This window comes from Rhineura floridana, chromosome 3 (assembly GCF_030035675.1).
Source record: "Rhineura floridana isolate rRhiFlo1 chromosome 3, rRhiFlo1.hap2, whole genome shotgun sequence".
Taxonomy (NCBI): domain Eukaryota; kingdom Metazoa; phylum Chordata; class Lepidosauria; order Squamata; family Rhineuridae; genus Rhineura; species Rhineura floridana.
This window is the reverse complement of record NC_084482.1, coordinates 174,611,478-174,683,566: the sequence shown is the minus strand read 5'-3', so window position 1 is coordinate 174,683,566 and position 72,089 is coordinate 174,611,478.

Here is a 72,089-nt window from a genome sequence, read left to right as displayed (position 1 = left end):
GAGTAGATATTTTCAGTAAATATGTTTTGATTTTGTATAATTTTCTGCACATATTTTTCTCAATATGTCCACCTTGTTTCCTTTGAGAATATTAGGAGAGGATGTAAAAAGGAATCCTTTCTCAGGAAAAAATGGGACTTTTAAAATGACATAAGTGAATGCACTTGTCATAGAAAGAGGGGGTGAGGCCTCCCACTCTTACCCACAAACCTGGGGGCAACCAGAAAAATGCAGATCAGAGAATTAGCCTTTCTGTTTCCACACTGTTTTGAAACAAGCAACTGAAATGCCACCAAATGAAACTCACCAAGTAGACAAAATGTCTGGTAACAACCAGTGCTCCCATTTTAACATTTCTGCAGTTTAATCAGAGGAGAGGCAATTGTGGGGTAAACTGCTTAATCTCCACTTTCTTTCAATGAAAAAAGCTGTTTGTCTTTATTTCCTCTTCCATGTTTCACTGAAACAGAAATAATACCCACTCGCCCACCCCCAGTCTCTTCAGGAAGAAGCTGTAGAAGCTGTGGCAAGATAAATATTCTTTCTACAGCCAGGCAGGTAACCACATGTGCTGTGATTCTGAAATGATTCAACTCATTTAGCTTCCCAACATCTTAAAGCAGGAACAAGCCACTTCGTTGTAAAGATTTCCTGCTTGGTAAATACATGTGGTCTCTTGAGCAAAATATCCTTTCTGCCACAGCCGTTGAAACTTGACTAAACATCTGATATTGTAGTGATTTCCTAACCTTTCAGGATGTCAGATCAGGCAGACAAAGGCCCCACTCAGTATAATATGTAACATGTATAGAAAAAGTGCTTATGTAGGTGACCAAATGTTAGATTTTCTTTATTTTCTAATGATTATTATATATAAAGTGGAATTCACACAGAAAGTAACAAGGGATGTGCATCTGATTTGGATGAATCCAATGATTTGGGGAGATTTATCAACTGAATCAGACTGATGTAGAGAGCTTTGGGAGATGTCTGAGCAAACCTGGACTCCCTCTGAATCAATCCGAACCAAATTTGGGTCCTCCTGAAGCTGTGTGAGCTATTCAGAGGCAAAGGAAGAGGCGGACAGTGCATTTACAATGATTGCAACATATCTTCCCAAGCTTTCCATGTAAGGAAAATGTCAGAATTGAGAAAGCGGGAGAGAAAGATGAGTGGTGTAGTTTTGTGACTGACAGCTCTTGCTTCCTGTCAGGGAAGCACTTCACCAGAGTTCTCCTTTTAAAAAACAAACAAACACCTTCCGAACATGCTGCTTTTGGGAGAAATGTAGAAGGAACTTATCAGAGACCGAGTCTATGTTTTCACTGCATTTTGTCTGTGGCAGCAGAGGCACACCCACACTTAGGGCTTCTAAGAGCGCTAGAAAGCCAGCACTAATTGGGAGGTGCCTGTAACCTCTTCCGTCTCTTCAGGGGCTGGCTGATAACACCAACTCCCCAAGCAGGTATGTGGTGTTCCACCAGCTGCCTACAGAATGTGTCGAGCTCCCTCTGCACTCTCCCACTGCCTGCCTGGTATGCCTCTTTGATGTCTGCTATTTTTGTGCAAACTGACCACAAAACAATAGGGAAGATTCTACGGCTGCATTCATACTGCACTTTATCCCGTGATTCTTTTTAAATCAAATGTTTACTTATTAAGTTTTCAATGAGGCATACAGGAAAAGAAAGAGTGGGGAAGGGGAAGGGTAACAAGCAGCAGGAATAAAAAGTGCAGGGTATTCAGTAGCACATAGATTTTTTTATTCTGTTATTACCTGGTAATTTGTGGATTTTATTTAATCTTTCCCATGCCTAGTTCTGGAATTCTAGTGGGATATAGTGTAAGTTTAGCACTCATTTATGTGATAAATGATTCCAGAAAGAATCCATTTGCAAGCTTCGGTACCCAGAAAATTGCAGGAATTTTGCACCAGCTACAGCCACTCATGTGACAGGCATCCTGGCATGCAATGCATTCCCACCCTTTAGGTGTGCGTCAGGTTTTTTGCCTTTTGTTTTGTATGAAAAAAATTGTACTGGTATTCCAGTGTAGGCACAGGTAGCACCTTCCCCTTCCTCTTTCCCCCCCACACCCCCTTTGTCCAGGCACCCCACAAAAATAATGTCATTTAAAGCCTGCACTAACCTACACATGAATTATGGGGGAACTACAGTGTGCATGTGGATAACGGGTGAGGGATGGAAACAAGACGTCGTTCATTACAGCAGTGTGAAAGAAGTTTCCATGAAATGCTGGTATATCGGCCGAAAAAGCCACGCTTGCTTAATACATCGGATACTGCAGTGTGAATTTTAGAAATCATGACAGAACTACCATTTTAATCTGCAAACCTGATGCAGTAAGCCCCTTGTGTGAAAGCAGCCTAAGTGAATCCTTTTTAACACTGTCCCCATCCCACCCCAAAGAAACTATAAAGGATTCCCTTGCGGGGAAAACACTGCACTATTATTGTGAAATTTGGTAGAATTCATACCCTCAGAAGGGCTACCAAGGCTGCAGATTTTATGTAATTATGGGGGGGAAAGTTACAGGAACGTAGGAAACTGAAAATACCAAATCAGACAGTTGATCATCTAGGCTGAGTATTGTCCATTCTGACTGGCAACAGCTTTCTAGGGTTTCTCCAGCCCTACATTCAGATGCCAGGGATTGAATTTGGGACCTTCTGTGTGCAAGGCAGATGTACTACCATTGAGCTATGGTCATTCTTTTTGAAAACGAACTTTAGAGTTGAGATGGACTGATTCCATAAAGGAAGCCACAGACTTGAACATATAGGATCTGAACAGGGTGGTTCATGACAGATGCTACTGGAGGTTGCTCATTCATAGGGTCGCCATAAGTTATAATCTACTTGAAGGCATATAACAAAAACAATATTTTTCTGAAGTTTGACAGGCTTCTGCACTCAGAAGGCGCTACCCTCCCTGAAAGTTTCATTAAATTCTGTTCAAAGGGGGGGGACATTATTGCCAGTTGTTGATTTCCCCATTATAGTCAAGGGGGAGGCACAAACATTTGGATTTACCCAAATTAAGGTTGAGATTTGGACATGAGGCAAGGCAGCCAGCCTCTGAAATGTTCTGAGACTAATCAGGCTGGTTTCTGAAACACCAAACTGGAGTCTGAGCCAAATGTTGCACTTGATTACCTGTAAAGGTAACCAGCCAATTGGAGTAAACATTTCAATTTGCACACCTTGTTTTGATGAACAGGTTGGTCTCTGCAGAGCACAGTAGCCTGAAATGGATGTGTTGCAGGCAAAAACAAAGACATCTCATTCTAAAAGACGTTTCTACAAGCCAGTGTAATGGCCTTTGAAGTAGGACACTCTTTATCATGTAGAAGTCACTTGGTATGACAAATATAGATTCACTCTCTCTTGGCAGTGTTGTCCTATTCCATGCCGATAACAAAACTCTCATGCTATCAGTATTTTTTTCATTAACCTTCTTGCTGGTGTCAGTGTAGTTGCTCTTTCAGTTTCTCTTGCGAGGTGATCTTTCTTCCATTTTATTTCCCCCCCTTTTCCTCTGTCAGGTACATGCACAGATCTGAAGACACTTTATCTCAGATGGATGTGTCAGAGCTTGGGAGGAGAAAGAAAGAAAGAGAAGGGCAGTCCTCCAAGACTTTATTGAGAGTGTCCTTTTGGTACTCTCTCTGCCTTGTGGATGTGCTTCTCCCTTAAAGTGGTGGTGTCATTTCATTTACCTCCCGCTACAAGCAGCAGTGTGACTGCAAAGATGTCAAGACACAGGCAATGAGATTTCATGGTGATGAGGCCACTGGCTGAGGTCTGTGAAATGCAGATTAGTCTGCATGTTGATTTTTCAGGATAGTGAATGATTGTACACTGGCAGCCAGTGCAGTGCAGATTCAACCTGGATTCAAAAATTGGATCAGCTTTGAAAAGTTCCCCTTGGGCATGTGGCCACATTGATTCATTGTTAACTGAGACTAACATCTCCTGCCCACCTCACACCTCCTGACCTCCATCTTAAAACTGTTTTTGAATGCAGACTTGTGAGTTCCAACATCATGCCCAGCCTTCCCTTCCTCTCTTTCACAAAGGGTTTGAGCCTACAGTGTGGCTTGACCAGTCTCAGTCATGCTTCCACCACTTCTGTTTGTTGGGGCATTGCAGTTATGTAGTTCAGGATGAACAGCTTCCCACTTCGAGGATTAATGTCCATGTGGTTCCATTTTCAAGTAGATATCCCACTGCTGGCTTTATGTATGTATGAACTAAGAAGGCTAAGCAGATCTGGGTCTGGTCAGTGCTTGGATGGGAGACCTCCTGGAAACCCCATGTGTGTTCCCTTGAATTCAATAAAGGCTGGATACAGACATGATTATGGTGGTGGTGGTGGTAGTTGTGATTCTCTTCTTAGTATCTGGTGGACATCTTGAAGTGGGAATAGGGATGGCATACAAAATTGCTAGGAGAAAGGACTAAGATGTTAGAACTGATCCACAGTTCATACCTATCTCCTCTTCCTAGTTCATTCAGAGCACCTCTATTAAGCTCATCCATCTCTTTTTGCATGCTTTGGCAAACCCCCTCTTCCTTTTGTATTTCCTCACCTGTAGATATTTCATGCCCACCTCCAAGCACCTCCTTAAAATACATTTCTTAACAAACTTGGCCTTGCACAATTCAAACCTCATCTAACCTGCTTCTCCAGTCATAAGAACATAAGAACAGCCTACTGGATCAGGCCAGTGGCCCATGTAGTCCAGCATCCTATTCTCACAGTGGTCAACCAGATGCCGATTGAAACCCGCAAGCAGGACCTAAGCACAAGAGCACCATCCCCCGCCCATGATTTCCAGCAACTGATATTCAGAAGCATACTACCTCTGACTGTGGAGGCAGAGCATAACCATTGTGGCTAGTAGCCTTTCATACCATTATTCTCCATGAATTTGTCTAATCCTCTTTTAAAGCCCTTCAAGTTGGTGGCCATCACTGCCTCCTCTGTGAGCAAGTTCCATAGCTTAACTATGCACTATGTGAAGAAGTACTTTCTTTTGTTTCTCCTGAATCTTCCAGCATTCAACTTCATTGGATGTCCATGAGTTCTAGTGTTATGAGAGAGGGATAAAAACTTCTCTGTATCCACTCTCTCCATGCCATGCATAATTTTATAAATTTCGATCATGTCACTTCTTACCTTTTCGCTAAACTAAAAAATCTCAAATGCTGCAACCTATCCTAGTAAGGGAGTCACTCTAACCTCTTGATCATCTTGGTTGCCCTTTTTTGAACCTTTTCCAAGCCTACAATATCCTTTTTAAGATGAGGCAACCAGAACTGTACACAGCCCTGCGCATGGAACTGGTAGCATTTCAGAGAAAGCTACCTTGGAAGTCCTGGTTTTCAGCATCCTACCTAACAACCTACATTTTGCTTCCAGGACCTCACAACTGCACTTTCCCATGCCATTGGTGCCAATGTGCACCATGACCACTGACTCCTTCTACCAAGCTATCTAGACAATGGGCGACATCTGCAATCTTCACACCAGGTAGGCAAATCACCCTGTGGTTTGCACACCCATCACACACCCCACTGTCTATATTCCTAATGATTGAATAGTCCACTACCATCATGACTGCCACAAATAATTCTTTTTTTTACTAATTACATTTTTATCCTGCCCTTCCTCCTAAGAGCTCAGGGGGCTTACATAGCATATCCCTATCCCTTTATTCTAACAATAATCCTGCAACGTAGGTTAAGATGACATCATGTGTGACTGGTTCACGGTCAACCAGAAAATGATGTGGCTGGGTGGTGATTTGAACTCAGCTCTCTTCCCTGGCCCATAATCAGCCACACTGGTTTTAAAACAGTAACACGTCTGCATGATGCTTAAAGCTGCTTCTCTTTTTTTTGTAGGCAGCTACAAGATATTGCTTTGTTTGGGGGGTACTCAGAAATGTGTCTGTTTATGTTAGGGCTATCCTGAACTTTGGCAGTCTCACTTATTTGTATAACTCAACTTTACATTCAAAAAGAGAGCAAACCAGATTGACTTTCATATTTCATTGAGATGGGAGGCAAGAGTTTAACTTGCTAGGCTTGATCCCTTACTGAGTCCCCCCCCTCCAGGTTGTTATTAGAAGTTGTTTTTTTTTAATGAAAGTCATGTTCAAGTCTTCCTTTACAGAGTTTTTTGCAGCGCATAGCCGGGAAATGAAGAGGCAAGACAAGATGTTGGTAAATCAAGGGCCACGTTTATTGGAATAAAGCCAATTAAATGCTTGATTGCATAATAAAATGATCTGCAGAGACAAGTGCGGAACCTAACTTATCCCCAATCGGGTGAGGGCACCCTGCCATGGGAAAAGAGGGTGGTCCAAGCCCAAGCCCCTCTTCTGGGCCCCATCCCCGCAGGGTGGTTAGGGAGGCCTTCCTGCTCCAACCCCCCTCAGGGCTGTACAACTCTGAGTGGGTGTTACAGGTTAATCCCAAAGGTGAGCCTTATCCTGCCAACCAGCTGCACAGCCTGGAAGGCAGGCCTCAAAACCCACCAATCACCTTAAAGGGTGCCTAAGGGTGGTCACCAAACCCTACCTTGTGAAATTCTGCACATATCGGCCACAGAAGAGGACAAGCCTCAGCTTAGTCCCTCTTCCCCCACCTACAACAAATTATTTCATGCAGGACACTCTGCAGATCAGGAATAGATCATTACCCAGGCCAAACATATGAATACCATCTGGCCGGTAGGGATCAGCCTTGCCATGCTTCACCCCCAGATGATGTATTACCTCGCCCTGCTTATCAGCAAGGGCGAGCTGGACTTCCCTATTTACCTTTCGACTAGTTTTGTTCAAGCTCCAGGGGTCAATCCCACCCCACCAAATCCTCCTGGTGAGGATATTGGACCAAACAGTCACGGTCCCAGGCCACCCACTACTTACAGCCTCAAAGTCCAGGTAAACCTGAATGATAAGGGCTTTTGCCCTTCCACACTCACAGGTCATTGCCTCCCTAATGGACAACCCAAACCTGTGGAGGGCGCTGCACCAACAATGCGGCACCATGGGTAGGAGGCATTCCCGCAGCATGCCACGTCTACCCAACCACTGGACCAAAGCACCATGGCTGAGCCCCAACTGGGTTCCGTGCCTGATGTGCGACGCCCTCCTCCTGGCCCAGAACTCCATCTGTGGCCACACATGAGTACCTTGACTCTCTCCAGCACCCTCCAACCTGTTAAAACAGAAACAACAATTAACAGTACGCTCTTTAGCGCAACAGTCCACGTGGGCCCTTGACTGGCCTGACACAGGCCTGGGATTGCCAGTGCTCCACTGCCAGCATGGCTGTGCTCCCAAACATAGCTGCTGTAGAAGCCACACAAATCTTGAAGAGTGCATAGCAAACTGGTTGGGATCCAACCCCAAACGTGACAGTAATTAAAATCTGTAGTCAGCCTCTCAAAGGCAGAGAGCGGTCACTGCACTTTATCGTAATGTGAATAGTAGTTTCCATAACATCCCATACTTGGTAATCTGCTACTCTATTATCAGAGCAGCTTTTACTGACTCAGTCTAACATTAAAGCAGTTGGGATTAGATATGGTATATTCCAAGTGTAGTGTAAATATCCTGCCTTTCTTTCCTCAAGAAACCCAAGGCAGCCTACCTGTGGTTCCCAGGCAGTCCCCATCCCAGCACTGACCAGACCCAGACCTGCTTATCATCAGCAACATGATGGCCCCATGTGCCCTCAGGACTATGCCTTTCTTAAAATGATGAAATGATTACCAAGAAAGCATGGCCACCACAGGCTTGGACATAATACACCATGTGTGAAGTCCACCCGTCATACTTCTCAGGGCTATTTGCTACTCCTGATACCAGTCTGGAAGATGGACCATTCCTGTCAAATCCCTAGTGATGCCAGTTTCTGCCCATGCCACAGGCCATGCCTCAGCACACCATCTATCCCAGAAAACAACCCCAAAGCCTAAAGCCCCAGAGGCATCTGAGTGAACTTGCAACTCCCAAATTAAACCCCCATTAAACTGCCCCCCAAAACGTGACCAAACTAGCAAATTCCCCCTCATGTCCCTAGTAACTCTAACACAATGATGAGGCCTGCTTAGGCCCTTCATCAGGTCACAAATCCTGCGCAGAAATGCTCTGCCAGGCGCTATGCCACTGCACACAAAGTTCAAATGCCCTACCAACTCCTGCAGCTCTGTGAGAGTAGCCTTCCTAGCTCCCAGCATGCTATCAACTTGCACTTCAAATGCCCTAATTTAGCTGCCGGTAAGCGACAAGCCTGTGCCACCAAGTCAAGCTCAATACTCAAAAGGTGAGCACAGGTGACGAGCCCTCAGTTTTTTCCCTTGGCCAAAGGCACACCTAACTTCTCTGCCAATTGCCCAAACGTCCTCATCAGCTGGCTACACTGCTGTGAACGAGCAGGACCATCAACAGAACATCATCTAAACCATGCACTACTGCGTCATAGCCAGCTCGCCTCCTGAGAGCCCACTCAAGGAATGTACTAAAGTGCTCAAAAGCTGAACACGAAATAGAACACCCCATGAGCAAAGCTTTGACTTAATGTCTCACTTACCCATGAGAGCGCCCTGCCCAAAATGCCAGACCATCAAAACTGTGCTGTCATTTGATGAGTGAGCCTAAACTGTCCAGGATCTTTCTTAGAACAATGCCCAAAGGGAAAACCCTTAGCTTGGGCGTGGGAGGGTAATCAATTGGGCCCAAAACCCGTCCCTCAGCCACTTCCTTGTTAATCTTCTCCTGCACCACTAGCTCCATTCCTACCACAGACTTAAGATTCCCTGGTATGTAAGGCCTGTGCCCCCAAACCAGAATCCCAAAACCAGAACGAAAACCTTCCCCCAAATAAACTGCATCTGCCGTTCTGGGATAATACTAGAGCAAACGCATAAACTGAGGAACTTTAATCAGTGTGGCACCCCTTTCCTGAAGGCTGTCCTCCAGCCCCATTTCCCCCCCATCTGAAAACCCCTAAATCCCCAAGCCCCAGGCAACAGGTGAAGGGATGAGAGCCAGGGCAAATGGAATACTCATGCCTGAATTTACATGGTTCCTGTTACAAAAGCCTTTAGCGCTGAACACCCAACAGAGCAGGTGGGGTTGAACCCACTGCTCCGTGGACCCATGGGTAGGACCCACACTGGCAGACCTACCAAGCAAATGCCCACTAATTGCCCTGTCACCCTGCACGGGTCGAGCTGCAGTTACAAACTGCAGTCACAACTCTGGGTCCTTCCTAATCCACTGCTGCACTCATCCTAAAAGATTTGTCACCACTACTTCCATATAGATCAAAAACACTGTCAACCAATTGCCCCAGGTGCTGTTTTCCTGTTTAAATTTCTCATTGTCCCTTTCCTCATGCCTATCCTTCTTCTGTTCAGGCTCTCGGTATAATAAGGAAAACACATCAACATATTCCCTTTTCCATATACACTCTTGTTGCTAAGAACAAATGAGCCCCTAGGGGAGCTGATGTCCCCAAATGGCAAGCCGCCAGCCTGAACATAAGCCAAAGGATCACCAGGCATCTGAGCCAGCCCCTTGGTATAACCGCTCACAGAAATCCAACCTGCCTGGAAGCCTCACTCGCAGGCTGCTGTTGGACTGGAGGAGACATTCCCCTTCCTTACCAGAAAGCACAGCACCTGCATAAGGAGAATAAGGCCACCCCTGAGCCATTCCCCACACATTACCTGCAGGTGTGGACTCACCATAACCTGGATGGGCCGCAGTCTTCACCGCAGGATTCCCAGTAGCCAAGGAAGTCCAAACCAACCTGAAGAGCCCTCCAACGCAGCCAATTGGCCTAAAACAGAATCCCAATCAGTGCCATGCGGACTGTTCTCATTCTAGAGACCCTGAGCTGCCTTAACCCTTGCTCCACTAGCCTCCTAAGGCTGCCTATTCCACCTTTCTAGAGACTCAATGCGGGCTAACTCTGAGGCCATATCAGGCCCCTCATCCTCTGAGAATAAGGATTCCTGAGGTGGAGGAGGCAGCCTCTGAGCTGGCTGCCTCACAGCCTTAACCTTACCTATCGAGCCCCCAGCACCCTTCTTGGGAGGCACAATTACATCCACTAGGTGACCCTTCTTGAAAGGATCAAAACAACTAGATCAAAATGGTGTCCCAAAATGGTCGCCACACACGAGGCAACAAAAAGTGCTCAAAATGGCTGCCCACACGAAGGAACCAAATGTGTTCCAAACTGGACAGTCCAAAATGGCCGCCCCACATGAGGCAGCAAAATATTTTCAAAATGGCTGCTATAAATGGCCACCAACCACAAGGCAGCAAATAAATGTGTTCAAAATGGCCGCTCACACAAAGGAGCACACTGTGCTCCAAAATGGCCCCTCCAAAAAGGCTGCAGCACCCCAGGCGACCCAGTGCACCCAAAAAGCAAAGGCACAGGCTTGAAATTTTATTCATCTTTTAAAAACCCTGCCTGAAAAGAAGCTTGGTTCCTGGAGGATTCCTTAACTGAGGTATTGCTATATAATGTTATAGGATATTATATGGGCTGCCACTGAATTCTACCTAAAACATAGTTCTATTTGAAAGTTGGGGTTGTAATGGTGCCTACAGGCAGAAGTATTAGAATCTGCATTGCTCTCTAGGATTCATTGAGGAAATGTACTTTCAAATATATATATATATATATATATATATATATATATATATATATATATATATATGTTTTTAATGTTTTTAATTGTTGTAAACCACCCAGAGAGCTTAAGCTATGGGGCGATATACAAATAATAATAATAATGATGATGATGATGATGATGATGATATAGATATATAGGTCTAGAGCAACCAACATTTATTTGTATAGCCTTAAGACAGTGTGGTGAAGTGGTGGGAGCCAGGACTATGACCAGAGAGACCAGGGCCCGAATCCCGACTCAGCCACGAAGCACACTGAGTAACCCTGAGCCAGTCTCTATCTCACAGCCCAACTACCGCACAGGGTTATGAGGATAAAATGGGGAGGGGAGGAAAGGTGGAATCTAAATGTAATAAATATGTGTGGGAGTGTCATATGGAGAAAACCTCCCACCTAAAATTGGTGGGAAACCATCAATGGCCACCAGCAATGGTAGAATGACTTCCCCTCCCCCCAGAAAGACGCCAGGCCACGACCGCCCTCAGCAGCCCTGGGAAGAGGCCCAACCGCAGCTCTCAAACCATGCAGGCCCAGGAAGGCCCGCTCCATGTGTGCACCACCACCACTCTTGCTGCGGGAGTGCCAGCTCGGCCCGCACCAGGCCCTCGCAGTCATCAAATGCTGCCGCCTTGTACTTGCCACTGCCAAGCGCTGCCGCCCACCACAGTCCACCAACCACAGCACAGCTGCTGGACCACACACCAGCCGATTGCCACTGTGCTCCAGCTGACTGCAGCCCGCGCTGCTGTGCTGCCCAGCCTATCGCGCCAAGCCCCACACTCCAGCTGATCGTGCAGGCCCTCGAAGCCCCGCACTCCAGCTGATTGCTCAGGCCTTTGAAGTCCCGTGCAACAGCTGATCGTCAGCCTCCTTCTGCCTCCCCCATGCTCCAAAGGAACAGGCCTCCAACTAAAAGTGGGGACTGTGATGTTCCTGCTTATATTGTAAATATGGTAAGTGGAGTGAAGATGGTAAGTGGAGTGAAAGAGGAGGGGGAGTACATGAGCAGTAGAATGCTGAAGGATTGGCTGAGCGTTTGAATGGCTGGGAGTATAAATGGAAGAATGACAGTTGAATCTGGGTGGAGGCTTGGTGGTGAACTGAGGTGGTGGCTGTGAGCTGGTGTTTGGAGGTTGGTGTTGCTGTTGAGAGTGAGTCGGAGTTCTGAGGCAATTAGTAAGAAGTCAAGTACATAACAGAAAATAGATGAAACCATACGCTTGTGAAACATTCCTTAAGTAATCTTGTTATTTCTCATTCTTAATCAATATTTCTTGGTTAAACAAAAGCCTGATTCCTTCAGCTGTGATACACATACCAGGGGGGATAGCAAGTAACCAAGGCTGAACAGTTTGTATCAAATGATGGCAGCAGCGGATCAGAGGAAAGTGTATCCAGTCCCACAGAGAAACCCAGGGCTGTATGCTTCAGAGTCAAGGGGCTGCAGGGGGGTTTACAAATTACACATACCTATTGACACAAGGTATCGGAATAGCCAGGCAGAGACAAGGCACAGTCTATTGGCTAAAAGGGTTACAGAGTGTCAGGTGGTGCTGCCTAGCAGTGGGATCTTTTGAGATCGGTGCTAGTGCTGTAAAGGGTAAGAATAAACCTGATGTTCCTGTCTGCTGGTAGCCACAAAGTGAGAGCTTCACAGGTGGTGCTGGGGAAAGACGTCACAGGGACCTGCTCCATTGTCATGTAAGGCCAAAAAGAGGCTGAGGGGAGATGGAGCAGGGCTTAAATAGCCATCCTGCTCCACCTCCTATGCGACAGGCGTGCATGGCCACGTCGCACCAAAGGTAAGGGACTTCTGAAGCTATGCCAGGTCTTCCCCGGCATAGCTGCAAAGGCCCACCGTCGCCAGAGCTCTTGGGTCTGACAATGGTGGGAATTCTCCTTTTTCTCCAGGCATCCCTTTTGCTGTCAAGTTCAGTTAATGTTTGTTCAAAGAAGGATGGAGATAACCCGATAAGTGGCAGTGCCTGGCTTAAAGATGCATTATACAGGCCAAAGAGTTTTTAAAAAGTGGCAGCTATGAGATTGTGGTATGCACCAAGGTCAGGACAACTTGTTTTGCCTTGTGTGCATATTCAAAGGTGATTTCCTGTTTTAGAAGTCACTTGGACATCTAACACCTTCCTGATTCAGGTGAGGCTTCAACAACCTTGTCTGCTCCAGTTCAGCCCCGATCTTCTGAGGTTTGACAGAGTGGCTCAAGTAGCTGCAGATTTTACATGGCCTCACATGGCAACTGAAGTGTCATCATTATAAGTCCAAAGCCTAGTTCAGAAGGAGGAAATATATTGAAAAGAGAGAGAGCTAACAATCAGAAGACTACTTACTACCATGGTTCATTGTTACTTGCAAATAAAGAAGCTACTGCATGTTGGCAGCATTATGTAATGCTATATACTTTGATTTATTTACAAATTATTTCCAATTTTATTGGGGATTATTATTTTGTAGACCTATCTCTTTTCTCCTTCCCACATTAGCCTCAGTCCTTCTTTCTCACAACTTTGCTCTCCATCCACCACCTTGATCATGGAAGTCTTCAGTAAAACTAGTTGGAGAAACTAAAAGGCGGCAAAGAGCCTTATGAGAAGGCAAGGATCTAGTCCATGCTATACATGACATTAATATGCTGTGGGTGAAAGCTGGGGGATATTTTGATGGAGCACCCACTGGTCTTTGTTGCCCCTTAGAGTAGAGATGGAGAATCTTTTTCAGACCAAGGGCTGCATCCTCATGGGCAACCTTCTATAGTCAGAGGCAGTATGCTTCCCAATACCAGTTGCTGGAAACCACAGGAGGGGAGAGTGCACTTTTGCTCAGGTGCTGCTTTCAGGCTTTCCATGGGAAACTGGTTGGCCACTGTAAGATCAAGATACTGGACTAGATCAGGGCCGGATAATCCATTAGGCTTAGTAGGCTGAAGCCTAGGGGCCTGGAGCTCTTGGGGGCCTGTGGGGCACTGGCCCAAGGGCCCCTGGAGCTACAGAGGGCCCTCCGCTCTCCTTCCGCGATGCGCGGAAGCAGGACAGGAGCTGCAGATTGCGGGACAAGAGCTTCCAAACCACCCGCCATCCCCCCGCTTCACTTACCTTTTTCTCCGCTGTTTTTTGCGGTTTGCCATCAATCAAGATGGCGGCTGAGGTTTCCCTAAGGGGCTGAAGGCTCTGATGCCATCTTGGTTGATGGCACGCATGCGTGCCTAAGAGGAGAAGGGCCCCCCAAACACCAATCACCCTAGGGACCCTCCTCTGCTTAATCCGGCCCTGGACTAGATGGGCCATTGCCCTGATCCAGCAGCCCCTTCTTATGTTCCAAGGGCTACAGGAAGAACAATGGATATCATACTTACCTTTGTACAGTTTCCTCCATCTTTTTGTTCTACAGCAGATACATGTAGCCACCCACCCAAATTTAAACCAAAGCTGTCCCTAGCCACATCCACACCAGACATTTATTCCACTTTAAACAGCCATGGCTGTCCCCAAACAACCCTGGGAAGTGTAGTTTGTGTAGGGTGCTGAGAGCTGTTAGAGATGCCCTATTCCCCACACAGAACTACAATCACCAGAAGAGGGGCTGACTGTTAAACCCCTCTGGTCACCTAACAACTTTCAGCACCCTTCCCAGACTATACTTCCCAGGATTCTTTGGGGAAAGCCAGGACTGTTTAAAGTGGAAAAAAAAGTCTGGTGTGGGTGGAGGGTCCTGATTAGCCAAGCCAAACAGCTATCAGTCTAGCTTTTTCCTGAGCATGCCTGTGCTATCATAGATTCCAATGTTAAATTTCTTAAATTAATTAAAAACCAGCCATGCGTTTTTTCCCTTTTAAACTGCAAAAGATGAAGGTCAGAGTATGAGGCAAGTTCAGTAACAGGATTACAGGTACTCTGTGAAGATGGCTGGTTTTTAATTAATTTCAACAAATTATGAGACCACTGACAGAAAAAATCAGAACAAGTATCTGGATTTGTTTCCTCTTGTTTTATACTTTGAACCCTAGATTCTCTCTGAATGTTTTGTGTATCACCATGAAAACTTAGAGGGTTGTTAAGCAAGAGTTTCTGAGTTCAGGACTATAAATTTTGTAAGTTTTTGTTTTGAAATGAGCTTATGGAAACAGCAGAATGGAATGGGGTTTTTTTCAATTTAACATGGCGGAATGTGAAAAATCCATCCTGGCTATAGTATACAGCCACTCTCATGGCTGCATAATGAACCGAAGAACAACAATCTGTAAGCACACGCTTGAGAAACTGAATTAAAAGTATTCTTGTTTTATTCATATCGTCTGTTAAATAAATCTGTTGGTTTTAAAAGACACACCTGGTTCTTGGCCAGCTAGCACAAAGAGTATAAGTGTTGGGAAAACATAAACAAAGGTGGAAACAGTATCAAATGGTGGCACAGTGGAGTTTATCCCCAGGTTACAGGGGATCAACCCAGAGCTGTGATCTTTTAGAGACACAGAGATACACAGGGAACTTGAGGCTTGACTGTATACCTGGACATTTGTTAGCAAAGGCTGGGGTGGGTGGGGAAATAAGGCAAAGTCCTTAATAGCAGCATTATTATACAGTGTGTGACTGCTAAAACACATCTTCCTCTGCTAAAGGCAGAGTGATAGCAGGTGGGAGCATGACAATGGACATTCCATATGATCCAGCAGGGTTCTTCTCATGTGCTATATAGCCAGTGTGGTTCCCTTCCCAACCCCCTTCTCTTGCTTATTCTTCAGTTTTATCCTAACTTCATAGATCTCCCTCTATTTAGGCATGTTCAAATTAGTGACCAGATGCTGCAGGTTTACAAATGCACTATACATAACCAGCTGTGCCATATAAACTCCAGCCTTTTTTTAAATCATGGTTTGTTTGTGGTGTCTCATTTTTCCATCAGCTAGACATTCCTGTCCACACTGCTTGGTTATTTGTTGGGACTGCATATAAATTCTAGTTTATTTATGTATGTGTCCTTATCCACAACATATACCGGCTGCAGCCAAGTTATTCTAGGAGGACACGTTACAGCAAGATATTCCTCATAATTTACCCCTCTTATATTAACAAGTTATTTGCTGCGGGCAGCTGTCATTAACAGAATAAAAAGAGAGACTCCATAACTACACAGAGGGGAAGGGCCATATCTCAGAGATAGTTTGTTAGCTTTGCATGCAGAAAGTCCCAAATTCAATCACTGGCATCTCTACCAGGACTGAGGAAAGTCTTGCCCAAGATCCCAGCTGGTTTGCAGTGGACTAGATAGACCCGAGATGGTGAACCTGTGGCCCTCCAGATGTTGTTGGACTACAACCATGTTGCTGGGACTGATGGGAGTGGGAGTCCCACATCATGTGGAGGGCCATAGGTTCTCCGTCTCTGATATAGACCAATGGTATAAAGCAGATCTAAACAGACAGACAGACAGATAGAGGGTTGGATTCAGTCTAAGCTAGCTGCATATAGTTCCAACTGAAAGCAATAGGACTTAAGACATTATTAACTTGACCCATTGATTTCAGCAGGACCTAAGTTCAGCTAACATCGCCTAGATCCAACCTGCAGGTAGGTAGGGGTGCATATGTCTGTGGGGGTGTATGTGTACATGCTTGCGCACATGCATACACTAGCTTTTTCAAAGGTGTTCTGGGTATTCTCAAAAGTGACAGCAGCCAGTAACACATTTATAGCTTAAGTACTGAAATAAGTAGAATCTTAGGTTGGTTCCAGACAGCCTGTTTGTTGAGAATTCATCCTGATTTGTTTCCACAGAGTGTGCAAGGAGAATAGACAAAGTCCATTGGACATTCATTATGGTTTGATTGTGGGGAGGTTATATAACTTTGTGTCAGATAATTGTGATCCCATACTTTCCAGTGCATTTTCCTATCACTTTCCCTTACTTGAAAAAGTTAGTGTTTCTTTTTCAGAAGCAGGTTTGTTGCACAAGACCATCAAATCCAATATAACAGTACAACCTAAATTTGCTGATATACAACTGGATCCCATCCAAAAATAGTGACTGTCTGGAAGTGGCCTTATATTGTGGCACTGGGCCTATTCACATATTTATATATATGGCGATCCTATAAATCAGCAACCTCCAATACCATCTGTCATGAACCACCCTGTCCAGACCTTGTAAGTTTAGGTCTGTGGCTTCCTTTATGGAATCAATCCATCAATTGTTTGGCCTTCCCCTTTTTCTACTCCCTTCTGTTTTCCCCAGCATTATTGTCTTTTCTAGTGAATCATTTCTTCTCAGTATGTGTCCAAAGTATGATAACCTCAGTTTCATCATTTTAGCTTCTAGTGATAGTTCTGGTTTAATTTGTTCTACACCCAATTATTTGTCTTTTTTGCAGTCCATTCTATGTGCAAAGCGCTCCTCCAACACCATATTCCAAATGAGTTGATTTTTCTCTTATCCACTTTTTTCACTGTCCAACTTTCTCATCATTACATAGAGATTGGAAATATCATGGTCTGAATGATCCTGACTTTAGTGTTCAGTGATACATCTTTGCATCTGAGGACTTTTTCTTGTTCTCTCATAGCTGCCCTCCCCAGTCCTAGCCTTCTTCTGATTTCTTGACTATTGTCTCCATTTTGGTTAATGACTGCACCAAGGTATTGATAATCCTTGACAAGTTCAATGTCCTCATTGGCAACTTTAAAGTTACATAAATCTTCTGTTGTCATTACTTTAGTCTTCTTGACGTTCAGCCGTAGTCCTGCTTTTGTGCTTTCCTCTTTAACTTTCATCAGCATTCGTTTCAAATCATTACTGGTTTCTGCTAGTAGTATGGTATTGTCTGCGTATCTTAAATTATTAATATTTCTCCCTCCAGTTTTCACACCTCCTTCATTTTGGTCCAATCCTGCTTTCCGTATGATATGTTCTGCATATAGATTAAATAAATAGGGTGATAAAATATACTCTCAAACCCCCTCATCACGTTAAGGTGTGCATCCTAGAGGGGCCATTTCCTCTTACTATGCACTAATCTTTACTATATAGATTAAACAAACAGGGTGATAAAATACACCCCTTTCTCACACCCTTTCCGATGGGGAACCAATCGGTTTCTCCATATTCTGTCCTTACAGTAGCCTCTTGTCCAGAGTATAGGTTGAGCATCAGGACAATCAGATGCTGTGGCGCCCCCATTTCTTTTAAAGCATTCCATAGTTTTTCATGATCTACACAGTCAAAGGTTTTGCTGTAATCTATAAAGCACAGGGTGATTTTCTTCTGAAATTCCTTGGTCCGTTCCATTGTCCAATGTATGTTTGCGATATGATCTCTGATACCTCTTCCCTTTCTGCCAGCTGGGATATCTAGCATTTCTCACTCCATATATGGTAAGAGCCTTTGTTGTAGAATCTTAAGCATTACTTTACTTGCAGGGGATATTAAGGCAATAGTTCCATAATTAATGCATTCCCTGGGATCCCCTTTCTTTGGAATTAGAATGCATATTGAATGCTTCCAGTCTGAGGGCCATTGTTTAGTTTTCCATATTTCTTGACAAATGTTTGTCAAAATTTGGACAGATTCAGTCTCAGTAGCTTGTAGCAACTATATTGGTATGTCATCTGTTCCTGGTAATTTGTTTCTTCCAAGTATTTTAAGAGCAGCTTTCACCTCGCATTCTAAAATTTCTGGTTCTTCATCATACTGTCCCTTTGTGAATGAATCTGTTATCTTTGCATCTCTTTTATAGAGTTCTTCAATGTATTACTTCTATCTTCCTTTTATTTCATCTCAGTCAATCAGTGTGTTCCCCTGTTGATTATTCAACATCCCTACCCTTGGTTTAAATTTCCCTTTCATTTCTCTAATCTTCTGGAACAGGGCTCTTGTTCTACCCTTTTTGTTGTCCTCTTCTTTTTCTATACAATAACTATTGTAATAGTTCTCTTTGTCCCTATGTACTAGTCACTGTATTGTTGCATTTAGGGTTCTAATCCTGTTTCTATCTCCTTTTGCTGTTGCTTTCCTTCTCTCTTTAACCATTTTAAGAGTTTCTTCAGTCATCCATTGAGGTCTTTCTCTCTTTTTAACTAGAGGTAATGTCTTTTTGCATTCTTCCCTGATAATGTCTCTGACTTCACTCCACAGTTCTTCCGGTTCTCTGTCAACTAAATTTAAAGCCTCAAATCTGTTCCTTGTTTGATCTTTATATTCTTCTGGGATGTTATTTAAATTGTATTTTGGCAATATGATTGCTTTGTTTTCCTTCTGTAGCTTTACTCTGATTTTCGATATTACCAGTTCATGATCTGTACCGCAGTCTGCTCCTGGTCTTGTTTTTGCAGCAATTATGGAACTTCTCCATCTTCTGCTACCAATTATATAATCAATTTGATTCCTATATTGACCATTTGGTGATGTCCACATGTACAGTCGTCTTTCTGATTGTTCAAAAAATGTGTTTGCAAGTAACACATTATCGGCGTCACAGAATTCAATAAGTCTTTCTCCTGCTTCATTTCTATCTCCAAAGCCCCATTTCCCCACAATTCCTAGTTCTTCTCTGTTCCCTACTTTTGCATTCCAGTCCCCCATGATGATCAGCACATCTTGTTTTGGTGTGTGATCAATTTCTTCCTGTATTTCTGTGTAAAATCTCTCCAGTTCCTCTTCTGCATTTGCCATTGGAGCGTTGACTTGGATCATTGTTAAAAGGTTTCCTGTTTAATCTCATTGATATAACTCGCTCAGACCTTGCGCTATAGCTCTTAATTGTTTTTGCTACGTCACTTCTCACTACTAAAGCAACCCTGTTTCTTCTTAATTTCTCATTTCCTGCATAAAATATTTTGTAGTTGTCTGATTGAAAATGTCCCATTCCCATCCATTTTAATTCACTCTTGCCAAGTATTGTAATGTTGATACATTCTATTTCTTGCTTGACAATTTCTAACTTTCCCTGGTTCATACTTCTCACATTCCATGTTCCTATTGTATGCGTTGTATAACTCCATACTCTCTTTTCGCATCTGTGTGCATCTGGGATTCCTTTCAGCTTTGACCCAGTGATGTCATTAGCCACAGCGCTACTCGTACTTGTCCTTTGTTCTTCCCCAGTAGCTCGGTGAGTGCCTTCTGACCTGGGGGTGTCATCTTCCAGCACTATCTCGTGTTGCATTTTGGATACTCTGTTCATAGGGCTTTCGTGGTAAGAGGTATTCAGAGGTGGTTTACCATTGCCTTCCTCTGAGTCTGGATGCATCTTAGCCTGGCGTCTCAGCTTTGACCATTCCGCCTTGGGTGCCCCTGCTAGGAGGCTAGCCTCTTGGTCTAGACTCCTGGCAGCATTCTCAGCTTCTTCAACACTCTCAAACCCCCTCACCACATTAAGGTATGCATCCTAGAGGAGGATATATATATTTATATATATATATAAAACCAGGACTCCCAGACCTGTGCCTGCTGACATCAGTATAGTTCCATCCTGGAGTCTTGGTTGCCACTTCTCCATGGCAAAGTAACGGAGTGTATGGGCAGAGAAGCAGTGCATGGAAGGGGGGTCCTAAACCTTCATCTGCCACTTTCCCTCTACATTCCCACCCACAGATCCACAGGTGTGTGTTTGCCACATCAAGGTGGGTGGGGAGTCAATGGGGATACCAGTAAACAGAGGAAGAGCTCAATACTACCCCACATTTCTCTGTTATAAATCCCAGAAAAGTGGCAGTGGGGCTTAGGAACAGGTCCCAGCATAAGAGATTTCCCTTTCCATAGGCTAAGCATTTCAGAATGTGTTTGTTTGGCAATTCCAGGTCAGGAATGGTGAGAAACTTAGTTCAGAGGATCAACTGTAGAGAAATTATTACCTGCAGGTAAGTAAACTTACGCATTTAAAAATGGCTGGCAAATACTCTGCACCCACTGCACTGAATGGTGAAGATGCTGGAGCGGGGGGGGACGGGGAGAGAGAGAGAGAGAGAGTGCACACATGGAGAAACCTTGTCTTCTTAGTGGCATCTGGCGAACAAGGAGGGAGATTGAATGGCAGGCACCTGATGGGACTGACCAATATAAACAGACTTTAGATCCCTTTCCTAGCCCCTTTTCATGAGCCAGTGCCTTGGCATCTGGTCCCAAACTGTTCCCAGCCTGTTAAAAAAAACTGACCTGCATATAGATTGGCCTTAATGACCAAATGTTTTAAAAATTCATTGCACAGGAACAGCTGAAAGCACTTGATTGGTTTGAACTTTATTGTGTGCACCTTGATTCCCAGATCTGTAATAAAGGGGAAGGTCAGCTAGTAAACATTTGAGTATTACAAAAAAAAATTAAAAGGAGGGATGCATTTCCACACACTTTGTCCTGCTGTTTCAGTTCTGAGATGCAGTCTGAATGAAAGAGACATAGTTTCTAGGGGCTTCCATTTCATTCTCTTTGGAAACTGCCTGCCTGCCACTCAGATGTAAGGTACTCTGTTTGGTAAAGACTGGCTTATGTCTACCAAAGATCTGCTTTCTCTCCTGCTATTGCATGCAGGGCATCTAATTCCAATAAGGGTAGATAGGACCATTGCTGACACCAGTCCTGTAGCACACAGCAAGAAACCTAGTAATGCCCCTGGAAAAGGCAGGGACCATTTCACTTACAACATCCTTACGTCAATATTAGGAAGCTGGCTAAACACAGCCTGTATTGGCCCTACATTCATCCCACAACAACAACCAAAAAGGGTAGGTGGGTGAATCCAATATGATACCCAGGCTAGCCAAGCCATATACAATGGCTTAGGTCCTAACTTGCTTCTCTATCCACATAAGGGAGGGACAGTCCTTAAGAGTTGGGGGCAAGGTTACGCCAATGACACTCAGCTCTATTTCTCCATAACTTCTGAATCAGGAGAGACCATACCCACCATTGTGGATGCAGTGGTGGGATGGATGAGGAGACTGTTGAGCTTGAATCCTGGCAAGACAGAGGCATTGTGGGTGAGTGAGTCCAACAAACTGGTCAACTGCCAGCCCAGGATAGGGCTGTGCTCTCCCTGAAGGAGCAGGTATACAGTTGGGGGAGAGGATGCTTCAGGATTCAGCTTTGTCTCTGGAGGCTGCAGTGGCTAGAAGTGCCTTTTATCAGCTGTGGCTATTATGACAGCTATGACCATTTCTGGACTGGGAGACTTGACCACAGTATTTAGACATTGGTGACTTCATGGTTATATTACTGCAATTCACTCTATGGGGAGGGCTTCCCTTGCATTCAAACCAGAAATTGCAGTTAGTACAGAATGCTGTAACATGGTTGCTGACAGGAGTGAAACCCTATCAACATAACACCTCTGCTCAGACATCTGCACTGGATGCTGGTTTGTTACCGGGCCAAATTCAAGGTGTTACTATTACTATTTAAAGTCCTGAATGGCTTGGGACCAGTTTACTTGCATGATCACCTTTATTTATTTATTTATTTATTTATTTATATACTTACTTACTTACTTACTTACTTATTAGATGTATATCCCGCCCTTCCTCCCAGCAGGAGCCCAGGGCGGCAAACACAAGCACTAAAAACACTTTAAAACATCATAAAAACAGACTTTAAAATATATTAAAGCGAAACATCTTTAAAAACATTTTTTAAAAAGCTTTTAAAACATCTTTCAAAAAAAGGTTTAAAAATATCTATTTTTAAAAAAGGAAGGTTTAAAAACATATTAAAAAGCAATTCGAGTTCCAGATGAAGACTGGGATAAGGTCTCAACTTAAAAGGCTTGTTGAAAGAGGAAAGCCTTCAGTAGGTGCCAAAAAGATAACCTTACCCCATCTATGCCCAGTTGACCACTTCCATCTGCAGAAGTGGCACTGTTACAGGTGCCATATAATACTCAGTCTGCACTTGTAAGGAATTCTTCTTTTAGTGTGGCAGCGCCTGTGCTCCCTTCCTACTGACATCAGGAAGGAGTCTTTGCTGTACACTTGTCAGCACCTGCCTAAAATATTTTTTATTTATTTTATCCAGACTTGTAGATGTAGACACCTTTTTGTTGGCTGTTTTTACTTATCTATTGAATGTTTTTAAAATACTATTTTAACTGTCTTTTACTGATCATTTTAATGTTTTCATTTTCATTTTGTAAACCACTTAGATAATTATTTCAATCAAGAGGTATATAAATGTGAAATAAATAAATGTCCACCAATTTCCCCTTCCATCTGCAGCCCCTCATGCCATTCTCAAAGGGTCTCAGAAGCTGGTATTTCAGGAGTATATGGGACTATAATGGGAGGGAAGAAAGCCCTGTTGCATGAACTCTGTTCTGTTCATGGAAGGAAAATTAGAACCCAAACCTGTACACTCATCTGTCCCCTATGTCTGCATGCAAACCTGTCCCCAGTCATGTTTGTTTGTTTATTTATTAAATTTATATCACGCTCTTCTTCCCAGAAGGAGCCCAGGGCAGCAAACTAAACACTAAATGCACCCTAAAACATCTTAAAAACAGACTTTAAAATATATTAAAACAAAACTTCTTTTTTAAAAAAGCTTTAAAAATCTGAAAAAGCAATTCCAACACAGATGCAGACTGGGATAAGGTCTGTACTTAACAGGCTTGTTGAAAGAGGAAGGTTTTCAGTAGGCACCAAAAAGATAACAGAGACAGTGCCTGTCTAATATTTAAGGGGAGGGAATTCCAAAGAGTCTGTGCCACTACACTAAATGTCCGCTTCCTATGTTGTGCAGAACGGACTTCCTGATAAGATGGTATCTGCAGCAGGCCCTCACCTAGAGAGCACAGTGATCGACTGAGTATAGGGTAAGATGATCTTTCTGGTATCCTGGTCCCAAGCTGTAGAGGGCTTTCTACACCCAAACCAGAACCATGAACTTGCCCAGTAGCAAATTGGCAGCCAGTGTAATTCTTTCAGCAGCTGGGTGACATGTTGGCAATTCCCTGCTCCAGTGAGCAGTTGCGTTCCCGTATTTTGCACCAGCTGTAGCTTCTGGAACAACCTCAAGGGCAACGCCACATACAGCACATTACAGTAATCCAGCCTGGAGGGTACCAGTGCATGGATAACAGTGGTCAGGCTATCCCGGTCCAGAAATGGCCTAGCTACTGAGGCACTCCTAGCCACTGAGGTCACCTGGGCCTCCAACAAAGATGGGTCAAGGAGCACCCTCAGACTACGAACCTGCTCTTTCAGAGGGAGTACGATCCCATCCAAAGCAGGCAACTGACCAATTATCCAAACTCAGAAACCGACAACCCACAGCACCTCTGTCTTGCTATGATTCACACTCAATTTATTGCCCTCATCCATCCCACCACCAATTCCAGGCACTGGTACAGGGCTTGCATAGCCTTTCCCAGTTCAGATGTTACAGAGAAATAGAGCTTGGTATCATCAGCTTACTGCTGACACCTTGCCCCAAATCTCCTGATAACTGCTTCCAAGGTCTTCATATAGATGTTAAATCATATTGGGTACAAGATGCCCTGTGGCACTCCACAGCACAATTGCCATGGGGCCGAAAGACAATCTCCCAATGTTATTCTCTGAAAACGACCCAGGAGGTAGGATTAGAACCATTGTAAAACAATACCTCTGATACCCAACTCTCCAAGTTGGCCCAGAAGGATACCATGATCAGTGGTATCACAAGCCACTGAGAGATCAAGTAAGAATAACAGGGTCGCATTCCCCCTGTCCTTCCCCCAACAGCGGTCATCCATCAGGGCCACCAAGGCCAAATCAGTCCCATAACCAGACCTGAACCCAGATTGGAATGGGTCAAGATAATCTGTTTCATCCAAGAATACTTGCAATTGCTGTGCCACAATCCCCTTGATCACCTTCCATAAAAGGGGGGTATTTGCAACCGGGCAGTAGTTGTCACAAACCAAACAAATGCTGATTGCTGGTATTGGTGGTTCTATCTTTCTAGCCAGAGTCAGGGTGATTCTGTAGCTGTGGGAGAACAAACCATTGCAACCTGCAGGTGATTTGGCATAGAGTCATTCTATCATCAGTCTTAAAGTTCCAGACCATGGTCCAAAAGCACATGATACAGTAGCCTTGCTGATGCTCAGCAGGTCTGAGGTTGATCAGTGGCTGGTTGGGAAGCCCCCTGGGGACCCCTATACATGCTGCCTTGAGTTCCATGGAAGAAAAGACAGAAATTTCACAAATCAATAAATATACTGTGGGCCCTTGTGACCCTGCTCATTACTCATCTCCCTACTCGCTCATTTTCAGTGAGGGCTTCCTGCTGATACCATCTTATCAGGAAGCCCATTCCACACAACATGGGAAGCAGACCTTTAGTGTGGTGTCAACTACTCTTTGGAATTCCCTCTCCTTAAATAATAGACAGGCACCATCTCTGTTACCTTTTTGGCACCTACTGAAGACCTTCCTCTTTCAATAAACCTTTTAAGTAGAGACCTTATTCCAGTCTGCATCTGTGTTCAACTGCTTTTTGTTTTTAAACCTTTTTTAAAAAAGATGTTTTTAAAGCTTTTAAAAAAGATGTTTTTAAAGCTTTTAAAAAAATGTTTTTAAAGATGTTTTGTTTTAAAATATTTTAAAGTCTGTTTTTATAAAGTTTTAAAGTGTTTTTAATGCTTTTGTTTGCTGCCCTGGGCTCCTACTGAGAGGAAGGGTGGGATATAAATACAGACGGGCCCCGCTTATATGGCGGGTTCCGTTCCGGACCCCCGCCGTAAAGTGGAAATCGCCGTAAAGCGGAACCCCATTGGCTATAATGGGGCGCATCGCACCAAAATGCCGCAAAATGCCACAAAAGGGCAAAATCGGCTTTAAAAAAGTGAAATCAAAGCAGCCACATTAGCGGGTCACCGGGAAGCAAAGCACCGGGAAGCAGGGCCCTACTGTATATTAAATAAATAAATAAATAAATAAATAATTTTGCTGTGTTCTTTCCATAGGCTTATTTCTCCCTTTATGTTGTCTAGAGCATCCCTGGTTAGTTTGAAACTGTGGCTGGTCATTCTGGCATCCAACTGTCATCCACGTCATGTGCCAGAGTGGTGGTAACTCAGAATTTGAGTGGGGCTTTGGGACTTCCGGGAAGGGTGACTTAGCCTGTGCCTGCTTTTGAGACGGGCTCCTGCCTCAAAAGAAGCTTATTCAGATATATCAGTCAGTTTTTTCTTTTTTTTTTGACTGATTAAACTTCTCCCGGGTAGGGAGAAACGAAGAGATTAACCTCAAAGCCTATTTTTGTTGGGACGACCAGATCTCATTAATTTATGGGACGAGGTCCAGCCGACGAAGGTGGGACGGATTTCCAACAGCAAGCTCTATCTGTTAAAGCGAACGTTCATCTTATCTTCTAAGAGAGAACGCACTAACAGGCAAGCACCCTTCTTTCTATATTTTTCTTTTACTTGACTTAAATTGTTGCTGTTTAAAAGAGATTTGCCAGATTGATCGGTTTTTGACATCTCACTGGGGAGCCGTAACTTCTCTCTGCTACGCACTAATTAATAGCTTATCTCTGTTTTTGTTGCAAAAAGCTGTCCTGGATTTGCATTCTAAAGATACACACAGAAGAGGGATTTCTATTCCAGATTTTTATTTTGAAAAATATTATACTGTTTTGAGACTACTCTCTTTTTGGTCTATTTTATTTTGACGAATCTGTTTCTTGACGATTGCCATTAATTGCTTCGATCCTGGGAACTGCATTTTGTTTACTTAACTATTGGAGAGATAAGGCTGTCTGCTCTGTTTATACTGTGATGTCACCAAGTTTGGAGTATTAACCCAATTGTTGCTGAAATAAGAAGTGGTTTTCCTATATTTTTCTTTTAAAATGGCAATTAAGAAAGTGGCTGAGAATCTGGAAATAACTATGTTTCAGAGAATAATGGATGAGATTGAGATAACGAAAATTGAATTGAGTAAAATGAAGCAGGAGATTAAAGATATAAGGGTCCCTGTGAGAGAGGTGACCCTGGAAGGGGTCCCTGTGAGAGAGGAGACCCCGGAGATTGGAACAGGGGTCCCTGTGAGAGAGGAGACCCTGGAGACTGGAATAGGGGTCCCTGTGAGAGAGGAGATCCCGGAGATTGGAACAAACGTGGAACAGGAACAAGATTTGGAGTCTATGGACTTTAGAAATAAAATCTATTGTTTGGAACTCAATGTTATCTCTGAAGAAATTAATGAAGATTCTAGAGATAAAGTTATCAATGGCATGGATTATCTTCTGGACTGGAATGATGTGATGGAGCCCAATATAGAGAAAATCTATGGAATTAACTGCAGCCATGTGACAATGGAAAAACTTTTAAGAGATGACCCAGTGTATTTTGAAAAAAAGAACAGAGATATGATTTTACAGCAGTATTTCAGCAACTTATTCAGAATGGATGGCAAGAAAATATTTGGGATAGAGGTAATTCCCATCAGACTCTTATTATATGACTATGGCTTTGACAGCAAGATTATTATGGAATACTGATAATGGAAGATTGGATATTGAAATTACTGGACTTAACAAGACTACTGAAGATGGAAGATGGAAAATGGAACTAATAGAGATAATAGAACAATGGCTACTGAAATTACTGAACCTAACAGATTCTGATGTGATGGATTAATTGAAATGTTTATTTTGACTATGGTTATGACAATAAGATTATCATAATTAGTAATGAGATGGATTAATCGATATGCTTATCTGGAAAAAAAAATTGATAGATATATTTCTTAAAGAATTGAAACCTCTCTTTGACTTTTTGTGGAAAGAATAAAGTAATGTTTATGAGATTTGATGATTAAGTAAGATAACTACTGGAGGAAAGTGATTTTATAATATGACTTAAGAGACAGGATTGCTATATATTATAGACTTATAACTGATTTGATCTTTGACAAATGGGAAGTCAATATTTTACTCTTTATTTTTTATTTTTGTTTTTTTTTTTTTCTTTTCTTTTTTTCTTTTTGTTTAACTATTTTTGATTTTGTTTTTTGTCTTTGAATGTTTTATGATTTTGTCTTGTATGTTTTATGAAAATCTGAATAAAAATTATTGAAAAAAAAAAAAAAAAAGAATTTGAGTGGGGCTTTGGTATCGGGCACCAAGGTGAACTGTGCCAATCCTCCTTCCATTGAAGTCCATGCCAAGCTCTGGGTCACATTTCTTGCAAATCTAAGCTCCAGGGTTCCTTTTTACCAATCTCCAAGAAAATACACGAAGTTCACTGCAACTCAGGCTACCCAAGCATGACAGCACTAATAACAAGGTTTAATAGTGTCTACTGTACTAACACTTGTTGAAATCTGATATGTGATACTAGCTAATAACAAGCAACAGCATCACTCTTTTAAATAAAACCATTACTTGAATGAGGAACTCTGTTTTACTTTACTGGTAAAGACTAATGGCTTTAAAATGTGACATTATACCACTTGTGTTTATAATTTACATTACAAACAAGTTTCTCTTTTCTTTCAGAGCACAATAAAACAGTGTGCTCACCTCTGTATTGGTTTCAGTAACCAGCCAGTTTGGATGAAATTGGTGCCTAGTGGTTACTCCTGTTCCTTTGCCCAGTATTAAATGTTTTCTGTAATGGAAGAAGAAAACTACCCCCTTTTTTCTACACTGTCACCCAGTAGCTACTTTTTTGTTTTAAATGAATCTTTAACCTGCCTGCACATTTTTGGGTCATGACTAGCCTGGATCTGCTTAACAAGTTTCACATTGTTGGGAGGGAGGGAGGAAAGGAGGAAAGTCAGATGTTGACTTCACCTAGCTTTTAATGAAATCAAGCCCAAAAAAGGCTTCATAAACAAATAATAATGTTTGGAAAATAGACGAACTCATTTCCTTTGATAGGTTGGAAGGAATTTAAACGAATCTGTGTTTATAATTACTGTCTAGCTTATTTAGCGCAAAAGAATCTACTTGTTACCCATTTATAAATAAACAGGCTAGGATTGCTTTCTTATCCCTCAGCAGTCGTATGATGGTTTATTTTCTTTTTTTCTTTCACTACACAGGCCTTGCTGTACAGTTAATGCTTAGATTCTGTTTTTGTTCAGTTACAACATATCCCAATACTTTAACAAAATTACTTAAAAAATAAAAAAGCTTGGACTATTTTACAAAGTTTGCACCTTCTCATTATCTTTCTTATTAAAACATTTTGACTCCTAAAAAAGAGAAAAAGATACTGTTGTGACTTTAAAAATAGTTTTGTGGCTGAGGGGAAAAAATCTGTTGTCCACATTTTGGTACTTGGTAAGTCACCAAAGATATCATTTTTCTTGGCCCAAGTTTTCATGGGCAAAGTAGCTACTACAAGTTAATCGTAAACCCAAATCAAATTAACAGACTTTGCATGCTCTGGCTGCTACGATTGTAGGATCTTAAGTGAATTGTAAATTGGGCATTTAGACCACCTAAAAACAGACACAGCCAAAGTTGATCTCAATATGAACACAAGGAAGCTTCTTAACTCTGTAAGTCATTGTGAATTATCATTCTGTTAATCTAATTATGCTTTGCAAACACAGAAGTGATGGTCTGCAGCTCAAACCTTTAAAAAAGCAATGGAAATATCTAAAAATTAGTGGAAACGAAAATTCTAATAGTCTATAGCTCTGTGGTATTGTGCTGTGTGTAAAAGTTTAGGATGAGACAAGTGAGCTGATACACACATTTGTCAGGATAATCATTCTTTGGTAGAGTTGGAAGTATTAGTGCATAGTACTCCCAGCCACACATATGATATATGAACCTTCCCCATAGTTCCAACCAAGCCTATCTGGACACTGTGGGTAAGGGAAAGAACTCTGTCAATCAGCTCCCCCCAGGTGACTTGAAGCAACTGATATTACAAGAATTTCAGAGAACACCACATGCAGCAATAGTATCTGCATGACTCAACAAATGTTGATAAGGTCCCTCTGCAATCATGTCAGGATGGTGGGCACAAGGGACAGTGTTTTTTCTGCAGTAGTCCCACAGCTGCAGACCCTCCTCCTCCAAGCTATAGGATCAGCACCAGCTTTTAATGAGGGGCTTTCATAGGCAGTACCCTCCGTTTTTAAGCTTAGCTCAGCTCTATCTCTCATTTAAGTTCTCACCGGAGTTGGCTGTGGAGACTATTTCCAAGTACCTGGAGTCTGTAAGTGAATGGATGGGAGGAAACAGGCTGAAACGGAACCCTGACAAGACCGAGGTACTGCTTGTGGGAGATAAGAGAAGGATAGGAGATATTGACCTGATGCTGAACTGTTGCGTGTGCGTGTATAGATCATACAAGGATGGAATCCAAGAGTTGCATAGAACAGGAATAAGCCAGGCCAGGCAAGTTTCTTGTAAGAGTCTTTACTAGGCAAAGACATTAGACACAGTTCTCTTCACAGACAGCTTTTCCCCCACACTGAGCTTTTCCAAGCATTCCACCTTATCAGGCTTCCCAGCCAGCTACTGACCTTGGCAAACCTGGCGCTCTGTTCTCACAGCTTAACCCTTCTGCTTCAGGTTTCACTCTCTTTGCTAAAAACCCTGTCTGTGAGTCTCACAGCATGCTTCACTGACCAACAGTCCCCACCTGAGACTCACAGATTACAAAACTTCATTGTTCATTATTACATTTCTACAATATTAACTTTTCATTACAATACATATCAGTACATGGTTTGTTTTCTTACAGTTTCTATTTACATTTTCAGTTCAGTTCTTGTTTCTTTATTTCTTTATTCACACAAGTTTTACAGAGTTATTTTTGTTCACTTTTATTTGATAATACATTTATATATCATTCTTCAACACAAAACTTCCACATGAGATCCATTGTTTCTTTATCTATTGGTCCTTCTTTTTCCCATTCTACTGGATATTTATCTGTTTCATTATTCTGTTGTGTAACATTAAATGTGAATCTCTGAGGTGGTTGACCTTTCGTTTTTCTTTCTGATCTCCTAACATTATCTATTTCCATTTCTTCCTCACTCTCTATTTTACTTGGACCTGCACCTGTGTCTGCACTTGTACTTGGCATTTCTGTATCTTGCATTGCCATGTCTTCACCTCTCAGCCTTTTTACAGTACGTTTGCCACCGTGTATTAGATCAGTCAATGCAGTTCTTAATGGAATTTGCTGCCCAAAAGGAACATCTGCTGCTTCCTGCTTGCTTGCACTATCTAGGATAACTGTTTGACTGTCTCTCCAAGGTTTATCTATCACCTTTATGCTTCTGCTTAACACTACTTGTTGTTTCTCAGGCAACCAAACTCTATAATATGAATTCTGAAATCCCAAAATGCGTCCTGCCTGAGCTCTTGAGCCTAATTTACCATGCCTTTTCTGTTTTGCAATATGTACCCAGCATTTTGCCCCAAAACGTTCTATGTGTTTCACCCTGGGCTTTCTTCCAGTCAACTTCTCATAGGGAGACATGCCTATTGTTCTGTGCATGAGACAGTTCTGAATATAAACAGTGTACAGAATACATTCACCCCAATAAGTGTTATTCATATCAGCATCTGCTAGCATGGCTCTCATTGAATCCTGCAATGACCGGTTCCTCCTCTCTGCAGTTCCGTTGGAGGATGGGCTGAAGGGAGCAGTGAGACTCTGTATTATTCCCTTCTTTTCCAAATATGTTTTAAATGAATTACTGGTAAATTCCCCACCTTGATCTGATTTGATATTTTTGATAACAACCCCATATTGTGTCTCTGTCCTCTGTATAAATGCCTTCAATTTCTCTTCTGCTTCACTTTTCTTTTTCAATAAGAACACATGTGTAAATCTGGAGAAATCATCCACAATCACTAAATAAAACCTTGCTCCACCTTTTGAGCACTGGAAAGGTCCAGCCAAATCCACATGTATGAGCTGATAGGGTTCAGTGGTCGTGCTTTCACAGCTCTTATTTACCGGAGTCACAGTCATTTTTGTTTTATAGCATACTTCACACTCATCCACATGCTCACAATGTGTCAATTTCGAATCTTGACTATGCTTTGGGGTGTTTTGTACCTTTTCGAAATGTGTGTGTGCTAATTTTCTGTGCCATTCATGTAAACAATTATCATGTTTCTCTTTATTAACTCCTATCCAGGCACACGTGGGTTTATCAAGATTGCACTCAACCATAAACATTTGGTTCTGTAATTTCCCTTGCATGCATATTTCACCATCCTTTCTCACAAAACATCTATCCCCTTCAAACGTAACTTTACAACTTATTTGAGCCAATTTTCTTACTGATAGAATGTTATATTTTAAACCAGAAACCAATAACACATCTGTTAATATAGTTCCCAAATTACTCAACCTGAGCGTGCCTTTTGCAATTGCGTCCTGAGTCGATCCGTCAGCCAGATAAATCTTCTCCTGCGCCGGCTTTGAAGTGTAAAATAAACTAGAGTCTGTGATTAGGCAATTAGACGCTCCACTGTCGAGAAGCCACTTAGAGTTAATGAGTTTATTGTCCTCCTTAGTAACAAAGTTCACGCTTGTTCTCTGACTTCCAAAGTCCCTGTTATTTCTCTTCTTTAAACAATGTCTCTGTATATGTCCACGGGACCCACAAAAGTAACATATTTTATTCTCTTGCCTGCTTCTTTGATTTTGTTGTTGTTGTATAGCCACAGTCTCTTTTAACTCTGTTTTCTTATTCTCTTGTCTTCTATTCCACTCTTGTTGAAGTTTCTGTTCTACAAAGTCCAAATTCAGATGTCCGTCGGGTAAAGTTTCCAGACTAGAGACCAGGACATCCCATTTTTGATCAAATGAAGATAACAGTATATAGACCATCTGAATGTCACTATGATGCACTCCTCTATCTTGCAGCTCAGCATTTAATCTACGAAATTCAGCCAGATGCTCTGTCATAGTCACTTCATCTGTAAAACGCATCTGATAAAGTTTCCGTGCTAAACACAGCCTGCTCCCTGCAGTTTGCTGCACATGAGCGGCTCTTAGCTTCTCCCACATCTGATTAGCTGTCGGCTCATTACTCACCAGCAACAGTTGAGAATCAGACAGCCCCAGAGTAATAAAAGCCTTCGCTTTCTCGTCTTTCTTCAACCACGCTGCTGAAGGAGCTGCCGGAGGGGGGTTTTCTACAACATCATTCAAATCTTCTTTAATCAGAACTGCTCTCATTCTCCATTTCCAGCTGGAGTAGTTTACAGCATTCAGCCTCTCCATCGGCATCCCGGATAACAGGTTTCCAGCCATGTTGTCCACTCTTACTTGCCTCTTTCTTGCACTTTGTTTCTCTCCGCACCAACGTCACGTCAACACTCTCGAACCCGTTACCTTGTATGATAAGCTGGGCCCATAACCTCTGTTGCGTGTGCGTGTATAGATCATACAAGGATGGAATCCAAGAGTTGCATAGAACAGGAATAAGCCAGGCCAGGCAAGTTTCTTGTAAGAGTCTTTACTAGGCAAAGACATTAGACACAGTTCTCTTCACAGACAGCTTTTCCCCCACACTGAGCTTTTCCAAGCATCCCACCTTATCAGGCTTCCCAGCCAGCTACTGACCTTGGCAAACCTGGCGCTCTGTTCTCACAGCTTAACCCTTCTGCTTCAGGTTTCACTCTCTTTGCTAAAAACCCTGTCTGTGAGTCTCACAGCATGCTTCACTGACCAACATGAACGGGGTTAGATTGCCCCTGAAGGACCAGGTTCGCAGCCTCGGGGTCATTCTTGACTCCCAGCTGTCCATGGAGGCTCAGGTGTCAGCGGTGAGCCAGGCAGCTTGGTATCAATTACGTCTGATACAGAGGCTGCGACCCTACCTTCCGGTCCATCTGCTCCCACGGGTGGTGCATGCCTTGGTCTCCTCTCGCTTAGACTACTGTAATGCGCTCTACGTGGGGCTACCCTTGAAGACGGTCTGGAAATTACAACTGGTACAGAATGCGGCGGCACGGTTGATTAAAAACAGCCGCCGCCGGGATCATATCACCCCGGTGCTGGAAGATCTGCACTGGCTACCAGTTGTGTACCGAGCCCAATTCAAGGTGTTGGTGTTAACCTTTAAAGCCCTATATGGTGTCGGTCCAGTTTATCTAAAGGAGCGCCTCCAGCATCACCAAATATGCCGCCTGACGAGATCTGCCTCACAAGACCTTCTCTCGGTCCCACCAGTTAAGACAGCTAGGCTGGTGTGGACCAGAGAGAGGGCATTCTCAGTTGTGGCTCCCACCCTCTGGAACTCTCTGCCATACGACCTTCGCCATGCCCCCTCCCTGGTAGGTTTCCGCCGAGGATTGAAAACTTGGTTGTTTCAGCGGGCATACAAGTCTCCTAGATAATTTTAGTTTACAGTGTATAGATGTAGGTTGGTGGATTATAATTGTTTTATATGTTAAAACTGTATTATATGTTGTATTTTTAATTTACGCCGCCGAGAGTGGCCGTTCATTCGGCCAGATAGGCGGCCTAAAAATAAAATTTTATTATTATTATGGGTGGCTGTGATATATTGCTCTGAAATGATTTTACTTCTGTTCTTATAACTATGCTTATGTTTATATTTTACATGTTTTAAAATTCTTTTAAATGTTGTAAGCCATCATGGGAATAAATTTATTTAACAACAACTTAGTAAACAGCTGTGGATATGAAAAACATAAGTCTATTCTTTATTAGCTTGAACCTCAAATATTGTCATCAGTTACTCATCAGTTTTTTGTCACACTGCAAAATATCAGGTTTTGTGATTGTTTCAGTTTGTACGCACCATGCTCGTTTAAGCATGTAATGATCTTTACTCACATTGTTTTTTATTTTTATATAATATACTATTCAGTTCTGTAATTAATTTTTGTTGCTATTATTGATTTTAGGTTTCCCTGAAGAAGGAGAAGAGTCCAAAACATGCTGGCTCAATTAACCTTTTACTAGTCTTTCCCACTGTGTTTTGCTTCTGCTTCCAGAGCATGAGAACAGCAAGACCTATTTATTTATTTATTTATTAAATTTATATACCGCCCGACTAGCGATAGCTCTCTGGGCGGTGAACATAAAATAGTATAAAAATACAATGAATAACAAAATAATATTAAAATACAATCAACAATACAATAAACATTTTTAAAATTAGATCAATGTAACTTAAAATGCTTCAGAGAATAGGAAGGTTTTGACCTGGCGCCGGAAGGAAAGCAGAGTATATAGGCACAGTATATGAAAAAGTACAGAGATGAGGAGAAACCTGGAAACCAAGTTCTATGAGGAAAGGCTGACGGAGTGGGCCATGCTTGGAGAAGCAAAGGTTAAGAGGCAATTAAGGATGAAAGAATCTGTCCGTTTCGTTCTCTCAGTTTCTCAGTTTCCATATCTTAAATTCCGTTCTCATTTCTTCAGCAATTCATGTGTTTGTTTTTTAATTCTTCAGCATTTTTGTGGATATTTCTCCTAATAAACACATTTTTGTATGCAGTGTTGAGTAATGTACACATTTTTGCCAGCAATGTTCCCCAAATATAATGTGCTTTTTATGTTCTTCTCATGAATATATTTATTATTACGCACATTTTCCCCTTATATATGCATTTCAGCATCGTAAAACTTGAAAATGAGTGAATTTCAAAGGATGGCTATGTTTCATTTTTCATGTTGTTTTGGATAATGCAAATTTGATATATGTGTCGGCCACCCCGTTGGTGTTGACCTTTAACAGGGCCTTTTCAGTCGTGGCCCCACATTTGTGGAATGCCCTTCCCAGTGAGGTGCGTCTGTCTTTCTCATTATAGACTTTCAGAAGAAATTTGAAAACATATCTGTTTACCCAGGCATTTGATGGCTAAAGGAGACTGTCCCTAGCAACCCAGCAATCACTGGATGGAAGATTGTTATTATCTGTAACTGTTTTTAAAGTGTTTTTATCTGTAACTGTATTTAGATTGCTTTAAAATGTGTTAAAATGTTGTGCTTGCCACCCCGGGCTCCTTCAGGGGGAAGAACAGAAAATATTTTTACATATATATATATATATATTAAATAAATAAATGCAACCTGAATTGAAATTCTCCCCCATCCCTACTGGCAATATGACAGCCCTTCCAATACTTGGCGATGGCTTTCGCAAATATGATGGAGCAAATTTGTTTTCTGTTGCTCCAGAGGGCAGGATCTGGATCAGTGGCTTAAAACAATAAGAAAGGGGTTCAGCATAAACATTAGGAAGAACATCCTATCCAATTTGACAGTGGAAGAGACTGCCTCGGAAAGTGGTGAACTCTCTTTCATTTGAGGCTTTGAAGAGGGGCTGAAAACCTACATTTCAGAGATACTGTAGCAGTGGATTTTCTTCATCAGCAGGGGATTGGACTAGATGGCTTTCCAGGACCCTTCCAACTCTATGATTCTATGGTGTTAACTGGAAATCAGTTCCCTGTAAATAACTTGAGTTTTAAAAACAATTTATTTTCACAAACTCTTCATTGCTACTAGAGGAATGTGCATTCCAAGATTGAATTTAGCCTTCTTTTGGAACTCTTGTAAAATCTATTGGTCATTTATTTTCCATAAAGTCAATAAATACATCTTACTGTTTAGAAATGTATAAAGCAGTAAGCACCTCCCAGATGTGGCTGTGGACTGAAGCAGAGAAAACGGCTCTGTTCCAGGAGCAGGAAAAACTGTTGACATTTCTTTGAAGTATAATCTCTTTTGTTTACTTGGGTTTTAATAGTTTCCAGAAGTTAGCTGCATATTTTTAAAGTGATGTTTCTGGCATACCTGTTATTTCCTCTGAGGTTTATGAGAGGTATTAGTTGTGTCCAATACAAGCTGTCTTGCATACTGTACTCCTAAAAGTTCTCTTGTATATTAATAGAGATAATAACTTAATGATCAAGAATTCTAAGGAGAGAACCTTGCCCAACATTGCAGGTGCAGACTTTCTTCAAGTATCTAAATATTTCATATTCCAAATTCCTGATATGAAGTTTGCAGATGTTTATTGCATTACCTCTATAGTTCATGCATGTGATACATTTGCATCCCAGCTTTCCTCCATGGAATACGTGAGCTAGCCTCACAGTGATTCTGTGAGGCAGACCTAGCTATCACTGAGCATGTATTGTGCTGCACCACTTCAGGCTGGAGGGATGGGCTGGTATGGTTAAGTGCTCCTCCACGTGAAACAATTCTGTTCAGCTAGAAAACCAGTTTTCTATTTAAGCTTCTAGTCAAATCTCCTTGACAATTAGTTTTAAAGTGGACATTTTTTTGTGTATGTATGGGAGGTTATGGGACCCCCACCTGCAATCTGAAGTGGAACATTCCAGATACAGATCCACCTCAGTGAGTACTAAGTCTTTGATTAGGCTAACGCAGCCTTTCCCAACCAGTGTGCCTCCAGATGTTGTTGGACCACAACTCCGATCAGTCTCAGCCAGCATTGCCAATGGCTGAGGCTGATGGGAGTTGTGGTCCAACAACATCTGGAGGCACACTGGTTGGGAAAGGCCGGGTTAATGGATGGTTACTTTAATGAGGCCACCCAGTGGGCTTCATAGCTGCGTGGAAACTTGAACCTGAGCTCCCCACCTGCATATTCAACACTCTACTGACTGTACCACATTGGTTACTAGGTGAAATCATCCAAAGTTTAATGGACCCTATTATGGGTTGCAATAAGAGCAAAAGAAGAATTAACTGGGCAGCTTCAGGGAGTGATTAATACCTCATTATAGGAGGGAGTTGTGCCCACTGCTGTGAATGCAAGGAGTCCCAAAGAGACCCTCCCTGGAACCCAAGATATTAAACAACTCACACTGGGAGGAAGCAAATTGTGATTCCTACCTTAGTATTATATCTGAACGAGGGATTCTGGTTTGTTGTGCTCTAACAAGCAACAGTCAGTATGCCAAGAACAAACCTTTGCTGCAGATCATGGTTTGTACATAACACTAAGCTGGAGATCATGGTTTGTTTCCTGAACACCCTAACACAGATGGATGAAGCAGACCAGAAAGGCATGGTCCTGGTGAAAACCAATTAGTGAGGGGTGTTTTTTTTACCATGATGTGCAAATGAGACCAATGTGACACTTACCCTTCTACGGACAGAATACTACATTTTGATTCTATATGTTCATAACAGAGAGGCCATATATTATTCCCTCTCATGGGTGCTTGCTGGGGGAGGGGGAATCGCCAGTGGAGGCTAGTGGCTCTGATGTCAGTGAGATAGTGTATCTCTGATCCTGGTTTTGGATGTTCAGAGCACCTTGGACAGCTCCTTGAAAGTTTGAACTAAAACCCAGAGCAGATTCATGGGCCTGCTGTCATTGGAGCCATCAGCCTCCACTAGAAATAGCACCTTGCACATCCAACCTAGAATGAAGGAGATTGACAGGGCTAGAGAATTATTGCAGGCACCAGCTGCAGCTCAAGAGCCTCAAATGGACCATCTTTGCCATATAGGATTGAATTATATGTGTATTGTTTTTAATTATTTGAAGTGTAGTCAGAACCTGAATTCTTTTTGTGATTACCTTTGATTAACAAGTCTCTTTCTTTTTCAGTGTAGATCTTGATGTCAAGGCATATCATAGAGCCTACTTTTAACTAATGATATTGCCTCAGACAGGCAGGTCCCGTAGTTTCAATTCTGTAGTAGGTAAGCCACAGTGAGGAATCCTTGACTTATTCTTTTAATAATTATTATAATTTCAAATGAGTATTAAACTGGTGGGGTTTTTTTTAAAAAAAACTCTTCATATAAAAGTTTAACATAAAAAACATTACAAATGAACTGAGTGGCTGCAAAAGGGTTGACATTGAAAAATGACAATTATTTTGGAAGGTAAATGAACATTTTTATAAATATAGATATCCATTCAAGCACACACACACACAAGCTTGTAGCATTTCATTATGATTTATAAACCAGACTGCAGGAGAACACAATTTAATTTGATTTCAGATGTTAAGACTTCTTGTTGCCGTACTCCAGGAAGCAATTGTTTTCTCCCACTAAAACAAATACAAATTTCTCATTCAGAAAAATCAATAGCTTTTACTACCTTTAAGTATGTGCCACCTTGCTAATAATGTGGTTGTTAAACAAAGTAGCTGTATATGCACCCAGTACGGCACGAAATGGATCTTGATTTTAAACACATCATTTAAACATAGTCACTAATTGTAAATGACTTTTTGGTTTCTAGCAGCCAGGAAAATTGGTGTTTTTACATCAAAGTGCAATACAGCTTAAAGCAAAATAGATACAAAAGGGTGGGCAGTTCAAAGTGTGAAGACTGTGCAGAACTTTAAAAAGCCAACTTGGATGAGTGTAAAAGAGGATTTGACACATGGAGGATCCATATCAAGGAAGACATGGCTATCAATGGCTACTAGCCATGATGGCTATGTTCTGTGTCCACTGTGGGGCACAGTATCCCTCGGAATGCCAGTTGCTGGGAATCACAAGTGGGGAGAGTGATGTTGCACTCAGGTCCTACATATGGGCTTCCCATGGGCACCTGGGTGGCCACTGTGAGAACAAGATGTTGGACTGGATGGGTCATTGGCCTGATCCAGCAGGCTCCTCTTATGTTCTTACACAGATATTATTGAAAAGCTATAGTAAAGCAACCTTCTTCACTCCCCCCCCATTGTCATCTACTTGCATTATCTAAACAGATGTAGGAAAATACTGGACTCTTTCTCTACAACCTTGCCCCTTCTTCTTAGCTGTTTGGGACCAGGTACCATTTTTCTCTGTGAACTATGGATACTTAAGGGATTTGATATTTATAAAATTCCATTATGAACTGCCCTGGTCTACATCAGCAAGCTTCATTTGCAGATCAGAAGTTAGCTATCAACTGGCTTTCACAATTCCCAAATGTTCTGATGCAGTTCTCAGCTCAAATAACATATCAAAATATGTTTAATGCTTATTTTGAGAGCCAATATATTTAGAAAGGCATATTTTGGAAAATACGTTTAGAAAGGCATTCTTGAATATGTTTTGAAATGTGATTTCTTTTTGTGTACAGATTTAAAAAAAAACAATGCAGAGAGTGCTGCAGAAGCAGAATGGAAACAAACTAATTGGTAAACTCAAGCAAAAGTGACTGGATCACTTTTGTTCCATTCCTAGAATGAACTTGCCCATATCATCAGCCACAACCGTGCTTCATGTGCCTCCAAGTCAAGTGAGATGGCTCCTAGACACACAGCCTTCTCTGTCACATCACCCTGCTTATGAATGATCTCCCCAGGCATGTTTACCTGACACTTTCCATAATATCCTACAGACACCAAGTGAGGAATGTTTTATTCACCCACTGTAACATTGTTTTTAATTCTGGCTGATTTGGTTTTACTTATTTTAATGCTGTTGCGTGTGGTGGAGGCCTGAATACAGAAGGTCCTTGGCAGGAATAACTAGATACCATTTAATGAAACCTCCATGTCACATATCAACATGCCTCTTCTAAATCTACATGTTTATCTAGTAGGGAATGTTAAGCCACATCTTTCCTACTTCTTAACTTCTCAAGATGATCCCCAATGTTGATAGCCTCTTTCCTTGGACATTTCTTGCCTTCATGCAGCTTGCACGTATCCCAGGAAGCCCACTCCACTGCTGGTTATTTCTACTGTCACTCATTACTCTTCTACCTCTGTCATGGGATTAGGGATCTCCTACAAACTCTTAGCACCCTTAACAAACTACATTTCACAGGATTTGGGGGTGACTGTTTAAGGTGGTATGATACTACTTTTAATGTGTAGTGCAGATGGAGCCAGTGTATAAATAAGCCAATGCACCTGCACTTTCCTGCAATAAAGAAATGGGAAAGCATACAGAGAGAAAAATCACCCAAAAGCCATTGCATTGTATTTATCCAAGAATAATTTAAAATTATTTAAAAGCTACATTAATGTTGGCATACTAAAAGCACACCTTGGATGACTTTAGCATATGATTACAACATGCACATAACTAGCATGGCACATAAGTTTGGAAATCAACGTATATCGAATTCACTGTGAGTTTTCAACCACTGCAGATGTCAATGCAAGTGACACTGTCTCAATATGTGCTCCAACAAATGACACTGTCTATACAAACAGTAAGAATGATGCTTCAGTGACACCAGCAACAATGATGTTATGTTAGTTTCATGTTCCATTGCTGGTTATCAGTTGTGTGCATCCTTGATGCGCTTTCATCCAAGATTTCACTTTCTACTCTCAGAGAAACTGCTTTATACCACCATTCCCATCCACTTGTGTCCCACCACTCTTGTTGCCATCTTCCCCATCCTGTCATTTGGCTTGGAAAGACTGCATGCCAAGCTCCATCATTGCCCCTCTGCTTTTGTAGGTCTTACTTGCCCCACAATGCATACCAGCCTTCTGCTACACTGACCCAGACATGTTGGTACATGAAAGTTGCAATATATTGCCATCACAATTAGCAGACAGCACATGAACCAACATCATCTGCTATTTCTGAAACTGGTTAGCTAATTATTTCAAATAAGACAGCAGGCTTAGCAACTATTCGAATAGCTGCAGTTTGTACACCTACAGACCAACAGAACCATGTTCCTGTCTGGCATTCTATTAAATATATAAAATGCATTTCACAAAACCCAAGTAAACCCCTATATTGCCATAGGAGATGGAAGCAGGCTACCTGCATGGAAGAGTATTCAGACTGCTTGATCCCAGAAGCTATGCTAATGTAAAGCAGAATTTTGCATATACACAAGCACCAACAGACACAAAATATTTCATTCAACAATGTAGGCTTCCTATTGGCTCAGGCAATAAATACCATCACTTTCCATGGAATAAAATCAGCTACATCCTAACCTTAGCTTAACTGTTTTATGGATTGGACCATATTTGTATGCCAGGCACACCACAGGAGAAAAGCATCAAGGCACCAGCCGCAAAAGGTGATGGGACCTGACAGGCATTATACAGAGGATAAAAATCCTCAAAGGGACTCCTTCGTGTAGAAATCAGTGGGGGGAGATCTGGCTAAAGATCTTTGGTTTTTAGGGTCAGGGGCATGTCCAAACAATCCTTCTTGCACTTTAAGAAGAAAATTATTCAAATGATGTTCCTTGGACAGTTACTCTAGGTAGCTATTCAAAATCAGCACTGGTGTTCATGTGTTTTCCATCAAGGAAGTCTGTGGTTACCTTCCTTATTCTGCTGGACTGGAAAAACATAGCTAATATGGTGTGATCTGGAGAAAGCTTTGATGCAAGAGCTTTACAAATAAACCTCCAGATGCCATATGGTTTACATCCATCTCTCAATTTATTTCCTATAAATGTCTATTGAATATTCCATTGAACCAACACATGTGAAACTGGAGCTGGAAAAAGAAAGCAAGGTACAGAAATGCTTTGTGGCAGTATGCGATTATCCTATTTCTTCCCCACTATTGCTACCAGCCTTAAACACACGGCAAATTAGTCAAATGCCAGAGTTCTTGAGAGTCAGAGAGGAAAATAAAGAAACAACATTTTAAACCTTTCAAAAACAAACAGCCAGCTTGCTCATGTGTTGTAATGTAACTCTCACAAACCAGTGTTGGCCCTCCCTGCTGCTGTGCAGTTGCTTCATTTGCTCCGTTGCTGCCATTAGAAAATCAAAAGCTCTGGAGAATTCATTTAGGGCAAGCTGAATGCCATTAAGACATCACAGGGGAAAAAAAACAAATATTAGAATGGGAGAGGCTCATAGGTATATTTTTCGCTTGATTGACTAGTGGCTTATATCATCATTTCTTGCCTTACTTCAGTTTCACTTCTCCTTCCAACCCAACTGTAAACATATCAGGGGGATTTAGTCAATGGCTCTTTCTTTTGAGAAGCTCACTTTTCCAAATATAATTTCCTTTACAAGTGGGCCTTCTGAAGGATCATCGCAAGACTAGATCCCATGCTCTCTGTGCAATTTCCCCTGTACTTCCACTCACGCTTCAGGCACAGGCTGATGTTGAGGGGAAATGAAAGCAAATGGAAGAAGAAGAAGAAGAAGAAGAAGAAGAAGAAGAAGAAATATTGTGCTGTCATGCTAGGAGAAACCTTCAGGACTGTAAACTTTGTAGAGTTTTTATAATGCCTACCCACCAGTTTGGTCTGCTATGCAGCTTCCTTGTGGCATTTTGACTTCCTCTGCACTGGCAATCATATCCAAATGTCCTTTCTTTGATGATTCAATTCCTGCAATTTCTTATTGTGATGTGTCTGATGCTCAAATCTGACTTCCATGACAGCTCAACTAGCTGTGGTCACTCTACCTATGAGTTTAAATTTGAATGTTGGAGGTTTTTGTCCTTTTCCGACTCTTTAAGGGAACATGACTCCAATGTATCCCTAACTCCTGATCTGCTAACATTCATGTCCATACCAATTATGTTCTGGAATGCCAGCCTCCATATTTTTAAAGTTACAGAGCACATGGAAGCTAGTGCTTTAGAGCCAGCTGGTTTCTGACAAGGCAGTAGGCATGACAGAAGTTGTCAGGGCTGAAAACACAAAGGTGATCAGGTCTGAATACCACTGGTGAAAGGTAGATGTCAGAAGGCAGAAACCAATATGCAATTCTTCCAGTGTAAATTGTACAGTTCATTCCTTTGCTATAAAATGCCACTGTCTTTTATAACTCGGGATATACCACACAGCTTTATTGGGGTGAAACAGAACCTCAATGTAATATATGGATAAAAAGCTGTTACTCTTTAATGAACAAAGAACCTAACCCTGAATTGTTTTGTACCCTAAAGCCTTTTCATTGAATGAAGATTTCTAACTTAATCCCCCCACCAAACAAGATTAATAGACCTTAAGGTCAGAATAAACCACCATGATTACATCTGACATCGGGCAAAACAAATGGCAAAGAACTTCACCCAGTAATCAATGCACTAAAGCAAATAACTCATAGCAGGTAACCTGTGGTATTGGCCCTTTTCACAGAACTGAAATTAACCTCCAGCCTTTTGGCCCAAAGCCATGAGATGAAATGTCGTCTTTGGGAAAGAAATCTTTCTGTTTTCCATCTTCAGTGGTTAGCTTGAATAAAACAATTTTCTCCTAACCCTAAAGGTGGGAGGAGAAAGATGCAAGCATGTGCATTTTTCAATAAGTTTGGGGGCAAAATTTCAGTTGCTTTGCAGAAAATAGTTTCTACAGAAATAAACTACAGGGACACTGGGTAAATGACATGCCATCTTGGATTTGTAATTGTGATTGGCAAGCAGGAGGGAAGCAATGCAACGTGGGAAAAGTAGATATGTTTCTGATCCAGTGATTCTTTTCTACTTGTAACGGTGCTGCTGAAACAGCATAGGAAAGTTATTCTTCTTGTAACTGTATCATACTTTGGACACATAATGAGAAGACATGATTCATTAGAAAAGATAATAATGCTTGGAAAAACAGAAGGGAGTAGAAAAAGAGGAAGGCCAAACAAGAGATGCATTGATTCCATCAAGGAAGCCACAGACCTGAACTTACAAGATCTGAACAGGGTGGTTCATGACAGATGCTCTTGGAGGTCACTGATTCATGGGGTCGCCATAAGTCGTAGTCGACTTGGAGGCACATAACAAAAAAACTGTATTGCTGGGCTATATCAGGTGTTAAGTGATAACGAAGATGGTTACATATTTGTTAACAACTACCAGACTTACAAGCACCATACACTGGAAGAAAATGAGGCCCCCATCACTGGACAGCTAGATTAACAAGCTATGGGAGATGTTTCAATGTTGAAATTAACTAACATGTTCAGAACTAGAGAGGGGTGCCAAAGAGATAACTGCTTTATAGAAAGTGGGCACTGTTTCTAATGTATTGGTCAAACAAAGTGCAGGAACAGATGTAACCGTAGACACTGCAGAAACAGTGAAGATAAAGCTGTAATATATTACAATGGATGGGAAGGTGAGAAAATACTATTATTTATCTAATTATTTATTTAGATATCTATTTGGGTTTCTTTAAGTTTTCTTCTCTTCTTGTTAAAACTATCTTACGAAGCTTGAAAATTTGTTAAAGTTATATAAGGTTGATTTTATGTGGCAAGCATCAATTTTTACAAATTGTTTATGATCACAGTGTATTTATGTCTGATATTGTGTCTGTGTGTGTTTTTCTACGTATTGATTTATTTATTCGTTTCTTTTTTTTCTTCTGTATTTTCTCAGTTAATATTTTACTTCAAGACAATTTTTTTTTAAAGGAAAGCTGTTCTTCAGTGAGCTAGATTGGAACTGGGGCATCCAAGGAGGATGGGTTCTCTGGCTGCCATTGGCTCTGGTTCCACCTACTGCTTTCTGCCTCACCAGTCCCAATGGGCACCAACCACTCCTGCCTACCTTAGAGTTCCTGGCTTTTGGCATCCTCCCTAGCAACCTAAATTTCATATCTACATTTCCTCAAGTCATTGGTGCCGATGTGCACCACGACCACTGACTCCTGCCCAACACTAACAGGCTATCTAGATAACAAGACTACATCCTCAACCTTCCTGCCAGGCAGTCAAATAACCCTGCAGTCTGCATTCCCATCATACAATCCCCGATCCATGTTCTTAATGATTGAATCACTCACTACCAGCATCTCTCCACCCCGGAGAAGTATCCTTGGCACAAGACAATAGCTGCTTGTCCCCCAAAGAATGTCATTCCTCATGTGGGATAATTTCCTTCTTCCTCAGAGCAACGCTCTCTTTCCCTGAGGCCCTCATTCTTCATGATAGCAGGAGAGCTATCATCCTGGAAGTGGGACACAGCTGTAATGGCCCTGAAGGCCTCATCCAGCAGGCTCTCTGCCTCTCTCAGCTATTCCAGGTGAGCCACCCTAGCATCAAGGAAAAGAACTTGTTCCTGGAGAGCCAGGAGCTCGCTGTATTGAGAACACATCCACGACTTCTGCCCAATAGGTGGATAGTCCTATATGTGACAGACAGTGCAATACACTGGAACCCCCCCCCCCTTGCAGGCTTCCTCCCTGCATAATTGTTTTTGTAGTTTATTGAGTTTCCTCCCATCTGCTACTATAGCCAATGAGGTGAAGGGGTGGGGCTCAAATTCCTAGGATAGGTCTACAAACTAGATTTCTACAGGCTTCCTTCCCCTAGACTTGCTCCCGAGTTATTACGAATCTGGCTTCTAGCACACAGTGCCCTTACTGTGCCCTTATTAGTCTAGGCTGTTGCTTTGAACGAATAATTAAATAAAAGGGTGGTACTTACTCTCTCATTGCTCTGCTGCTAAACTGGGGAAGGAATGCTTTCCCTGCTTAAAGGATTGCCTTACCTATACATGCCTATTCAATCACTTTGATCTTTACAAGTGCAACATAATCTTCATTCTGCATTTGTGAGAAGTCATTCCTTCAGTGTGGCAGCACCTGTGCTCTGGAACTCCCTGCCTATTGATATTAGATGCCTGCTGAAAACATTTCTGTTTCAACAAGTCTTTCTAGACACATGATTTAGTTATATTTGTTTTAAATGTTTCATTTTTAATAAGAATAATAAGAATAATATTTTATTTATTGGTCGCCTATCTGTCCAGGTTAGTGGACACTCTAGGCGACTTACAATAACAAAAAGCTATACATAATATACATATACAAAAACAAACCACAGTCCTAAACAATTTAAAACCAATTTCCAATTAAATCATATAAAAAAAAGCACCACACAAAAAACAAACAAACACCCAGGCCACCCCAGCCAGCCGGCTTATGTATCCCTCCAAAGAGGGAAAGGTGGTAGCAATCAGTCCCAGCTGGCTGGGTACCTGGGGCCTGGTCCTGCAGGATGCAGGTCTGCCAGGCAGAAGTCCCACAGCGAAGGGTGGTGGAGGTGGTGATCCCACAGCAGCAGCAGCAGCAGCAGCAGCAGCAGACTCTCCTTCCCTGGGTGGCGATGTTCTCTTCCTGCAGGCCCTGGGTCTTATCTTTGTGTTTAATGTTTTATGTATACTTATTTTTTACTAATTTTTACTAATTTATTTTTACTGATTGATGGATTTTAGTCATTTTTATTTATAATTGTTTGTATACTGCTTGAACAATTTTTTTGAGCAAGCAGTATAAATATTTTAAAACAAATGAACAAACAAAACAATAGTCCTCCTAGAGCTCATGTGTTCTTATGCTAACTGCTGGCTCAGATGAAGCTCCAGAGCTATCAGGTCTGTTCAGTTTCTCAAGACCTCCTAAGCTACCATATGAACCAGCCCAGACCCTGAGATCGTCACCTGAGGCCCTTCTCTTTGTGCCATGTCCAAAGGAGGTCCAGAAAATGGTGTTGAGAGAACAGGCCTTCTCTGTAGTAGCCCCGTTTGTGGAATGCTCTCCCAAGGGATACCTGCCTGGCACCAACCTTTGTCAAGCTGTAGCTGTTTCCAGGGAGGCACCTATTGAATTGGAGGCTGTGGTGGGCTTAGAGGTGACAGGTAGTTGCAACAGGACTATTCATGGCTGGGAAGTGAATACCAACTTTAGTCCCTGCTTTACTGAGCCTGCTCTTGCATCTGGAGAACTGCAGCCTGATGAGGGGTCAGAAGACTGAGCCAGCTAGCCGTGGCCTGGAGAGTGAGTGCAAGAACAGCAGCTGTTTTCAGGGAGAAGCCTGTTGTGTGAGCAATTGCTTTGTGGTTTGCAGTTGTGTTGTAGTGAGAACACAAATGCAGCTTATTAATGTATAAAACATGATTCATAGTGTGCCTGGATTTTTTATATTTTTCTTGATGTAATGTTTTGTATTTACTGTAGCTTATTGTATTTTCTTTTGTGTTAAACCATTCCCCATTTTGGTGGCCTTGACAGTATAGAAATAAACTGATGATGATGATTTTTTTCTGACCCATCATTCCAGCCAGCATCAAGTGGCTGAATTTAGCCATGCTTTTAGTTTTCCACAAAGCTTCTGACCTAGCTTCACTCTCGGGTATTGCTGTAAATTTAAAGGGTGGTTGAAGACATCCAACTCTCAGAGTGTGGCTACCAGAGCCCGCTGTCAGAGGAAAGGGCCCACCAGAGGACACTCTGACTAAGCTCCCATGAAACCTAGAGGCAGCCTTTGTCTCTCCTTCCAATCAAATTTCCAGTCTCCTGCAATGAGATCCCAAGCCTAGGGAGCCGTATATTGATTAGATATTTATGTCAAGGCCATCAACAGAATGAGAGAGAGATTGAGATACTGTGGCTGGCCCTTAAGCAGCACAGCTTTCCTCATCCCCAGTTACTTAAGCTGCTTATTGCAGACTTTCTGTCTTCAGTACAAATAATGTTGGAAGTTCATGAATCTATTTAGGCAGGAATGGTATATGTGTCATCTTCTACGCTGGGGGGGGGGGTTCAGGGGAAGGAAATACCACTGGAGAAGAGAAACATAGGATCATTGTCCTAACATATGGTTAAGCTCTTCCTTTCATCAGTTGTGCAACTCCAGACTGAAAAGCATCATCTCAGCAGCCAAAAAGTTTCAAACACTTTAGCCCCAAAATAGGAACTGCTGTAATGATAGTCAGTCGTGTAAAATAGCAGATGTAGTTTGAAGATAAAATAAAGCCCATAAAGGGTGGCAGGGGGTGGGTGAGGATGCACTAAAATAAGGTAAATGAATTCTTTTCTCTCTGCACCATTTCTTTCTGTTCCAGAGGCTGCGATGGGAAGACCTGTAATTAGCATAGCAAGCTTTGATGTCTTAAACAGGAACAATATTAAGGTGCATTTTTCATGCAAGGAAGAAGTCCTGACTTGTTTATTCTCAGCCATAAAAGCTTTTCAAGACACTTCATTGTAAAATAGGAAATGGCAAAATATAGGGAGGCATAAAATATAAATAATTTCTCTGAGACACATCTTTCTCTAGATCTGGACTGGTTGATTCTGCTAAGGAGCTTCAGACATTTTGGCAGCCATGCTCTGTTGGAATTCTTGCCATCACCAGCAATTTTTCAAACCACAGTTCTATCATTTTTAAGTACTGTGTCCCTTAAGTTTCCCAGTAGAATAACCATAAGGTCTAGTTCTAATTTATCATTTGTAATTCCATCTATCCTCCTAATTATTTTAATCCAAAAAGTTCCTATGATTTTGCAGTTTCACCAGATTTGTCTTAATCTTGCCTGATCTTGAGCAGATCTCCAACAAAAGCAGCAGGTAGTGTGTAAATGTTTTGAAGTCTATATAGGTCATAAATATAAGATTTTATAAATGTTTTCACTACCGCATGCATAAAGTATTGTGATCTGTTTCATCATATAACACACCACTTCTTCTTCTTCTTCTTCTTCTTCTTCTTCTTCTTCTTACATCTGGCATTGCTTGGGAATTCTAAGAAACCGAAAAAATCGTGGTTTTGAAATCAGTAGTTAAAAACAGTGTCCTTTTGAAAGTTTGTCAGCCATCTTGATTCAAAATGGGGTCCAATTGTATCCAAACAGATGAAAACCTGTTCCTTGGTCACAATTTGAAATTCAAAATTTGTTTTCAGTATTTTAAGAGTAATGCATAGCAAGCATACAAACAACTTTCCACAATATATAATAGATTTTAAAGGCCTGAGAAAAGGAAAAAGTCTTGGACTGGCAACAAAAAGACATTAGGGTAGGCACCAGATGGAAAGGCAATTGCAGGAAATACTGGATTTGAAAGGAAACCATTGTCCAAAGAGATGCAGAAACAACATAAAATGGTAAGGCAACTGCAAGAACAAATCAGATGTTACAAAGAGCAATTCTGGAAGATAATTCAAAGGATAAGATAACTGGACAATGCTATCAATCCAACTGCCCTCCCCATCCCAGCATGCAGCTCCACATCTGATAGCCCAGCCATCCACACAGGGATGACACATCCAAATGTGCATGAAATCCATTGTGAAACCTATGTTCATAACATCCATTGTGAATAGACCAAAATCACATGGTTGTTTAATGATTACTGGATTTTGTCCCCTAGGGAATCAACTACAGTTTTGGATTACACGCTTTGGGGGTTGTGTGCATAGGTTCATTCGGAGATGTCATTCATCCCTGTGTGAATGACAGAGGCTGGCAGAAGTGAGGCTGAGAGGAAAGGGATGGCAGACCTGCTCACACTCTGCTCCATAAAATGGGCTGAATTCGGGAGGAAACCATTGTCCAAAGAGATGCAATGAAACATTTAGATGACAGGGAATTAAATGGCAGCTGAAAGAAGTGCTAAATAAATTGTTTTTAAAAAAAATTAAATTGTGTTTTTAAATTGTTTTTTGTGTTTTAAAATTTGTATATTTGTTTTTAATGTTTTCAATTGCTGTAAACCGCCCAGAGAGCTTCGGCTATGGGGCGGTATATACATGTAATAAATAAATAAATAAAGCACGATGCAAAACAATAGTGAAGAGAAGCAAGAATGCCTTACTCCACCTGACTCCCAACCCCTGCAAAGCCACACTGTTTCATAAAATGTTCTTCCCCACACCCTTTGGTGTCTGTGGGCAAATTGCCCTTTCTAAAAGTAGTGGGTAGGCAAAACAGTGTTGTATCCCCTCCTTGATTTATTTATCACTTTCTACAGAAGAGTCTCAAAGCAACTTAAAGCACTAAAGTCCATACAAACACAAATGCATTTGTATTTGTGTGAGTCAGTGTGGTGTAAAGGTCAGAGTGTTAGACTTTGTCCTGGGAGACCTGGGTTCAAATCTCCCAGAGCCGTGAATCTCATTGGGTGACCCTGGGCCAGTCCCTGCCTCTCTGCCTAACCTACCTCAGAGTTATTGTAAGGATAAAATGTGAAAAGGGTGTATGTCACCTTGTGCTCCTTGGTAGAAAGATGAGGTTAATAATAATAATAATAATAATAATAATAATAATAATAATAATAATAATAAAATAGCAACAAAAAGAACATTTAAAACCAGTAACAGTGCACTAAAAATTAGCAGCCACTAATAATAATTAATAAGCAAAAAAAAACCCACTCCCCAAGTAACACAAGCATGATCACTAGAAAATTCCAGCTAAATAACCACAAGAACCACAACAAATCCATTATGCGAGGACATGATCCTATGTGCTTGACACTTCATATAGTGGGTGAGTATTTGAAGAGTAAAATGCAGATGGTGCATGCTTTGATTATGCAGGAAAGCCACAGTCTGTCCAGGCGGATCTCAATCATTGACAGTTGCCGACTGTTCAGTTTGCCACTGCAGTAGACTTCATAGACAGTGTGAGATTAGACAAAGCAATGACATCACTACAAATCATATGCTTAAACCCAGAATTTTTTTACCATGTTGCAGATCCAGCTTGCTATATTTTTATTGCCTTTTCCCCTTCCATATCTATTCATGTTTAGGGCATACTTTCACTCCATATTCAAGGTAATCAAGTAAGTAAGTATAGTGCAGAAACATTCGTTTGTTCAGCCCTGTTGAATAATGCTCTGTTCAGCCAGTTATTTATATACAGCTGGTTAATTAGACAAGTTCAAGGATGTTTAAAAGATAGTAATTCTCAAAGCAGAATTCCAAGGGCCCATTGTACTCTGAAGCCACAATTCTAAACACACTTATTTGGGAGTAAGCCCCATTGCACACATGGGATTTACATCTGAATAAATATGCACAGCATTAGGTTGTGAATCTGAGTCAATCAGGCTACTAAACCAAGTGTCCATTTCCCCAGGTCAGGAAGGCTGGGATGAGAGCTATTGCTTCAGCAATGAAGCAGCTCAGCCTGGCAATGTATATAGGAAGTGGGAAGCTCCACCTCTTCCTGGCACTCATCCAGGCCCTGTTCTGGGCAAGTGTTTCTATGTGCTTCCCACTCTTCCTGGATAGCCTCATGTGCAGCTATCCAGGCACTTTGGCAATGGTCCTGAAGCTCCTACCTCGTACTTTGTCTCTTCCTCTAGTCCGTGGATGTCCAAATTAGGGATAGGATCCATTGGCTGGAGTCAGTTCAAAAGTATTCCATTGACCTAACAGTCTGGTATCAATTCCAGTTCATTCTTTGTCCACAAGCCACTGCTTTTACCGACCTGTTTTTTTCCCTTGAAAAAATATTGATATTAATATCAATATTTTAAAGGAAATATAAATATTTTAAAGGAAATATTAATATCTATATTTTAGATGCAGATTTCTTTCAAAAAAATCTGTTTCCCAAAATAGCCACAGAAAATCACTACATAAAAATCCAATCAGCAACTATAGCGAATAAGCAAATTAACAGAAAATTCTGTACCAAATCCAAATTTGGCAGAATTCGAGCACATCCCTAGTCCACATCTAATGGTTCTTCAGGATTGGCAGAGTGGAGATCTTCCAGAGGGTCCTGCTCCTCTTCTTCCTCATCTGAGGAGGCCTCAGCTTTGAGGTCCAAGCAGGACTGAAGTCTGGCACCAAGACTTCAGTCCTATAGACATTTACTTGAGCATAGCCTTCCTGAATGTAGTGGGACTTGCTTTTAGTAAACATGCATAGGACTGTTGTATAACCCAGTCACTGGCAGCTATGTCTAAGACCAGGAAGATGGCCTTACAGGGAAGAAGGTGGCCAATATGTTTGATATCTTGCTTCTGGCAATGACCAAGCCTGAACTGTTCAAAAGAGTGAAACTTGTACAGCTCAGTGAAGAACAATATTTAGAAAGCACAAAGATATGTAGGTGGGTCTCCTACAGAGGAGGAAATTGGGCAGGAAAATTTACCTAGGTACAGGATGTATTACATTTTATTCATTATTTATTTGTTGCATTTTACCCATAAAAATATCAAAGCAACCTATAACAATAACATTCATACAAATGTGTTTCATAAAAATACACTTAAAATCAGTAATGCAGTAAATGTATCATCACTAAAAAACCAAAATACCCTTTCCCCAATAACTCACCAAGATTCCAACAATGATAGCCACAAGAAGCACACCCAAATAAGCATCTGAATGCCTGGGAGAATAAAAACATCTTCACCTGGCACCAAAAATATGTCATTATCAGTGCCGAGCAAACTTTGCTGGGAAAGAGCATTCCACAAATGGAGGGGCTGCCACCAGAAAAGCCCATTCTCTCATTGCCACCTTCCAGACTTCTTCTGGTGAGAGGCCTGCAGAGAAGAGCTTCTGATTTTCTTAGGGTCCAGGTAGGCATGTAAGGAGAAAGGTGGTCCACAGGGTTTTGGCATCCTGAGCCTCACGGCTTTGTAGCTTAAAACTAGCACATCTGTTGATATGAAACATTTGCAGACTGTACCTGTTAAAGTTCATAAGTTTTATTGTAACTATGTTGTCAGGGCACTTAAATATCTTTTCTTGGTTCAAAATGGAAATGGACTGCTTTCAAGTCGATTCCAACTTATGGCGACCCTATGAATAGGGTATTCATGGTAAGCGGTATTCAGAGGTGGTTTACCATTGCCTTCCTCTGAGGCTGAGTGGCAGTGACTGACCCAAGGTCACCCAGTGAGCTTCATGGCTGTGTGGGGATTCAAACCCTGGTCTCCCAGGTCATAGTCCAACACTCTAACCACTATGCCACACTGGCTCTCAATCCAAAACCAGATAGCTGCAAGCTGTGAATTGCACCCAGTCCAGTTGGGTTGTATCCAGTTATGTCCTTCCTCTGATAGAAGGCTCTTTGATCCAATGGAGGCATCTGTGGATGAAAGAGGGGGGAAGAGATTTTTGCAAATTCCCATTTTTTCCTGCAACCCTCTTCTCTATGCTGCCTCCCATGCACTTCTGAAGGTTCCCCCAACACTCTAAAACAGATTTGAGGGGCCTGCAGGACACTGCAGAGAGAAGAGGAAAATCAGTGAAAAGCACCTGCTCACCACAACCTTTTCCACTCACAGAAGCCTCTGTTGGATCAAAGAGCCTTCCATCAGCAGAGACACAACTGGATGTTGCCCATGGGTATGAGGGACGTTAGAGTTAGTTGGGCATGATGCTGACCATGCCTTTCGTTCATGGCTTGTATCGTAAGCAAGGGGTTGGGAACCTTCTTCCGCTTGAGGGTCGCATTCCCTCCAAGGGCTGCCTGCTTGTGTTGGGCAGGGCTAGATGCAAAAGTTGGTGTTTTCTTTTAGTTTACCTTTGTACAATAGGCACATTTCTAGTACAAATACTTGCATACCCCCTTTCTAGCCTCCATCCAAGTCAGCAAGAGACATTATCCGAGTTATTTATTTAGAACTCGTATTAATTGCCTTCTACCACACGTCTCAGGTTGATGTACAAAATACAACAGAACAGCTTGAAAACAGTTTAAAAACAAACAGAGCAAATAATAGAGTTCAAGGACACATTCCAGCCAGACAAAAGCATTCAAGAGGTTACAAAGGAAGGCCAGTGAGGGGTGTGGCCTGGAGAGAAGGGGAGTGGCTGATGAGGGGGTGTTGCCCACTCCGCCTCTGGGCATGAGGTTCCCCACCCCTGTTGGAAGCCATAGAAAATGACCTGCAGCAGAAACTCTGGTTGATTCGTGCAAGTGAGACACAGCCATCCACTGGTGAGGCCAATTGTAATTTCCTGTTTGTGCAAGTCTGGATGCTGGGCTCCTCCTCTAATTGAGTTCTTTTTGCATGAGATAAGCAATTTGTTTTATCTTGACAACATCTGCCGTAAGCTTCCTTCCCATGGATGATGACACCCTCCTCTGACATCTCCAACAATATATGCAAGGTGACCTGACCACAATTTAGGGGGGAAATGGATGAAAAATGCTTTCATTTAACTGATTAACATTTAATTAACACTGTTATTAACACAGACTTTACCTTTTTCAGCTGAAGTGTAATACTTAACATTGACCTTAACTTTAAAAACCAAAGCAAGGTATGAGAGAAAGCCATGATTGATATTATGCATTATAATCTAGCTGGATGAGAGCTGAGTCGAAGTTATGAAGTAATGTGCATTGTACCATATAAAAGTCTAATGATAGTTAATGTTGGTTAATTAAGATGAACATGGAATGGTATTACTTCATCTCATAGGGATATTAGTAGCTAACAAAATATTATTTTAGTTAAAACCACACATACTGAATCACTTCAGACTCTCAGAAATGAACCATGAACTGAATTAGATTATAAATTCTAAAACCATATGATAATCATGGATCCTAGCACAGCAACTGCAAAAAAAAAATAAACCAAACAAAAAAAACCCTCAAAAGCCAAAAACATTTATGTAGCAGGATAATGGTTTATTATGTGTGAATTAACAAGGCAAGTCAGGACTTAACAAAGAACACTTTATTATTTTTAATAGGGTAGCACCCAATCAACAATGTGTGAAACACTCAACAACTTTTGGTTGTTTTAATTCCCATTATTTCTAACACAAATGTGACATTGATCTGCCATCCTCACTACCAAACATGACAGCTTTTCTTAAACCTTTCAGAACCTCTTTATTTTGCATATGCACAGAAGTACTCCAATGAGCAGCCCTAGTCTTCTTCTCTGCTAGACATCTCTGCTCTGACATGCCAGGGGATGGTGATATCACTGTCCCTACTGTACACCAAAGGCTTTAGAGCAGTTTTCTCCGTCCTGTGTCCTCCAGGCATGTTTGACTATAACCAGCACAATCAAGGAAGGCAGCATTAGAGCTGGGGCAGAGAGGTCCATTCCATGCCTCAGGCAGACCTCAGAATCCATTCCAGATCATGCAATCCATGCCTGGAATCTGGGCAGGAAAGAACGGGTTTATTCCATGTTTCATCAAAACTTTTTGAACCTTGACACACCCTTAATTATGACAACCCCCATACGCACATACAGTTCAGTTATGAAGGACTAACACAGCAAGTAACTACAGCCCTTTCAGTGTTACTGGAGCAGCAGGAAAGACATATTGCAATCACAATACTGGAAGGGACACTTAGGGCACCTCCAGACTGTCAGTATTTTGTGGGAGGGATTCCAGTGCATACCGGTAAATTTAGAGCTGCAGAATTAGAGTGGATTAAAGCACCCAAGCACACCAAATCCACTTTTTAAAAAAAGAAAGTGCTGGAGAAAGGCACTGAACAGTGTGGAATGAACAAATGATTAATGGGAAGATGGATAACTTCCCTGCAAGGAAATTAGGATGAATGTGCATTGCTGTATAACCTCCCTGCAAACAAATCAGAACAAAAGCTGAAGAGGTCATCTGGAGGAATCCTCAAACACCAACGTCCTATTTCTCTCAACATATCACTGGCAGTGAAACCTGCAAGGTGTAACCGATGGTAATAACTAGTCGTTACTGCCTATGATAAGGGCTTACCATTCCTAGGGCAACTTTGCCTAGAAAACATGGTAAAAAAAAAGACTTCTGTCAATAAATTCTTGCAAAGAAAAAAACGGGGGGGCCTTGGAGATATAACCCTTCAAAATAATCTCTGTGGCAAGTTTCCATGTGCTTTGAACAGCTGTTACCACCTCCTATTTGCCCCTTGTTATGTTTTTTGAATAGCCCTGTTAAGTACAGGGCCCAGGTGTTCTCCTACAGAAGATAATATTCCAAGGATAGTGTCTGACCCCTCTGTGAGTTCCAAAGGCAATTGTGTTGGTAACTTTGCATTTGCCTGTGGGGCTGTCACATAATTAGTCTATTCATGAGCTGTGGGGGCTGCTTTCTAGTTATGAATGCCTTTTTTATCCCTTTGACTCCTCTTTGATCCTTAGGAATTGATACAATTTTATTCCAAAGCCAGCAATGTGCTATTCCCTTTTAAAAGATCTACAATATAAGAATTCACCCCGTGGGATACCTCCTTGTGCCTGTATTTGTTTTGTGTCTATGCATGTGCCTGTATGTGTGTGTAAATGTAAATATTCACAGTGGCCTTTCTGCTGCTCACGTCCAAGTAGAGCTCACACTGAGACGACTGCCTATGAATTAAAATTAAAACCAACAGTTGGCATTAAAGGTCACAGCTTTATTAGAATTATTCATCCAGATACAATTAGCTGCACACCAAACTGCAGGGAAGACAGAATGAAGGGGACTTTGTCATCCTGGTTCTGATCTAACTTACCCTGATGACATGAATACCAAAAATTCTGATTTCTAGAAGAAATGAAAGAAATCAAGTGTTGCAGTATTTCTACTGAGAGAAGGATCTGTTGGATTTTGAGGACAGCAGGGCCTAGCAGTATGAATTTTCTTTTCTATCACGTGTTCACTTGCTGCACGGCAACATCCAATTGACACTGAATTGTGGTCTGCTTCTAGAGAAGCCACGTATGGGTAATGTTCACAGTGTCTATGGTTTTAACAACTCCATGATTACAGCTCCACAGATTAGGTGGCACATGCCCTACTTTACAGAGGGCAGTCCTCTATTTTGAAGGGCTGTCAGAGAACAAAGAAAAGGGAGTGCAGGAGCCTTGAAGTGGCTGATGGGGTTGCCAGGTCAGAAGCATCCCAAACCCTGAGATTTCAGGGGCAGATCTTAGTGATGTCATAGGGGCATGCCCTGGTGATGTCAATGGGGGTGTGCCCTAGTGATATCATAGGGTGAGCCCTAGTGATGTCATAGGGGGTGGGACCTAGTGATGTCATTAAGCATGATACATTAAGCATCAACCACAGTTCCTTGGAGCATACCACTCAAACAAAAAAAATTCTCTGATTGGAAATTAAGATAGAAATCTTAGCTAAATGAGGATGATTCCAGGTCCAGCTGAAGTGACAGGATCATTCCTTCTTATCTGCTTAGAGGGCCTGCATAAGGAACATTTAATCTAGCCTATTTCCTTCTGGCAAGAAGGGTTTAAGTGCCCTCAGGCCAGGCCAGTCACCAGAAGGCTGCTGTAGGAAGAAAGCCTATTGTTGTGGAGATGTTAGATGGGAGCACTCAGATGGATGCCCCTGAAGGCTGCAATTCTAAACACACTTACTAAGGGACTAAGCCCCAGAGAACTCAACAGGACTTACTTCTGTGTTAGGATTGTGCTGTTGGTAAGGCTTGACTAGGAATCCTCTGCAAAGTTATCCATATCCAAGCAGGGTTGGCAACACCCTGCCTGGAATGCCCTGCCTGCCTTTTAACGTCACTGCTCCAAACTTCTTTACAGACTTGACCCTTCACAGCAGAGAGAGGTTTCAGAAATGAGTAAGAGTTAAAAAGATTCTTTACACTTCTCTACCTACCCTGTGGGCTGCTATAAACCACTTAGACAGCCAACCCAGTTCCACTGAGTAATAACTGACAGAAAGAAAACACACACGGTTTGGTCTTCCTTCACAGGCAATAGATTGGGAACAACAGCAATTACAGCCACACTTCCCAGTATGTGAATTCTTTTTTACCATTATTGGGCAAGAAACAAACCATCATGCAAATAACAAGGTGCATCATCAGTGGGTTTAAGGGGGTTGAGCTGATTTTATTCCAGGGAAAGTGATGGTATTTATTGCCTGAGCCAATACGAAGCCTACATTGTTGAATGAAATATTTTGTGTCTGTTGGTGCTTGTGTATATGCAAAATTCTGCTTTACATTAGCATAGCTTCTGGGATTAAGCAGTCTGAATGCTCTTCCATGCAAGTAGCCTCAGCCAGCATTGCCAATGGTCAGGAAAGATGGGAGTTGTCATCCAACAACATCTGGAGGCACACTGGTTGGGAAAGGCTGCAATAAGGGATAACCGGTGGCAGGGAAGGCTCATGGGTGCTCCCTAGCCTCAAAATGACACTCCCAAGCATGATATGTAGAGAAAATTACAACCCTCTTGATCCCTGCCACAAATGATGCACCAGAGCATGCCAAGGAGCATCATCAGCTAAGAGTCTGACCAGTAATTGTCTGCTTCTGATTACCTCCTTCCCCTTTACAAAGGTAAGGTTTTTTTTGTTGGGGAAGGAAGGTGACTGGGAAGGGAGGGCTATCATGATACAGCTACACATTTAGGGGAAAATATTCAGGTCTCTTAATTAAATATATAAATATGAATGTATAGAGCTCATTCACTGAATGCAAATTATGAATCAGGGATCTACCTGTGTGCTCCCCCCACAGACAGCTAGGGACATGCAAAATGATATTCAGACATGCTTTCTTGGGGCCTAATTTGATACTGGCCTAGTTGACACATAACAGTGGGCCATGCTTTAGCTTGTTTCCGCTCATCAAGGTGAAGGCTAACTGGAATATTTCTGACAACAAGCTGCACCTAATCTAAAATGGAAATGAATGCTTTCAAAGTTCTCCTTGCAGCTGTGCCAGATGAAGAGGGGGGAGTATGGAAGCCTGAGGCTTATACTCATGCAGGGGTTGTCAATTTTTGGACCCATGGGCACATCTGGTATTTTGAGAGAGTGCTGTGGACACGACTCTTATGGCTGCTTCTCTCCCCCTTGCCTAGATCACTCCCTGTCCCCAACAGCCAAAAAGAAAGCAAATGTACACACACACACTTTGCTTTTCCATGGGGTCTTGGTAGAAGGTGATTCTAGTAGTATTAAAATTGATTCCTTGAATTTGCACAATTTGCATGGTTTTACATAGCATCCCCCCCAAACACCATCAAATTAAACACTACCAAATTACATTGGTAGACTGCACAGTAAAAATCACAGATTCAGTGCTTCCCAGCACCACAAAAGCATGGATCCTCATGATTTTAACATGGGATAATAACAAAATCACTAGCTGGCTATTAATGAACTGCCAAAAAGGAGGATCTGCATCACACACACACACACACCCAAAAAGAGGACAAAGACACTATTTTGCATATAATCTGCACATGCTACTTTATATGTATATATGCAAATATATGCATACTTACTAGCATTTAAATAGAAATACAAAACAACTCACCATAGTGGAAAAGACTATGAGCAGAAGACCTATGTATCTGCTCAGTCTGCTGTCCAAGCGCTAATTGTATTCATCATATAAAAATATATTAAACTCTGCACTGTAACAAAACTTTTTCTTTATAGGCAATTCATAACACCACTTCAAATGAACAAAAGATGCCTCACTGCTTCTTTTTTAGTTACTGGGTAACACACTAGCGCAGGTTCACGGTTACCTGTTCTTTTTTTTATTTATTTAACAGGCTGTTACGTACTGTAATAAGAGTACTGATAAAACATGAGGCATAAAAACTGTTTAAAGATTGTAGCAAACAAAACACAGGGACTTGTGAGAACAGGATGCTGGACCAGACAGATCACTGGCTTGATCCAGCAGGGCTCATGTTCTAGGGCAGAAAGAGTGAAGCTGTTTTTAGTCTGGATGTTTTTGGCCCATCTGCTTTTGCAACTCTGCAGCAATTAGGGACAGAAAAGTCTGTCAATCTTGGTTATTTCAGTTTCTCACTTTTCTAATGTTAAATTTAGTTCTCTACATTTCTGCAGCAATCTGTGAATTTTTTTTTTAAATCCTCACGAAAATTCTCCACCATTTTAATGCAAATTTCTCCAAATAAACACAGTTTTGTAGGCAGTTTTGACAAAGGTACACATTTTTGCAAGCCATTTCTCATCACTTCATGCCTTTTTACATGTTTTTTCACTCATGTATTCATTTTTATGCACACTTTCCCCTAATATATGCATTTTATAAATATCGTTTAGTTGGCGAACTGCATCCAAAAATTCTAATAAATTTAAATTTCTAAAGATGGCTGTGTTTTGGTTCTCATATTGTTTCAGAAAGTGCGAATCTGATAAATTCTGCTTGAAATGAGAACAGAATCAAAATTCTCACCCATCCTTAGCAGCAATGTCATTCATTGCCATTTTTTCTTCTCTCTGTTACCAGTAAGTCTGATCACCCTTGGTAATATTTTGTTCTTGAGAAACTCTGCATACAGATTCTTGAATTCTTTCGTTAAATTGGCGCACACTTTAAGCTCTAACTACCCACTCATACCAGGAAAAAAAGGTTGGTTAGCAGCAGCTTGCTCCAGGCTTCTTTCCTGTCCTGCATGCTTGTTTAGCGTGGTGTTTGCTCACTGTCTTGCTCCTCCTCTTCTGTCTCCCTTCCACCCCTGCCTGCCCCCAGCCTCAAAGCAGCCACGGGCAAACAGAAACGCAACACCCAGCCACTCTCTATCTTGTAGCAGCAGCATGAGGATAGCGGGAAAACTTTCTTCACAGCCATGTAACTCATATACTGAATACTGAAAACTTTAGTGGACAAGGGGATGGAGGAAAAAGGACAACCTTCTAGAAAAAAGGACAATTGGCCATCCTAAAAACCACCAGCAAATCACAGAATACATTTATTTTATTTATTTATTTATTTATTATTTTATTTCTATCCCGCCCTTCCTCTCAGCAGGAGCCCAGGGCAGTACACATGTGTGTACACAGAGATGACTTTGGATTTGGCAGTGTTTTGAGCGGGTTTCTTCTAAAAATTATGAGGATTCATAAGGATCGGTGCCTCAGACCCATGTTTTTCTATGGAGGTGGTGGGGAAACTGATTTAAAAAATATGTAATTTCAAGAGGATCTGTTTTAGTGACTCAGAGAAGTGTACATGCACTCATTCACTCTCACTTGCTCCTGTCTCATGTGACAACCCACTTTCTCCCCCTGCCCCATTTTCCCAGACCACTCCCATTCCTCCCCATCCTCTTGATTGCTCCATTTTCTGCCAATCTGAGCCTTAAGGAGCACATTCAGCTAAAATATAATAACAATAGCAATAAATAACAGTTCATGTGAAACAGAGTGTTGCACTTCCAGCTTCCTCTTTCAGCTCTAGGTACTTTTCAAGTGGGAAAAAGGTAACCACCCTCACCACCTCATGACACAGGGGGCATTGGGGAGGTTCAGAGGCTTAATGGGTGCTAGAAGAAATCCTGAAGGGCACTATTATGCCCATGGGCACCCCGTTGATGACCTCAATGCTTCACCATGGTATAGTGCTACATCATGGTTTAATGGATACAGTCCATATGAAGAAGGAATGCTTACTGCCAACTTGCTCTCTCCAGTGTGTTCCACAAGGGGCAGTGATAGTCACCCACTTGGATGGTGTTAAAAGATGATTAGGAAAACGCATGGAAGACAGGGCTATCAATGGCAACTAAATCTCATGGCTATGCTGTGCTTCCACTGTTGGAGAAAATATGCCTATGCATGACAGTTGCTGGGAATCACAACTGAGGTGAGTGCTGTTATGCTCAGGTCCCTCTTGCTGGCTCCCCATGGGCATCAGTTAGCCACTGTGAGTATGGGATGCTGAATGAGATAGAACATTGTCCTGATCCAGCAGGGCTCTACTTAGGTTCTTATGCCCCCCTGGCAATGTTCAGCAAAAGAAATATTTGATATGATACCACTGTATTCAGTGTTTGACTGCCCCTTCCAATTAATTGGAATGGGGTGGAGAAACACTGCATGTGTCATATGGTTCCATACTAGAAAATTACTAGGAAGATGCATGAGAGACACAGAGTTAGTATCGTCACATGCCCCTTTAGCAGCTAGGAAATTAATTAAAGGGGGAAAGTTACACTATCAGAAAAACACAGACATTCTACTGAAATGTTTAAGTCTATGCATGAGAAGTATATTCTCAAAAGTAGATGATTTGTTAATAGGATCTGTGCAAACATTTTATGTGTATGGCTTTATGGCTTTCCAACTGTTATTTCTTATTGTCTGTCTGGCTTCATCTGTCTAACCACAGGGCCCTTAAGCGATGCAATTCCCAGAGCTAAATGCACACACTGGGTCTGCAGTTTCTCATAATGAGAGAGTCACTACCATGCACTGCACCGAGTAAACACTTTTTCTTCCTTTCGTCTCTGTAAAAACAAAATATGAAATAAACGTTCCTATTGTTAAATTGCAAATGTAAGGAATATGTCAAAAGTCTCCCGGGAAACCAGGTTTCCTTCATACCACAAGAGTTAAAAAGTAAAATGTGTTTTCTTTCTACCGCTTTGTCAGAATGCAGTGCTAAAGTCGGAGGGTCAAGTCCCAGGTCAAATAAACAACTCTACTATTTTGAATTTTTTAAAGGTTGAAACTCCAGATAAAACAAGTACTATTTGCACACAATATGGCCTGTGATCACATGACATGATTGATGATGTCAAAACAATTTTTTGTTTGTTCAGCTTTAAAGTGAATGTGTGGCTTAGATTTTCTGTGGCTTTGAATATTATTAGGCAAACAAAGGTACACATATGGGATGTGGTAAAGGTAAAGCCCTGTTTCACAAACAACATGATGTTTCCTTTCCATAGCACTGAGTCATTCAAGAGGAAACTCAAACTGAGGTATGGTTATTATATTCCACTAGCTTAATATCCACAAAGAACCAATTTCTGACAGGCTGTAGCCTCAGCTATGGAACATGGAAGAAAGGAATCCTCCCTCTGCACTTCCTCTTGTCAACAGGGTACCTCTATTCTCCTAGGAAAGGGCAGGCATCCAGCATCCTATTAACCCTAAGCAAGAACCAATCGATAGGGAACAATGGCATACAAGTGGAACATTGTCTTTCCTTTATTTTTTTTTTTGCAATTAATTTTTATTCCAATTTTCAAAACCAAAACAATACAAAAAGAAAACAACACAAATCAATAACTAGTACAATACAAAAAGAAATATATATATATATATATATATATATATATATATATATATATAAAAGAAAGAATATTGACTTCCGATTTGTCATAGTTCAGCTATAAATCTATAATATATATCAAACCTATCTCTTAATAGATTATAAAATCACCTTCCTCCAGCGGTTATCTTAGTTGGTTTCAAATCTCATTAACATCATATCATTTTAATCTTCCACAAAAAGTCAAAGAGAAGTTTCCAATCCTTGAGATATATGTCAATCAATTTTTTTTCTAAATAAACATGCCAGTTAATCCAACTCATCAAATCTACTAAGTCCAGTAATTTCAAATCGCTATAATTCAGCTATAAATCTATAATGTATAACAAACCTATCTCTTAATAGATTATAAAATCACCTTCCTCCAGCGGTTATCTTAGTTAGTTTCAAATCTCATTAACATCCTATCATTTTAATCTTCCACAAAAAGTCAAAGAGAAGTTTCCAATCCTTGAGATATATATCAATCAATTTTTTTTACTAAATAAACATATCAATTAATCCAACTCATCAAATCTACTAAGTCCAGTAATTTTAAATCGCTCTTCTGTCATTATCCATATTGGGTCCATCTTCCATCTTCCATCTTTACGCACCCAAAAATCTTGCTGTCATAGTCATATAATAAAAGTCTGATAGGAATTTCCTCCATCACAGATATTTTCTTGCCATCAAATCCAAACGTATCACTGAAGTATTGTTGCAAAGCCGCATCTCTGTTCCTCTTTTCCACATGATACACTAGTACATCTCTTGAAGATTTTTCCATTGACACAAAACAGGGATTAATTCTGTTAACTTTCTCCATTTCAAGTTCCATCAAATCCTTCCAGTCCAGGAATTTTTTTGAACCGATAATATCTTTATCTCCAATCTCTTCAATTCCTTCAGGGACAGCGCTGAATTCCAAACTGTAATATTTGTCTCCAGGATCCATCATTTTCATGTCTTTTTTCATGTCCATAATTAAGCCAATCTCCATAGTTTGAACCTTGCCTTTAATTTCTCTTTCATCCTTTTTTTGTTTTCCAGATCTATCTTTATTCTCCTTTCTCATAGAATCCTGAGTTTCTTTCAGCTCCTGTCTCATTTCGTGAAATTCAATTCTCCACGCTTGTCTATTATTTCTGAGTTCTTGTTTTATTGAGTTAATCCCATTCATTATTTTCTGAAACATGTCTAGAGATAAAGTCCCTTCTTGTACATCCATGATCTTCTTAATTGTCATTCTTAAAACCAAAGGAACAAAACTCCTTCAATTTTCAATGTCCCAAACAAAGAGCAGCTTATTTCTTGAACCAGTTACTAAGGAGTTAATCTTTCCAACCAACTAACGTCACACGCTAGACAGCCCTTATCTCTTATCTGCCCGGAAGTGTAAGAACGGCTTTAGTTCACAGCGTCCAAATAACTAGTAGCAGAGAAAATGAGCAGATTCGTCAAAAAAAAAAGTAGATCAGGAAAAATAGTCCCAGCCATATATTACACAAAAGTCTTATAAATCAAAAAGATTTCTTATCTCTTCCAATCAGAAATCTCCCGTCCGTTGTAATCTTTAAATTGCTATTTTCCATGTCAGCTTTTTGCAATAAAAAAAGATAAGCTATTTATATTTTCTTCCCCCTTAGTTCCGTGAATAAAAAAAGGAAAGTCTTACCTCACCTAGGTTATCTCAATTGCTGTTACTTTGACAAATCTCTTTAGCTGTATAGATAAGAAAATGATGAATGTAGACAGGAGGATGTTTGCCTGTTAATCCATAAAAAAAAAGGGTCACCTATCCAGCTGAGCTAGCATAAAAATCCTCGCTCTGTCTGAGCTGCTGGAAGACAGACAATTCTGACGAATTCCAGACTCCAACAATCAAAACAAAGCTGTGTGGGAAATCTCACGTTTCTTCCTTATCCGGAAGAAATTATTCCCAGTCAGAAAAGAGCCTTCTGACTGAATTTAAACTGGATAAGTTTCATCCAAGACGGAGCTCGTCTCAGAGGCTGCACAGGCGTAGGGATCCTCCTGGGAAGTCAGAACATTGTCTTTCCTAATGTAATGCAACAGCACTGTTGAGCTCAATGGGAAACATGCCACAGACTGCTGTGCATTATGAACCTTTCTCTCCATCCCCACAAGTTAAGTAATTCCACAGTGCTTGAGCAAGAGTTATCCATAGAAAACTCTTCCATCTCAAACTTGTTTCCACAATCAAGTGGTTGATCTTCACTGAAGTGAGCTTAAAGCAAGTAGAGGAGCCCCTAAATACTTAGGGAGCTCTTGATAATTGTTTGCACCCAGAACCAGAATTGAGGTCTGGAGCATGAGAAGCCCTGGAACAAATGAAGAGTTCTAACTCTGAGCACAGCCAAACCATCCTTTCCAAAGCACAGAGAATTTGAAAATCTGGGATTAGGGACTGCAAGTCAAAGAGTTTTGCTTCCAGAAAGGCCTGTGCTCCAGAAACTCTCATTTTTGAAATTGAGATCTAAGACAACTGGACACTGGGGAAGGATTCGCAATGCTCCTACTGGGAATAGAACATCCAAGAAAAAAGCCTATACCAGCAGTATGGAGACCAAAAAAAAGAGGCATGCTTTTTGCCTTGAGGTTTGAGAAGAGCAAAGCTAAGAAGACAGAAGAAATCTGAAGACACAGTGAAAGGAATGACTTCTTTGCCTTTGCAGGAATGTAGCAGGAATATCAACAGACATGTCCTTGCTGTTTCTCTTGTGGAGATTTAAAATGGCAGTCTAGGGAGTACAGTGAGGAAGCAACTTTGCTTGGACACAATCCAGGCAGAAAGAACGGAAACTTCCTGTGAGGAAACCATGTGGCTCAGCCAATGGTGCTCATTGGGACTGCTAGGGTGGAAAGCAGGGATGCCAGCAGTAGGTACAGCCACAGTCAATGACAGGCAGAGCCAACTAATTCTGGTTTTGTCCCCATCATCCTCCCTGCAGACGTCTACAAGGAAAACACCAAGACTAAGGAGGAGGAGGGAAGAAGCTGACAGGCAGTGCCACCCCCTGGACAAGTTGTAAGGAAGAAGGCAGGCAAGTGAGTGATGCCTGTGGTTGGTGGGCAATGCCCCCCTTGCCCTAATAGACCAGCCTCCACAGGATTCGTCCACCCTCAAAATGTGGTCCAATGTGTGCCTCTTCTCCCTTACAATACCACATGCCTTGAGCATGTCTCTTAGGCCCAGTCAGATGGCCTCACCAGATTGAAAAAAAAAGAGGGCAACAAAACAAAGGGAAGCAATGACTTATAAAGCAGGTTTAGGTCCTTCTGCCTATCTCTGGGAAACTAGAGTTGGCTCACCAATATTATACTGAAAACAAATAGGAGGGTTGGCCTAAGGTGCAAAAATGCATCACATCTATGCTTACTGTATTAACATAAGTCAAAGAAGTGGCACAGTGATAGTTCCAGCTTTTGGGTGGGTGTTCTCAGTGTGCCCCTTCCTTCTGAGTGTAGCCACCCTCTCCCCCTCACCACTGCTGCCCATTCATTTGCCTCAACCTCTAAGCCAATATGCCCCACTTTCCAGAGGGAGAAAGCAACATATTGCTCCTCCCCCCTTTGCTCGCTAGCTCAAAGAGGCAGGCAGCAACATCAAGGAGGTGGAGTAGCAAAACAGTGGAATGGGCCCTGGAAGGTACCCAACAATGCTGACCCCTGAGGCCAGCCTCAGTATCAGGCCAGTCCTCCTGATAAAGAGTAGCTGTCGATTTTAACACATTGTACAGACCTACAGCTTAAAAGCCCAGCATGTACTTCTACATAGGGCATGTGGAAAAGTTCAGCTCTCATAAACATGAAGTGTTGTATGATTCAAATCTTTGGGTGTACCTCAGAGATGGGGATCCTGTAGCCCCCCAGTTGGACTCCAACTCCCATCAGCCTCAGTCACCATGGCCAGTGGTCAAGGATAATAGGAGTTGTAGTCCAGCAATATCAAAGCTGCATTCAGAAATCAATTTATCCCACTTTTGAGACATTTCCTTACCGATAATTTCCACATTTCATGTGATCTTTCACCCTTCTGGAAATCTAGCAAATACGGTGGAGGTTTACCACTCATTTCTGTGTTCATTGCCTCCAGAACAAATCCATTTGCAACCCCATTAACCCAAAATATTGTAGGAGTAAAGCAACGAAATGCAGGGCGCTAACCCAGCATACAGTTCTTTCCTGCAGTTTTCATGGTGAGGTCATGGGGAAACAGAAGTGCAAATGGGCAAAATTGGTGGAGGAGTAGTGACATGTCCAATGACATTCATTGTTGTGTCACACCATGCCCACTGGTGTGAATGAAATTTAGTGCGACATGGCGGCATGTCACTCAAAACACCGCAGTTCCATAATGCAACAGTGAAACAAATGTTAGAAATCAAGACAGTTTTACCGTTATGATCAGTAAAACTAACACAGTAAACCCCATCTCTGAATGCAGTCTTGGACAGCCACAGATTCCCCACCCCTGGTATACCTCCATACATATATGAGTCATCTCAGTAATTTGGGCCACCCCTTTTTTGTGACAGATGGATTGTTTGGGCATGTTGTGCCTGGGCATGTAGACCTGAAATCAACACATGAGGGGAGGCACCTGAAAGACTGAAATTTCCTCCTGCACACCAGTCTTTCAGTCACAAAACTACGCAGAACAATTCCATCAGTGCCTTTGAATATGATAGGTCAAAATCTCAGATTTCGAAGAGAAAATCTATAAATTTTTGGTACACTCTAATAGACTTCAGCTGAAAACATAAATTGTTTTCCGTTTTTGTGTGTATGCAGGAAGTATCTCACCAATTCGTCAAGAAAGTACAAAATGAGGTAACTATTTTTTTCCTATAGACTCAGCACTTCCCAAGAGAAAACTCTGAAATTGCCTAACAACACTATCTTTTATTCCTGGCCTTCCTTAAGCATATATTTTGAAGAATTCCTCACATAGTTTCCTCCAGTAAAACTCCTTGTGTTAAAATGAGACATTTGTTATAAACATTAGTGTATATAATTAGATTTTAGTCTGAAACTTTATATCCTCAACTTATATAGTTGCTGATTCTAAACTGCAAACTGCTGGAGAAACGATTGATATATTTTAAAATGAAATGAGGTTTCCCTCCCCACCCCCCAATAAAGCTGGCTAATGCAATTTAAATAAGAGAAGTTGATAGCTGATTTCACCCTACTTAGTGCATTATAATTATATGATTACCTATAGAAACTCTGTAGTATGGTATACGAAAGATCAAAGTTACTGAAAAGTCAGCATGTAATTAGTTTCTTGCTTTTGAGCATTAGGTAGAATTACCACAAAGAGGCAAAAAGTATCATTTTATAGAGACCCTTAGGAGATTTATAATGATGGTAGACAAATATATGCATACAATATCAGTTGGTGTGCTAAAATTTAATTTTCGTGAGGAAATGTGGTTGAAGGTGATCACAATACATGGGGATGTTCTTATTTTAATATTGGTGGATATTATTATTAGAGAATCATATCAAAAGATATGTCACCAGGGAGAAAATATCATTTATAAATTGCTAATGAGTAGCAAACAGTGCGTAGCTTGGAGGTATGAGACATCTTTTCACAATAAGCATTTATGATCAAACACAAAAGATCAAGTATGTAGGGGGGGCAGAGAGAACATAGGATCTATATTTTATCTTTTGGTCCTCAACAAGATTTTCTATGGTTAAATGGGGTTATACAATGGATAAATTGGATTTCACCCTTATTATAAAGGCAAAAAAAGAATCCTCCTCCTTTTCCCTCTGATATAAGGTTTACTCTATGGTGGTCTTAGCAGTGCTGTGTCCCATTAGGGTAACCCTCATTAGAACATTGCCTCTTTAAGGGTGCTTTGTTCCTAAATATAAAGTTATAAGGAAGGTAAGTAATGCAATTTGAACTTGGGGGTCAGTGATATCCTGCTGTGTTCGGTACTGAAGAGATTTTAAACGCTTGTGATCAAACCCAATGTGAAATGCATTTACTGCATCTATGAATACAAGACTGTGCATGTCAGCTATTGTTTTAGTTGTTCTTATATTAAAGGAACCATGCAAGATGCCACAGTGCTAGCAGATTAAATGTTGTGCTCTTGTAACTAATGTTAAACTCTTCCCTGAAATTTTCTGACATTGGGGAAGGTCTGTAGCTCAGTGGTAGAGCACATGCTTTGCATGCAAAAGGCCACAGTTTTAATCCCTGGCATCCCTAGCTAGGGCTTGGGAATTCTCTGTCTGAAGAGAGCCTCTGCCAGCCAGTGTAGGCAATAGTGAGCTTGATGGACCAACAGTCTGCCTGCTTTATATAAAGCAGCTTCCCATGATGTAAGAAAATGATTGTGTACTCTGATAAACACCAGAGGTCCTGTACTCTGACTGAATAACAGCAATGTGGGGACAAAAGACTGGACCTTTTCAGTTGTGGTGCCAATGCTGTGGAATGCCATCCTCACTTACATGTTCTGCACTTACATGCCACTTACATATTTTGCATTCCATGTTTTGACAGCATTAATCTCTTTCTGCAGAGGAAATCCCATACTTTGTTTCCGTTAGGGAGAGGTAATACTGCAATAACATTTCCCTGAGACAATGGTCATGACACGACATATATACAACATAAACTGTAAAGAAAAGAGATGTGGATCAGAAGGTAATCCAGTGCAACATTTCTCATTTTTGCTGGTTGCAACCACTGGTGGAGACAAATCAGTAGGTCTGAGGAAGGCTGGGCAATATATCTCATAACTCATGTGTGTGTATCTATGTGTGTAAGCAGTGGCATGGGGAGGAGAATGGGAGTGGGAGTGAGAAGAGCAGTAAAGGTACATGAGGAGGAGAGTGGAGGGAGGTCATCACCTTCACATTGCACTTTCTCACAGGATGACAGGGTGCAAGGGACCATGTGGAATGTTGCTCTCCTAAGAGCTCCTGTCATTGCTTCAGTCTCCCATAGTTTTCTGTGCCCCTACATCTCCCAGTCTTATGCACTCCTATAATCAAGCACAACAGGGCAATAGAGAAGAGGGAAGGAGGGAAGGAATGAACCCTCCCTCTGCTCTCATTCACATGCTGTTTTCTCCAGCACTGCCACTCAAAGGAGTAAGGAGGGGGTAAGGGAATTGCTTTAGAGGTGGGAGTGGTGGAGGTGGCTTTTGAGGATGAGGATGGTGGTAGAGAAGTCAGGATTTCTCTTCCAGCCTGGATATTGATCCAAATCAGAGGAGAACTGTGGGGCTTGTAAAGCTGCCCTCAGTTCTGAGGTAGGCCTTAATGAGACCCCTCCCCTCAAGTTCATAGCTGAGACTGGTTTGGGAGAATGTACCTGGCGTCTCTATTTGCTTTAGATCCTATCAGCCAATTTTGCCTCTTTATCATGCAGGATTTTTTATGTTCTGCATCCTTCTACCCTCTGCACACATAACAGAAGCTCAGTTTGAGAAGGATCCTGGGAAGAGAGAGAGGAGGGCATTGTGACCTATACACTGCATCATTACCACCTCCCCACACAGCTAAGACCCTCACAGTTGCCAAACTAGTATTTCTATAATGAGGATTTGGACAGTGAGAATTCCACTATATTTGTAACTGTGAAAGATCATAGGGTAAAGTCAAACATCTAATTCCTACTTGCTGTAAAATAAGCCATTGTTCTGAAGCCTCCATCTGGGAATCTATGGTCCTCTCCTGATTCTGAAAAGAAAATGTAATGTCCTCCTTTGAGAAGGAGAAGAAGAAGAAGAAAAGCCCTCTTCTCTATGTATTTACAGAGGTATCATTTTTTATAACGTCTGTAGGGCTGACTAGCACACAGAGGATGCCCTAGCTAGTAGCATTTGGGCACAGCATGACATAGGGAGAGAGATATACACACGCACACAAAAAGATCAGAATGGAGCACAATGAGTTTGCTGTCACAGTGAGCAAAATTCTTAAACCAAGATTAACCTTGAAGCTCAAATGAGATAAAAACAAACAGAAATTTCTCCACAGGAATAAGAGCTTAATATAAAGGAAAGTATTTCATAACTCGTGTAACTTTAATTAAGAGGGAAAAATCCTGGCAGGATACATTCTGTCTTGGAATGATATGCTTAAATGCATATTCAGTGCAGGGGCACAGAAGGCACTCACATCTCATCATTAACATGCACTCTGATCCTACAGACGGTCAGAGCACACAGCTGGTGCTACATAAATGTTAAGCAGCACTAGTGGTAGCTACACTGATGCATTCCATAGCTTGCTTTGATGTAGTTATAGTGGTGTCATTTGTGGAATGGATTTGTCCTTCTAGGCTACTTCTCAAATGCAATCCTTCTTTATGACTTATTTCAGTACACCAGATGAGTATTCCACCGATACAAGTGATCCCTTGGTGGTCAAATTTCCCTTAGGAGTCAGATGGAACATAAGTGAGCTGTCTCTCCTGGACTCGGCTGGCCACATTCCCTCTACAGCATCATTCTTCAACAGTGGGTGCCCAGATGTTGTTGACTACAATTCCCATCATCCCTAACCATTGGCTAAGCTGGCAGGCTGTTAGAAACTGTCGTTCATCAATATCCAGAGGCCCAATGTTGAAGAATGCTACCATGTAGTAGATTGGCATGCTGCTATGAATGATCTAAATCAGTCAGTGACTTTGCTGAAGTAGCAAAGTCAACACATGCTGCCTTGCCTGCAAAATAATTTAGGTGTGCTTGC